Source organism: Monodelphis domestica, chromosome 3, assembly GCF_027887165.1.
Source record: "Monodelphis domestica isolate mMonDom1 chromosome 3, mMonDom1.pri, whole genome shotgun sequence".
NCBI lineage: Eukaryota > Metazoa > Chordata > Mammalia > Didelphimorphia > Didelphidae > Monodelphis > Monodelphis domestica.
In genome coordinates this window covers 440,298,874-440,370,962 of record NC_077229.1, presented here as the reverse complement: position 1 = coordinate 440,370,962, position 72,089 = coordinate 440,298,874, and the positions used below count along the sequence as shown (strand labels likewise).

At 37.5% G+C, this 72,089-nt stretch overlaps 1 pseudogene; it reads right to left on the bottom strand.

The window, feature by feature from the left end:
• Window positions 1-39,789: 39,789 nt before the first annotated feature.
• LOC100020958 (elongation factor 1-alpha 1-like) lies at window positions 39,790-45,129 on the bottom strand (annotated as a pseudogene).
• Between the last annotated feature and the right edge of the window lie 26,960 nt (window positions 45,130-72,089).

Here is a 72,089-nt window from a genome sequence, read left to right as displayed (position 1 = left end):
AAATCTGTGCCTACTCTACATTTTCACCAGTTCGGAGGGCCAACACATAATCTAAAACAAGCTTCTAGGGCTCTTGTTGCTTCTTTGAATGTGGCTGTACAAAGTGAGTTGCCTAAAGTAGAATTTATTGCACAATATAGACCCTCAGTTCCTTTGGGATGAATGCCTTGGAAAGCATGCCTTTAGCTGACAACCGCTAAGGCAGCCAGGCTCATTTGGAATCAGCTAGAGCCCAGTTCTATTTATTGATGGTATCAAATGCTTTTATTGCATAAAATCCATGAAGACAGGGAGTAGAAGCCTTTGCATTCCTGGCCCCCTTCTGGGTCCACACTGGTGCCAAGACCACAGTGATATCAATAATACCTCACATTTATATTGTGCTTTAGCTTTTCAAACATTATCTTATTGAATCCTTACAAGGCTGTGGGTGTAGGACAGGAAGGAGTAAAGTAGGTCAGATGCTATCCTCTTTATTTGAAAAAAATGTGTCAATGGGGAATCCAGTGATTTGTCCAAGGACTTCAGGTTAACTAAATAAGGACACAGCTTTACTTAGAAGGGTAGCTAGGTGGCACAGTTGATATAACACCCAGCTTGGAGTTAGAAAGACCTGTGTTCAAATCCAGCTTCAGACATTTACTACCTACATGACCCTGAGCAAGTCACTTAAACCTGTTTTCCTCATTTTCCTCAACTGCAAAATGAGTTGGAGAAGGAATTGGCAAACCTCTCCAGTAACTTTGCCAAGAAAACCCCAAATGGGGTCATGAAGAGTCAGACATAACTGAAGTCACTGAACAACAGGGCTTATGTCTCCAGATTCTCAGTCCAAGGATCATTCTACCACATCATGTACACTGCTTCTTCTTAATGGCTTAAAGTTGCTTTGAGATCTTTGTAGATATGACACGATGCTACTGGGTCTGCAAACAATTCAAGCAGGCCCCTGGAAAGTACAAAGAGTTGACCATCTTTCTTGTCTTTTTCCTTGAAGATAATAATCAAGATAGAACATGACATTATAGGACATTTCTTATGTTCTGGGTAGGTGTGAAGCCTGTGTAGAAATTTAAGCAACTTTTTATCTCTCTGTTTGAAAATATTAAATAAGAATTTCATGGAGTCCTTAAGAGGGTTTTTCATTATTGAGTCTGATGGGCAGCACTAACGTTCTCATTAGTTAAAGCTGCTACTGTTCTCCAAGTTTCTCAAACCTGAACCTTCAGAATCTTTTTTTTTTAATATCAAGAGATAGACAATGGGATCTAGGCATATTCTTTATCCTTTTTAGTGCCTTTTCTTCTTTATAGAGTCTTTCACATAGCCAGTGGTCAATGAATATTTATTAAATGCATGAACCTTTGACTTCTCATTCTCCTTCAGCCCTCACACACAGTTAATCACTAAGGCTTGTTGAATGTTTCTTTAATATATCCCTTGGATTTGTTCCTACAATTCTATTCCCACCAACATGATACTTCTTCAGAATTTTACTCCATTCCCACTCCACTGTAATAGTATTCTAATTGGTCTCTATGAGTCCACAATTTCCCACCAACTCCAATTCATATTATATATGGCTTCCATCAACTTCCATCAAATCATTCTCTTGATCAAAAAATAGACACTGACCTCATTGCCCCCAGGATCAAAGACTAAAAAGACCATTTGGAGGGCCATATTTGCCATCTTAGGAACTGATCTTAACCTCTGGTTATGTCACTATACTACATGTGTGACCTTACCAAGTATTTTTAACTTGAATCTCCATTTCCTCCAATTTTAAATGAAAAAAAAATGGACTAGATGACTTCTGAAGTCTCTTCTGATGCACCCCAGAATCCAAGATCTTAAATATCTGACTGTAATCTCTCCTATTTCTACTACTTCCTAAAAGGAGTCTTTTTCATTCAGACTAGTGTGGTCTCTTGACAGAAACACATCTGAAGGGAAAGAAAATGATATGGTAATGTGAAGTAGGGTAGGCAACACAGTTGAGCTTGAACTATTTCATTTATCACTAGTCTTTTTCCTACTGGGCATAATGCATTCCAGGAAAATTATTAACCTGCAAATGCAACTATAGACACTCTCGATATCAAAGCATCATAGACATGGGTCCCCTTTCTAGACCAGAGGATTCTGATCTCAGCAGAAGAACTCAAATCCAGAGAGAACATTTCACTCTGCAAACCCCATCTTACTGCAGTCAAAGTACTTTTGGTCTCACGATCATAATATTATAAAGGACACTGCTATTGATTATTTACATGGCTTTGGGCAAATCACTGTCCTTTTTGAACTGTGGCTTATCATCTATAAAATTAAAGGTTTGGATTGCATAATGATTAATGTCCCCTCCAGTTTCATGTTCTATTATGTGTAAATATATAGGGCTAGTCTATATTTTAATACCAGTATTGATTTCAGTGCTGTCCCCACTTAAACATACCATATCTATTCATTTGTGCCTGAATGTCTTAATGACATTCTTCTAGCCTAAATGACCATACCTGCAGTATTTCTGCTTCTGTGGTTCTGCCTTGTTGACTTTTCCTCTGCATCATCTAGTCAAGTCTTTCTCTTTTCTGTTCCTTACTCTATTTATGACTTTGATTCTTTGTTTCTTCTATTTCACTTCACCAGGAAGACTTTCCCTTTCCTATAAGCTTATCAAAATTTACACTCATCCTCCAAGACCCAGATTAAGTCCTGCCTCCTCTGTGAATGATTTTCTGATACTCCAGATCTTATTAATATCTTTCTTTAAACTAACTCTCTTTTCATTTATCATCTGTATTAGAGTACTTCACACTTCATTGCAATATTTACTCCTTTGTACTATTCTTCATTGGTTGTCTTTGTATAATTCTTATCTCTATTAAGATTATAAAGTCCTCTAGGGCAGGAATCATATCATATCATATCTTTACTTCCTTTTTTTCTTCCTTTTTCCCTTCCTTTTTCCCTTTTTTCTTCTCTCCTTTTTCCATCCCTCCATTCCTTCCTTCCCCTGCACCTCCCTTCCCTCCTTCCTTCCTTCCTTCCTTCCTTCCTTCCTTCCTTCCTTCCTTCCTTCCTTCCTTCCTTCCTTCCTTCCTTCCTTCCTTCCTTCCTTCCTTCCTTCTTTCCGTCCTTCCTTCCTTCCTTCTTTTCTTCCTTCCTTTCTTCCCTCCTTCCTTCCCACAGCAAGCACTATGGATAGTAAATACTCAAGAGAGGAGTTTAGGCAAATTCTTTACCCTTAGCCAGGCCTCTTTCATGATGGAAGACACAGTTTGGAGCCTTGGCTATAGTTAAGTGCTTGGCAAATATTTGTGAAATGAATGAATGAAAGAATATACCATAACTTTTTCATTAGTATTAAATTACACACTTGGAATTTTATGGAATAATTAGCAATATCACCATTATTTTCTATTTCAGTGACCTATGATTGTTGTTATTCTTTCCACCTTTGCATATTCTAACACTTCTATGCTTTATAAGAGGTTCTTACAGAATTTCTGTGCCATAAAAATTTATCATTTCGAAGCCAACATAGTGATGAAAACCTTTGAATTTAGACTGGTCCTCAGACAACAGACTTGGAATCTATCTCTTGACTCAAGAAATATATTGATTTCTCAGTTAAACAAGACTTGGAAAATTATGGCCTCTGAATTGTTTTCCCAGTGGTTTCTAGATCTGAAATCAGAAGAGCTAGCTTCAAATCTTGACTTTATCACTTGTATAATCTTAGGCTAGTCATTTTACTTCTCTGGATGTTAGTTTTCTCAGCTGCAAAATGAATCGTGACATAGAATCCAACTAACACTTTCAGATTCTTAGCAAGTAGGTTTTTACTAGTTCATAGTTAATAATAAGTATACTTAGTATGATTTTCAGATTGTGAAAATAAAGTTGCATTTAAATTTTTAAAAAATGCAAAATGTGTTGATTGGACAAGATGAATTCCAAGGTCTTCTCCAGTTGAAAACAGGAAGACTAAACTCTTTATTCTCCCAATTTCTTCCTAAATCTGACTTTCAGATAGGGCTCAGAGCATTGAATGATTAATCTCCAACAGCAAAAAGAGTTCCATGCATATGGATTTGGGGTCAACTTACTATCCATATTGCTTTGGGCAAGTTAGTTAACTAACCTGAGCTTTAATTTTTTCAGCTGTAAAAGAAACCTTGATTGTTTCAGAGATCTCTTCCTGTTCTAGATCTATAAGCTTTGTCACCTAAAACCTCACACAAATACTTATATCAAACCATATGTATTCCTTTCCTTCCAGGATGCTAAAAAATCTTTATATTTACCCAAGATAATTACATTAATTATATGACCTGTATAATAAATGCACTTTGTGACAGAGACTGGAAGTAGAGAAAAAGTACCAAACTGAAGAGTATGTGAAATTGATTACCTTTATGGGGGAGGGGCCCCAGGAGTGGATTCCTGAGGAGGAGGAGGAGACTCTGGCTTGGAGAACAATGAGGGTCTCTCAGTCTTGAGAAGCCAAAGAGAGAAGGTGGGAAAAAGACTTTCTCCTGAGGGTTACCCACTTTTCCTGCTGGTGACTGGAAATCTTTCCCCCAACACTTCCCAATTGAAGGGACTTCGAAGAGAAACCTGAGCAGACTTTACCTCAACTCCTGTTGTCCAGGGGTGAGTCAACCTGACTTTCTCTCAGGAGGCTCAGGCTGCCAAGGCCTGAGTTCCCCCCAAACTCGAGGAGGGAGGGGAAAGGGTTTAGATAGAGACAGGGACCCCCTTTTCCCCACATTCCTTTTCTCATTCTTCCCTGCCCATTATTCCTTTGATTGAGTTGACATTAAAAGTTATCTGTTCCCCAAATTGAGTGTGAGTGAATGGATCAAGACCTTTTGGTTTTGAGTAGTGGAGGGGGGACAAGAGGGGCAAGAGCAAATTAGGGAGAGCAGCTTTAGCTAAGGAGGGAAGGCAGAAGGAGGAAAATCTTCAAACCCCCTCTCCTCTCTCTGAGCCAACCTGTTACATCTGCTGTCTCCCCTGACCCCCACTTTGAGAAGAGGGTTCTCCTTTCTTTTCCCCTCTCCATACTGAAAGTCCAAGCTTCTCTTAGGGCACAAAACTTTCCTTCTCTTTTATCTTTTTTTTTAATACAACTCCAAATATAGAATGAAATTTTCCTAATTGACAAGTATGAAGAACATATCTTACATTGATCAAAGTATACACTAATACATATATTATCTGATCCTTTAACCATCCTCTTAGGTAGGCAGATATTTTTATCCTGATTTTCTGGATATGGAAACAGTGGTCCAGAGAAGTGAAGGGAAGAATTGTCCCAAGATGCTATACAGTGTCCAGATCTCCTGACTCTTAAGTCTATTCCTCTTCCCACTATTTACACAGTCACCAGCTCATAGTTTCTGCTGAGCAGTGCATGTATCTTTCATGAGGAATTTAGCTACGTTTTCAACAAGCATTTATTAAATATCTATTATGTTTTAGGCACTGTGCTGGTTCCTGGGCTTTAAAGACAGAATGAAAAAAAAAATTCTTAGCCCCACAGAGCTTTCATTCTACTAGACTTTTAATATACAAGCTGAAAAAGATGTACCCACCATTGCTTATGCAAAGACTCTCTTCTGTCAAACACCGCACAACTCTGGACTCTTGGAATGATATTCTTCAATTTACCAGGAGAAGCATGTGGGAGACATCAACTCTTCCCTTTGCAGTTTGAAGCCTCAGCCTACGTGCCTAAATACTACCAGACACATTAGATGAGAGGCCTCCAAAGCACATGATTGCTTGTGTGGCATTTTATGTCTCTGGGATTTTATTCAAATATTTCATGGTCTCTATACAGCAAAGTCCATTTTTAAGAGACTCTATTAAAGGGATAGACCTCCCTCAAGATGTGTTTCTTTGCCAAGACAGAGAAATAGCCCCAGTGAAGGCAGCCTTTTGAGTAAATGCTCAGTTTATAACAAAAAGAAAAAACGTTTTTAAAGGAGAGGAAAATAGCATTTCCTTTGACTAAAACCAATAATTAAATGCATTCATGTTCTAGTGAGTTAGTCTCAAGTACACTGACTTTTAGACTCATTTTTGCATTAACTCTTTTAAGCATATTAGGCTTGGCCACTTGGTGTTTAGTACACAGTGCTTTTTCATTCATTCATTCATTGTCATTTTAATTACTCCTTTAGTGTTTTCACACTGAAGATTAGGATGCTTTCAGAAGTTCTTCATTTGAGAGCTGTGCAGTGGGTATGATAAATACAGGCCTAGTTACCATATAGGTCTGTCTGGTGGGGAGCTTAGAGGTTTCATTGGTGGTTGAAACGGAAGGAAATGTAATTTGCTAAGTGAGGACATATACTTAACAGGACATGAAGTAGATTATTTTATTCTTGGTGTGATACATCTAGCATATTGCCTTATACATAGTCAGCACCCAATATATATTCACTGAATAAATGAATTAAAGGCACCAGAAGCCTTTGCCTCTCAAAGATTATTCCTGTAATTCCATCATTATCACTTCCTTTCTTTGAATCTTGAAGGCTTCTAGATCTTCCAACATTCCCTATCAAAATACCAAGACTCTTGAACTATTATGAAGCAACAGCAATTAATGAGTTAACAAGAATTTATTAAATATCTACCATATTCCAAGCACTCTGCTGGGAACTATGGATATAAAAACAAAACAAAACAAAAAGAAATAATCCCTACTCTTAGAGAGTTTACATTTTATTGAGGAAGACAATATATCCATTCACACTCATATGTGTATACAGAATATATGTGTGTACACACACACACACACACACACACACACACACACACACACACACACACAGAATAAATACAGTTTAGTTAAATACATGATAATTTGATATTGATCTGCCAGACAAGGAAACAGTGGTCTGGGGAAGCGAAGGGAGTTATTCGAGATGCCACACAGCTAATGGTAAATTCAGCTCTCCTGACTCTCAGTCTGTTCCTCTTCCCACTATTTATACAGAAAGTCATAGTTTCTTCTGCTGAGCATTGAATGTATCCTCCATAAAGAAATTAGTTGCATTTTCAACAAGTATTTATTAAATATTCCCTTTGTTTCAGGCACTGTACTAGTTCCTGGGGTTTAAAGACAGAATGAACAAAATATCTCGGCCCCACTGAGCTTTTCATTCTACTAAGGGAAGGTACTAGAAGTTGGGGAGTTTAAGAAAGGATTCATGTTGATAATGATTGAACTATGCTATGGAGGTGAAGCAGGAAGGCTTTCCAGGTAAGGAAAATGGCCATTTAAAAGCACAGAGATGGGAAATAGAGTTCCATGTGTTAGGAAGAGCAAGAAGACCAGTGTATCTGGGCTTGAGATGTTGGAAGAGAAATACAGGGATGCATATTGAGGATGAAGGAGAAGTTAGTAACATATTTTATCCTAGGGGCATTAGGGAGCTACTGGAGTTTTTTGAGAAGGCAAGTGACATGATCTATATTGCAATTATGGAAAATTACTTTGATGGCTATGTAAAGGATGGACTAAAATGGGTAGAGACATGAGGTCAGGGAAACCAATTAGGAACCATTGCAATAGTTCAGGTGAGAAGCAACGATGATCTGTCAGGGTAGTGACTGAATAAATAGAAGAACACTTAGTTATCAGTAAAATTCTTACTATCAGTTAACATCTTGGAAAAGAGTAGTAGGAATAGGATCCAGGTTAGGGCCTGGGCATAAAGAAGAATGAGCAAGAATAGAGAAATGGAATCTAAGATCTAGAAGAGGCAGACAGCATTTTAGCCTTTGAAGGGACCTTAGTGATCATTGATCCCAAGCCCTGATACCCTTTGCATTTCATAGATTAGTCAAGTAGGAGAGAAGGAAAATCTAGTACCAGAACAACACCTGGGCAAGCTGGCATCTGTCTAGGGCCATATTGTAGGGTGTACCATCTTTTAAAAAGACATTTCTTAAAAAGCACCTACGTTCACATTGCCTGGGTGCAAAAAATTCTAGGATAATTCTAGGGCAATGCTTGGAAAGGGTGTTATGATAGATGGGCTAAAAGGTCAACTCTTGGTAAAACCCAGTCCTCCTGTGTTTTATACTTGCATAGAACTCTGTGTAACTTATAGGAAAGATCTGGCTCATCTGACATGAAAAGGTTCTAACCGGTACTCATAAGGACTACAGAGAAGCCCAGTATCTTATGCTTGAGCTCCACAGCTACATGGTTGGCAGAGGCTGGGCATTTAATGTGTTTCTTGGATTTCATGAAAATCATTATTTAACATTCATTAGAACACATCTGTGCTCCATGAATCAAGCCTGGTTGAATTCATTTAAAAGGATGCTTGGTGAAAAAAATGTCAGCAGAAAAGAAATAATGTTTGTCATGAGCAAACCTGCCAGGGATTTCAGGCAAAATGCCAGGGCAGAAATGCAGGCCTTGCCTCGTGCCATCACTGGGAAGATCTGTCTCTAAACTTGGGCCCTGCCAATCCCCTGCTGTCAGCACCCTGGGGGCTGCTGCTGAGATCTTGGGCTTGAGGAAATTGTAATTCCTTCACATACATGGAGAGGAGTAGTGTCCAAATAACTTCAGTTAGGCAAGGGACAAACAATCAGTACATATTTTTCCACCTTGTTTCTCTTCCTTTGTTTTTCTGTCCCCCTCTGCTTTTTTCTCTTTTAAACAAGTAAGTTCACAAGACAAGCCCCAAGCTAATTAATTCTGTTTTCCTATAGATTGTCCATACTCAGGGAAGGGAGTCGGGCCAGAGACAGTTCCCACTGGATGCAGATGTCCAGAAAGCAACAAATGTGTCCTATAAAGTTGCCAAGGCAATTGTAGCTGCTGCTGACATCACTGGGAACAGAAGGAGGGCAAGGAGGATGGAGAGAAATAAATTCCAGGTGTGCCTCCCATAAGAAAACCTCCCTTTAGGATAATCATAACTTGGATAAATTAGGTGTGGCTTCTTTGCATGATAAACAGGTCTTTCTCTTTACCAAAAATCCCCTCCAGAAGTTTTCTTTAGATTGGAGTGCCCTTTTTCCATTGCTTGGGGTTATCTCCCATTCCAGCTTGCAAGGTCCCTGTGCTTTCCTCAAGCTCAGTGTGGTAAAAGGAAACAGACTTAGTTCGAACCCCCCCATCCAGTGCAGATTTTACTCAATGTTCAGGAAAACAACCAATAATTGAATAAGAGGGTATTTATTTGAACCATGTTGATGAAAATATAACTAACAGAACAATTCAGGTAAAGTAGCACAATTTCTCAGCGGCTGAAGTCATCGGAAATATGTATTTTCTGATGGCTTTAGGTGACCCCTGTGTTTTGGTCGTTGGACCCCCGTGGGGTCGTGACCCACAGGTTGAGAACCACTGCTCTAGTTTTAGTCTTTTAGTAAGTGGGACACATATTGAGCCCCAGTTCTTTGGAGGAAATCTTGTCCTCCTCCCTCCCATTTAGATATTAGAGTTAAAGGAACATAAAAAAAATCAGAAATGATAAGTACCTTTGAAAAGTCAAGTAAGTGTAATTGTAGTAAGTTGGAATTGGAAAGGACCTCAGAGATCATCTGATCTAACAACTCCATTTCAAAGACAGTAGAATATGGGTGGCACAGTAAATAGAGTTTCTAAGCTAGAGTCAGGAAGATTCATTTCCCCGAGTTCAAATACAGCTATGTGAGCCTAGACAAGTCACTTAATCATATTTGCCTTAGTTTCCTTATATATATATATATATATATATATATATATATATATATATATATATATATATATATATATATATATATATATAATGAGCTGGAGAAGGAAATGACAAAGCACTCTATTGTCTTTACTAAGAAAACTCCAAATGAGGTCATGAAGAAATGGAAATGATTGAAAAATGACTAAACAATAAGAAGCTCAATAAATCTTGGTTGATGAATTGAGTGAAAAAAATAGGCCTTGAGAGGTGAGATTCCTTGTTCAAGGTAATATAATATCAGGACTTGAACCTAAGACTTTTGACTCCAGGCCCACTGCACCCAGTGAAATAGAAATGGGGCAGGTTGTCATCATGCTAAGCAAAGAAGGAGAGATAACTCAGGAAAATAGGATTTGATCTACAAAATATCAGTGTTCACCAACCTTTTCAGGAACATGCCATGTAAAGAGGGAGATTGATGTAGGGATTTTCCTTTCTCCCTTACACCTTTTCCTCTAAAATAACTATTTATTTATTCAACAAGCATTTATTTCAGCATCTACTCTATGCCAGGCACTATGTAAGAGATACTGAACCAAACTGAAACAGTTCTTGCCTCCATGATGTTTACATTACACTGGAGTTTATGTTCCAATTATAGTTAATTAGAGCAGAGAATTGATGTGATTGGAATCTCTGATTTAGTTATCTTTTTCCCAGTAGACATAAATTTATTTTTCTCTCTCTCCTACCTTCCCACCTCCATTGGAAAAAAAAAAGAAAAACAAACCTCATGAAACAAATATGCAATAGCAAACAAAAACAAATTTCCACCTTGATAATATCTACAAATACATGTGAATCTTCATCTTGAATCTGCCATTTCTATGTTAGGAGTTAGGTAGCATACTTTGTTGACAGTGCTCTGTAATCATGAATGGTTGTTGCATTGTACCTTTTGTTCCAATGTTTTTTTTAGCTTAAAAGATCTTCATTTATCATTCCAAAAAATACAGCAATTTAATATTTACTTCTACATTTCTATAGAAGCCCTAACATTTGTTTTAATATTCTCTGAGTATATCAAAAAAAGCACAAGATCATCCTCATTCTCATCCTCTCCCCTAAATTGCAATGGCAAATACTGTGTTTGGGTTTGTTTGACATACAGTTATCCCATCACTTCAGGTAATTGACTTGTCCCTTTGGGAGTGCCAGGGTGCTTCATTGCTTGTCATATTCTTTGGTCTTTAGGAACTGTGCAGTATATTACACATATATGTAAAATCACACACATACACATATATACATATATTTACACATATAAAATTTATGTAATATATAAAACATACATCAATTCAATTCACCTGCTCCCCTGATTCTAGTCTCTCTCCTCTCCAATTCATGTTTCCTATAGCTGATATAGTAACATTTATGAAGCAAATTCAACCATGTGACACTCCTGCTCAAGATTCTTTGGGGCTCCCTATTACCTCTTCTATTTTATACTTAAAAGCTATTTAACAATATGCCTCCAAACTTCCCTTTCAGAAAGATTTCAAACTGCTTATCCTCATAAGTCTCTGATTTAGTCAAACTGGATAACTTGCTGGTTTTCATAGTTGTTTCCATGTTATTGTTTTTATAAATTCTTGTCATCTGTCTTAGAATTGATACTAAACCTTGGTTCAAAGGTAGAAGAGTGATTAGAGTTAGGCAATAGGGGTTAAATGACTTGCCCAGGGTCACTCAGCTAGGAAGTGTATGAGACCGTATTTGAACTAAGGACCTCCCATCTCCAAGCTTGGTTCTAAATCCACTGAGCCACTTAGCTGTTCTTCCATGATTTTGCATAAGCTGTTGCCCATGCCTAGAAGTCTCCCCTTCTCATCACAGCCTCTTAGAAGTCTCCACTTCCTCAAGGCTCAGCCTAAGCTTTCACAAAGGAAGACAGGAAAGAGCTAGAGAAGACCTTTTTGTGGGAGAGCAGTTTGACCAGGAAAGGGGGTAACTAGTGTTTCTGTCTGGCGCTCCCTCTCCTCACCTCTGTGTGTGCAAAACATGCTATGCTGTGAGGTGCGAGAGATCTTAGAATCAGAAAACGCCAAAGTATTTGAGTGATGGTATCTCTCTGTCACAAGGTCTCTGATAGCTCTGCCCTTGACAATACCTTCTATTACTAAAAATGGTAGGTGCGAAATGACCTAGAACTGAATTTTCCATTGAAGATAGATCTGAAATGAAGATAAAATACCTTTCTTTATACTCTTGGGTGTGCCTGTATCAGAGGTGATGGGGACCATGACAATCAGAGGTCACGAAAGTCATTAGCATTGTCAAGTGGTGCAACATTGGAAAGGTGGAAATGACATTAAAGAAGATGTATTGCCATCTGCTTTGCCAGTATACCCTAAGGACCATAGAGTCATTCTAGGTCACTTGCTACTGAAATCACTTGTATGTGTTGTCTTTCTCTATTAGAAAGTGAATTTCTTGGGGGCAGCTGGGTAGCTCAGTGGATTGAGAGGCAGACCTAGAGATGGGAGGTCCTAGGTTCAAATCTGGCCTCAGACACTCCTCAGCTGTGTGACCCTGGACAAGTCACTTGACCCCCATTGCCTAGCCCTTACCACTCTTCTGCCTTGGAACCAATACCCAGTATTGATTCTAAGATGGAAGGTAAGGGTTTAAAAAAGAAAAGAAAGAAAGTGTCTTGCCTTTTCAATTTGTATCTCTAATACTTAGCACAGTGCTTAGCACATAGTGAGTACCTAATAAGTGCTTTTTAAGTTCTTAATTCACTCAGATTCCTGCACTATTATAAAAATATCCTAACTGATCTTGTTGCCACCCATATTTCCCCCTTTCTAATCATTCTGCACTCAGTAACAAAGGAAATACTAGTAATACCAGTATTAAGTCTGTATCCCAAAAAGATTTTAAAAAATGGAAAAGGACCTGTTTGTACAAAGATAAGTATAGCTGCTCTTTTTGTGGTGACAAAGAATTGAAAACTAAAGGGATGTCTCTCAATTGGGGAATGATTGAACAAATTGTGGCATATGATGGTGATGGAATACTATTGTGCTGTAAGGAATGATGAACAGGAAGATTCCTGAAAGAGCTGGAAAGACCTTCATGAACTGATGCAGAGTGAAATAAGTAGAATAAGCAGAACCAGGAGAACATATGGCATCAAGATTGTGCAACAATCAAATATGATTGACTTTGCAACTAATAGCAATACAATGATCCAGAACAATTCTGAGGAGAAAAAAAAGAATGCTATCCACCTCCAGAGAAAGAAATGTTGGAATAGGAATGCAAATGAAAGCATATGATTTATCACTTGGTTTATTTGGGTATATGTTTTGGGGTTTTGGTTTTATAAGATTATTCACTTATAAAAATGAATAATTTGGAAATTAAAAAAAAACAATTCCTAGAAAATACTTGAGAATGTTTCCAGGAGAAGACAGTATGTATAGTAATAAAAACTCTAGACTTGAAGTTAGAAGATTTTGATCTCAGGTTTGTCTCTGATACTTTCTAATGGTGTAACTTTGGCAAACCCCATGGTGCCCTTAGCTTCATCATTTGTAAAACGAGAAGGTTAGAATGAATGAGTCATAGCATAACAAAATAGAAATATAACTATAATCATCACTATATATATATATATATATACACACACACAATTGGGCAAAATTACTAGTAATTGCTTTGATTTATTTTCATTAGTGGTAAATTTACCCTTTTTATTCTTAATGCTAGTGATTTTGGTTTTCCTCTTTCATTTTAAAAATCATATTAACTAATTGCTTGTCTATTTTGTTGCTTTTTTCACAAAGTTAAGTCAGTTTTATTTATTAATTCAATTATTTACTTAAATTCAATTTTGTTAATCTTGCCTTTAATATTTAGTGTTTCCAATTTGATATTTAATTGGGGATTTTTAATTTGTTCTAGTTTTTTTTAACTGTATGCCCAATTCATTGATCTGTTCTTTATTTTTTTGTTATAAGCATTTAGAGATATTAATTACTGCTTTTGCTAAACACCAAAGGTTTTGGTATGTTGTCTCATTATTATAATTTTCATAAATAAAATTATTTGTTGTTTCTATGATTTGTTCTTTAACCCACAAATTCTTTAAGATTAACTTATTTAGTTTCCAATTAATCTTTACTCTGGGTTTCCATGATTCTTCATTAAGTATAATTTTTATTGCATTATCATCTGAAAAGGATTCATCTAATATTTCTGCTTTTTTGCATTGAATTATAAAGTACTTGTGTCTGATATATAGTCCATTTTTCTAAAGGTATCATGTACCACTGAGAAAAAGGTATATTTCTTTGTGTTCCTGTTCAAATAATAAAAATATCATTTTTTGCATTGGTATGATGATTCAATTAAAAAACTAGTTGAAACTATCAATTTTAGCAAAATAGCAAATATAAAGTAAACCCATATAAATCATCAGCATTTTTATATATCACCAACAATGTTTTGCAATTAGAGATAGTAAGAGGTAACCCATTTAAATTAACCATAGGTAGAATAAAATATCTAGGAATGTAAATATCAAAACAGACCCAGAAGCTATATAAATATAAGTATAAAACATTTTTTATATAAAGTCACATTTAAATAAGTCCCCATTTGAAAAATGGTTAAAAGATATGGGCAGATTGTTTTTAGATTAAAAAAATCAAAGTTATATATAACTATAAGAAAAAATGCTCTATATCATTGTTGATTAGAAAAATACAAATCAAAATAACTCTAAGATATCTCAAATCTATTAGATTGGCTAAAATGATAAAAGGGAAAATGAAAAATGTTGAAGGGAATGTGGAAAAATGAGGACACTAATATACTTTTTGGGGCCTTGGGGGGGTTGATTTTAATCTCTATTTAGAATATTCTCCCAGTCTGTGCTCTTTTTCTTATCCAGGAAGTTCCCTTCTTCTCTCATAGATAAAAGGAGCAATTCTCTCTGCCCTGGAACTGTGTCCATGGGCCTTATTTCCTTGTGACCATAAGCACTCCTTTTTGCTTTAGAACTGTCATCTGGAACTGGATCTGGGCAATGGAGTTGCCAAACATCTCCCAGTACTGCACCCAGTGTGTGGTAGAACAGAGATCCCCTATAATCTCTGTCTGATCAGTAGCCTAATCCCTTTACTCTCTCTGGATTGAGAGTTTCTGAAGCTGCTGTTACTGCTATCATAATCACCTCTAAGGCCCACAACTTCTGTTGCTGCTGGGTTTGCTCCGGATCAGCTGCACCCCAGTGACACAGACTTCTCTTTCTTACCTCCTAAGTTTTCTTGGGCAAGAAAAATGTCTTATCTTGAACTTTCTTTTTTTGACTGTGCCATCCCAGAATTCAATTTGAAGCATTATTTTAAAGTTTTTTGGAGGGAACTGTTGGAAGATCTGAACTGTGGTGCCTCCTCTACTCTGCCATCTTGACTCTTATCATATTTTTATAATTTTTAAGAAAATTGTTAATGATCAGGGAAAGTTTATGGTTGAGGTAGTGGCAGAATAAAACCCCAAAGAGAGATTGGAGGGGAAAAAGTCAAGATCACAGTTGAGAAGTTATCCTCAGAAAGAAAAAAAAAACACATTCTTAAAGAGAAGTTAGTTGGAGATACATAAAAAATTGGGATTGGAGGGAAATTTATATGGGGTTGTTGTGTGGCTTTCTTTATTTTCCTCAGTAAAACTAAGAGGCAAGTCCATTTTATTGGAGTAAAAAAGGAATGAATGAAGTCTTCCCAGATTTCTTTGCACTGAAAGGAAATCTTTAAAAGACCCTGTTACTGTACAACAGGGGAAATCCACACTGTGGCCAGAGGTGCCTTTTGTTGGCCTTACATTAGAATCTTTCTGCATCCTCCAGATTTCTCCAAGAGCCAGATCCTTTGCATTTCCTACTGCTAGGGTGACTAGCACCATGTGATCACATCTTCTTTGGAGAGGATGCTGACAAAACTATTAGCCTCTGTCTTAAATTTGGATATCTTTGCCAGGGTTATGGGGATTGTCAAAGGGGAGCTGTCTCAAATTCTTGGCCCCAAAGATGGGCTAAACAGAACTGTCTGATATTTATAGACTAATATTCTTGGTGGCCAGAAATAAGTTGTCTCTCTGGATTTAAAGTTCAGATTAGAATCTCTTTGTAGTTAGGTAGTGGAATTAAGAATATAAAGTATACTTTGTTTCATGTGCAATCATGGGCAAATCCCATAACCTCTTTGAACTTCAGCTTCCTCATGCTTAAGGTGTGAATAACAATACTTGTACCTCCTACCTCAGAGGATCATTCCAAGGAAAGCTCTTGGTAAACCTGAATGCAAAATATAGAGTACTTCAATATTTCTTAAAGTTGCGTAGAAATTAAATTTTATTTTAAATGCAGTAGGAGAATGCTGCATGTAAAGGTGTCCTCTCTGGTCAGGTAATTTCTAGAGTATTATGCTCAGTTTATGATATATTTGAGAAGAGATATTTCCAAACTGGAGCAATTTCAAAGGATCTCTAATACGAGTTCAATGAGGAACAATTGGAATGACTAAGAGCTTTTAGATTGGAGGAGAGTAAGGGTACACATTGGGGGAAAGTGATATCTTTAGATGTTTGGACAGTTATTATGTGAAGGAGATTGCAGGCTTATCCTGTATTGTAGGCTTAGATACAATACACGAAAATTATAGTTGACTCATTTTGGCTTAGTATGAGGAAGACTTTACCCAGAACAATGAAATGGGCTGTATAACAAGATAGTAGAAGACGGCTATTTGTTGGAGATGTTGTAAAAGGCACTTATATTGAGTGGGAAGATGAATCAGATGGCCCTCAAGTTCTTTTAACTCTTAAGATGCTATGATTCCCTGAATTTTATCATGAATTCTTTTGTAAAAAAAAAAAAGAAACCTTATGAAAACTCAGTAATCACTCACATATATAATGTATAGTATATAATATTATAATTAAATAATATAAAATATAATAAAATATATAATACACATAATGTATATAACAGATATGTTTGTGAATATAGATTTTCCACAGCATATGTATATAATATATAATATATAATATATAATATACTAATATATTACATAAAATAAAGTAATACATATAATGTATGTAACATATGTTTGTGAATATAGATTTTCCACAGCATATGTATATAATATATATTATATAATATATTATATAAAATGAAGTAATACACATAATGTATGTAACAGATATGTTTGTGAATATAGATTTTCCACAGCATATGTATATAATGTATATTATATAATATATAATAATATATAATAATAAAATAATATAAAATATAATAAAATATATAATAATACACATAATGTATATAATATAACAGATATGTTTGTAAATATAGATTTTCCACAGATAGGGTTTTTTTTTAAAACAGAGTATACCTGTGGAAGCATACCAAGGAAGATTTAAGTATATTATTTAATCAGTGAAAGTAATTTAATTTGTAAAAAATATACACAACATTTTGTCTGTTTGGAAGTTACCCATGGAAATCACTAATAAGACCTTGCATTTGAAAAGCCAAAGAGTTAGCTTAAGGAGGTCTGCATTACTGTCTTCAAATGTCTGTCATGTGATGAGGTGAATAGAGTCAAGTATCATTATCCCCATTTTAAAGATGAAGAAACTGATCCTCAGAGAAGAAGTAATTTGTCAAGGGCCTCAAAGCTGTCTGGTGGCAGAGATAGGAGCTAAGCCTTCTGATTCCCAGTTCAATGTCTTCTTCACCATACCTGTGACACTGCAGTGCATTGGCCAGAAGCTGAGATGAACCTCTGAAGGTCTGGCTTGGGTTATTCTATGACTGCTGGGTGTACCAGCTACTTGACATCTACAATAGGCTGCATTTAGTGCTCCCTTTTCCAGTCCTATAAAATAGAAATGATAGGACCACTAAGCCCTTTGGGACGTCATGACAGGTGTTAAGGGCACTGGCCCTAAAAGAGTTTGGGAGCTCCTAAGGGAAAGATGCTAAATGAGCCAAGGAAGTGGCAATGGTGCCCGGCTCCAGAAGCATTTGGGAGTCCACAGAAGGTTTGAGATGAGATTCTTCTGATGCTGCCAGTAATAAAGCACCCAGTGATTGAAGACAGACTCCTCTTGTGTCAGACTTTGCTGAGGTGGTGAGGACCAGAGGGATGCTTCAATATCATCAAACCGATGAAAACTCATCTCTTATTCAAGCTAAACTGTGTGACAGGCTGCCAAATGAGAGAACTCCATTTCCTTCATGAAGGAAAACCTTCTGGTGCCTGATGAGATCTCTGTGGTTGCATTAATGTTCCATCTGCTCAAGTGGAGAGCGACCTGAGAGCTCTTCTGGCAGGATTTGTTTCCCTCAGGTGGTGCACCTTTCTCCCACTTGGCAACCAGCTCTATCGTTTCCTAAACAAATCTAAGCAGAGGCGTGCTAAAGCAGAAGGTTTTCTGCTCAGCCCATGTATCAGGACTTCAGGACTGGGCCAGACAAGTGAAGTAGACACATTGGCCTTGGGGACGGGTGTGGGGAGGGAACAGATGGGGGGAGCAGATGGGCAAAAAGGGATGATGCCAGGAGGAAACACCTGCCTGAGATTTCAGCTGTGGGATTCCCCACCATCTGATTTCCAGCCAGAGACTGTGTCAGAAATGATGATTAGGTACACCCATAGGCAAATATCCTTGTTAAAAAATCCAAAGTGGACATTTTTTCTTGAGTAATTATTAATTAATTATTTGGTCACCAATATATTCCTTACCAATCCTTTGAGGCCCATCTGGAGTCCCACATCCTCTATTAAGTTTTCCTTGTCTCCTCTAACACTGTTTCTAGACCTAATTAAGGGGGCTCTCAATAGAATCATAGATAAGTGACCTTAGGGGTCATCTGGTCTAATTCCCTTATTTATTGTAAAGATTAAAATTTAGGGAGGAGACTGAGGCAGGTAGAAATTAGTTTCTCCCTGCTAGGAGTATTATTTTATGAAGTTTATTAAAGGGTTAAAGAAAATACAAGCAAGAGAAGCATGTGCTCCGTGGGCCATGAGGCCCACCCAAATTTCACTCACATCATGAGACTCATCTGTTTGCCAGCGGAGCCAGGAAGAAAAGAGCACCCACTGTGGGCGGAAACCCTTTAAATAATAATTTTGCTCTCCGCCCAGGTGAGAATTCAGCGAGATTACAAAGCATTTTGGGGAAGTGGATCAAGGACTTCTGGGGATTGAAGTTCTGGATTCGAGTCCATTTTTACATTACTGATGAAGACAAGTCCTGAAGACATTAAATGACTTCTCCAAGATCATACAGTAGTAAGTATAAGAGCTAGGATTCAGACTCAGTTCCTATGACCCCAAGTTCAATGTTGTTCCATGACCGCATGCTACCTCGGTGATTGATTTCAAAAACTGATGCCTGACTTCGCTAGTTTCTTCATTGCATCTCCCTTTAGCATCATGGAGGGTGTGTTGCTAAAATTATACTTGTGGCTGTTACATAGTAAGGGCTTATGAAATGTTTGTCAATTGTTAGGTATTAGTGATTTTTTTTCTTTCCGTGAGGTGATGTAGAGCAGAAAGCACCACTATTTTTTTTTTTAAGATTCTTCCAGCTAATGGGTAGGTGGAATGATTTTGCTTTGGTGGTCTAATGCCTATAAGCTAGAATAGGGTGGGACAGGATGAGTTGGAATTGATAGGTGAAGGGAAAAAGGTAAAGGAGAGGATAGAGATAATCCAGATACTGCCAGCTCAGGGAATGGCCACACCAAACTCCCCAAGCAACCAGCTACAGTTATTTATCCTGTTGGAGTCCTAGATATGTTGCATAGCAGGGCAGAATGTTTTGGGTAATTTCTGATGTAAAGAAAAGCAGACACTTAAGAAGTCAGTGGTCTGATTCACAAATTTACTTCGTGGCTCTGGCTCAGGACAGATTTCTGCTTCCTTTTCTCTTATCCATTAACTGAACTATTATTGGACCAAAGTAGAATAAATATGCAAAATTAATTAGACTACTCATTGCTACAGTTGTTTTTGTTATAATATGAATGAATGAAAAGCATTTATTAAGCCCTTATTATATACGAGTTCACTGTGCAAAGACAGAACAAAAGAGAAACAATCCCTGCCCACAAAGAGCCTATATGCTAATAGGAGAGTCAACACATAGATGGAAGTAGTGGCCATGGAAGGGAATTTTGGTCTTGAAAGCCAAAGGAATGAGGAGCTGATTTACAGGGTGACTGATTCATGTGACCATTCTGGCACCAATGACTTCACTGACTTGATGAATGTGTGTGAAAGGAAGGACAAGTACAATGGTAATGCAGAATGATAGTGGCTAGAGTGGGCTGGAGTATAATGAGCTTTCACATGTGGGACAACATGGCCCCAGGACAATCCGTCTTGCAGATAAAGCGGTTGTTTTCCTCTGGCTCTGTCCGTGACAGGTAGTGGTCTTTGAATTGTTTCTTTTGTGCTTCCTAAGTGGAACTGCCCTAGCGGTACAGAAAGTGGAGGCCACTGGGTCTTAGAGTATGTCTTGTTCAGTGTCACATAGCCAATATGGGTCAAAAAGAAGTTGAAGCCAGGTCTTTATGATCCCCAAGCTTGCCCTCTATTTATTTCTCCATATTTCCTCTTACATCTATGTATTTTATTCAGCTAAAAAGTCCTACATTGGTCTTTTTGAAATAGGGAAAAGAAGAGATAGAAAAAAGGAGGTTTCTGTCGAATTCAGCTGCTAAAGAAAAGAGTTCTACATATTCTGTGCTGGTCTTGGATGTTTTATAGTAAATGTACGGTTAGGTCTGAGTAAGAATGTTGGTTTTTTAGAGAAGCCAGAGAACCTTCCACTTTAAATTGGGATCCATGACCTCTGTGTAGAACAGTCTGCCCCTAACATACTGTTATATGCAATCTTGGACAAGTCCCTTTACTTTTCTAGGTGCCTGCTTATTCATTTTTAAGCGAAGAGTGTTGGAATTGGTATTTTCCAGCCTAAAATGTTTTTGCCTGTGGTTTGGCTGTTTTGTACATATCTTCCTGGGGTGTATGGGGTGCTCAGGGAGGGGTAGTATCTCTGGTATGGAGGGCTTGTTGTGCCCTCCTAGGGCAGCTCTCCAGCCTCTGACCCTCACCTGACACCCAGCTCTAACTTGTGGCACCCAGTAGCTCCTAGCATGGGGTAGCGGCCACACCCCAGGCAATGGCTTCGACAGGCCGGCTAAACCTTGTGAGGGTAGCCATTGGGTAGTCGACACCTGGTGAACCAGGGCTTTGCTCACCCAGCATGTGAAGACTGCTTCGGCGGAACAGGCGGAAGAAACCAATAAGAAGAAGGTTCAATGACTGAGAGGGCGACGCAGCAAGGCACTGTGGAGTGCTTAGGGCGTGATGGAGCACAAAAGACAACACGGCCATCCAGTGCAGCTGAGGAAGTCTCCAGGTGTAACGACTTTTCATGCCAATGGACCCAGGCTTCCAACACCGAGAGAGTGGGACTGTCTCTGCGCATTGACTTTTCCACTTAAATCTCCTTCACGCACAAGTGTTTTTGTCCACACTCATCTATCATAGATGAAAACACACAAAGACAATCGTCATCCTCAGTTACTGAGAGACCACTACTAACATATCTTCCTAGTAAGCCTGCTTTTATTGTTATCATTTCAGTTATGTCTTACCCTTTATGACCCCAATCGAGGTTTTCTTGGCAAAAATATTGGCATGGTTTGCCATTTCATTCTCTAGCTCATTTTACATTTGAGGAAATTAAGGCAAATAGGGTTAAGTGACTTGCTCAGGGTCACTCAGCTAGCAAGTGTCTGAGGGGAGATTTAAACTCAGGAAAATGAGTCTTCCTGACTTCAGGCCCAGCACTCTATCCATTGTACCATGTAGATGTCCCAAGCCTTCTTTTGGAGGTCAATAAAAAATTAATCATAGCATTTAGAATATTTTTTTGAAAAGGGGTTTTATAATCTAAGATCTGAAAAGCTCAAAAGTATTCCCAAAATGTGAATTGTAATGAAGCTAAACATTCAAGTGACAAAAGGTATAAAATATATTTTGTGTGTATTTTTAATCATATTCTCTTAAATAGACTTTATTTAATTTTATTTGAAAAGCCATTGTGGGATGTCCCCTTCTTAAGAGAGACTATTCCTCACCCATATGACAAGTAGAGTAAATTTCATGTATAGGCTGAGTAGGTGGTTTCCTAGGTGATATGATTTTAAGCATCTGGTCTGAATGACTCCATGTCCAAGAATATGTCCTTTACTGACCTGCTATTATGCTGAAAATCTACTCTTAAAAACACATTTCTTTGGGTTAAGACTTTGCAGCTCCAATAGTCCCTTTTCAAAATGTAAATATTTCTGGGTGTGGCAACATATTTGTAAATCTTGAATACAAGTTAAATTCCTAGATTAATTTAGCAAAGTTAAAAGTGAATGGGAGGTTGAATGGGTTGCAAAGACGGAATCCTGTTAGGAGAGATAAATGTGGGTGGGAAACCATGGTAGGGGAATTCTAGAGAACCAGGGAGCAAATGAAGGCACTGAAGAATGAAAGGGCATTCAAGAAAAATACTCTATTTAAAAATATAGAAAAGTATGGCCTTTCATACAGTGGGCACCAAGAATACTTGTTGGAGTGTATCTGCCCATGTGTAATTTTAGGAGAACTCCAATCACTCTTTCAGATAATAGGGACACTATTTAGTGCATGCAAAAAAGAAAAAAGAGACAATAGATAATTTAGTCTTTCACATAATTTTTCACCAAATGTGTGTGTTTCAATTAAATACATATTTATTAGGTACCTACTGTATGCAAGACATTGGTAAAAATAATAGCTAACATGTTAGGCATTTTGACCCTCATGACTTGATGGTCCAATGTACAATTTAGGGCTATCTCTCAAAAAAATCTCTTTGGCTCATAGCTCCATCTTGGAAATCTTTGCATTTAACATGTCTCTTGTGAAAAATTGCTCTCTTATTTTTCTTTTAAAAAAATAGGCACTCCCTTGTAAATCATTCAGTCAACTGAGACAATGAGCATATTCACTTTAGTTACCTTCACACTAATAAGAACTAACCCATCTAATAGATTCATACCAGAGCCCATAGACAACCAGGAAGACCTTTTTTCCATCCCTTAGTACTACCCTTTATAGTTCTAGGGAATCAATCAATAATCTTCTCCTGTTGGGTCCTACTTTCCTATGGGAAAAGAATCAGGATTGGATTGTGAGAGCCAACCTTCCCAAAGGACTTACATGGCTCATACAGCCCCCAGTACTAGCCAAGATCTGCTCTTCCCCATTGAAGTTGTGTGTACTCATTGCTCTTCAGTGTGCCTGATTCCCTCAATGCACTCATCTCTCTCTCTGTTTGTCTGTCTGTCTGTCTGTCTCTGTCTCTGTCTGTCTCTCTCCTCTCTCTTCTCTGCCTCTCTCTCTTTTTCTCTCTCCTCTCTCTCTCCTTTCTCTTTTCTTTCTCTTTCTCTCTCTGCTTCTGTCTCTCTGTCTCTCTCTCCTATCTTCCTTTATCTGAGCAGTGATGTTTCTTGTTGAGGCTCTGTCTCTATTTTTCTATCTCTGTCTTTCTCTTCCTGCCTCCTCTCCCATTTCTGCTGTGATGCTCCTTGTTGAGACTATTATGTTGAGGTTCCATTTCCCTTGTCTTTTTCTATTAGCAAGCCTGTCTTTCTTACCTCATTCTCTTGTCAAAGCTCTATCTCTCTGCACAGTTGCTTAGGTACACTGGACTTAGGTCTCTCCTTACCTCCTTGGACCACCATTTTACCCAAGTATGAGTAGAATGCCAGTCTTGTCAGTGTCTCTGCCACCACTACAGCTTTTCCATCTTACCTTACCTCTTTGGTACAAATTTTTACCTATATAAGTATCATGTGGATTTCAAGCCTCTTTTCAAGATGCAGATTCCTTCCTGTGTATCTGCTCTGACCTTTCTTTATGAAAGAGGCAGGAATTCCCTGCCTCCTACTTACTGTGAATTTTAAAACTACTCCACCCTACTTAGACTGTACTTTAGAAGATCTGATTTAGCTATTTCCTGATTAGTAACAATGGAGTTCCTTGGTTTAACAGAATCAAGTCTTGGGACCTATACATTTCTCCACCCTACTCAGTTTAACAAGGTCAGTAATTATCTGAGGAAATGGCCTTCAACAGACATGTGCAGAAAAAGCAGACAGGCCCCTGGGCTGTCCCAATTCAAGCTAAGCTATCATTGGTACAGATGAGATGCAGGAAAGTGACATAAAACCATCTGTATAAGGCACGTCACTTACTCTCTCTCCCTCTTTCCCCGGAGAGAAGACTCTGGCTGGCAGCATGCTAAGCATTCTGACATCTTGGCATGGAGGCAGCTATTTTTCTGGGTGAGTTTGCCCTTGAGCTGATTCAGGTTCAGGCATCTTGGCTGAGCCCTTTGGAGTCCAGGCTGATTCTTTCCTCCTTACTTCCTAGAGCCTCTGGTCTTCCTCCTGGCACTAGCCAGGTAGGAGAAATCCTCCTCCCTTTCCTTATTCCTTCTTCTTAATCTCTTTCCACTATATCAATTAAATCACTATAAATTTCCAGCTGACTTGGGTATTTTATTATTTGGGATTTTCCCTGGTGACCAATTAAATTTAGATTTTAAGTCACAACGCTAAATTATCCTTTAAATTACACATGTATTATTTCATTTGAATGCCCTATAACTCTTGTGATGTACATACTATAAATATTATTCCCATTTTACAAATGTAAAAATAGAATCTTAGCAATATTAAGTGACTTTCCCAAGGACATAAAGCTAGTAAGTGGCAGAACCAGGACTCAAACCAGTATCTTTTTGATTCCAAGTTCATTTATTCTTAAATTTGGGATAGAATCAGAAAGCTATAAGTTCAAATACAGCCTTAGACACTTACTCTAGGCAAGTCACTTAAACTGTTTGTTTCAATTTTCTCAACTGCAAAATGGTGTAAAAGCAGCAATGACCTCACAGGGATATTTTGAGGATTAAATAAGAATATTTTGTAAAACACTTCATAAGCCTGTAAGCAGTATATAAATGCTTAAATGCTTATTATTTTAATTATTTTTAATTGGGCTAACCTTGAGTGGTTGAATGGAGCGATGGGACACAAACTCAAATAGGTTTTATCATGTTGGAAAGACTTTGAGTGGAAACCTAGGAACTGATGCTGTTTATTGCCTCAGGCTTGGCCTGAAACATTGAGAGATACTCATGAATAGTAGGTGAACCTTTAAGAGAGGAAGTGCTTGACTATGTTAATCCATGAAACCCTGTATTAGGAAGTCACAATCTGCATTAGTGGAGATTTCATCAATGGATGAAGCAAATTCTTGAAGTATTAGTGCTTACATTGTTTAGACCAGATTTCTTAACCTTTTCTATGTCATGTGCCCCTTTGGCCATCCAATAAAGCCTAGTCTGAATTTGTTTTTAAATTTGTAAAATAAAATGCATAGGATTACAGAGAAAACCATTAATTTGAAATATAATTAGCAAAATATTTTTTAAAAAAAGCTCTTAAAGCACAAGATAAGAATGTCTGATTTACTACATGGATGTGTACTGTGATCTTTAGACTATGGAGATTTCTAGTCTACTTGGGACTACAACAATCTCAGCTCTATTTCACTACCATTGTGCAATTTTTCTTTTAGAATTGAGGCAAATTAAAATGAATTTTTCTTCAGAAAAGATGTTGGAAATTTTCTCAACACCTCTTGACATCAGTTGAAACACTCTTGGATATTGCAAAACCCATGGTGGTAATTACCACTGAAGTATACTAAAGTATGCCATAAACCTTTAGCTGAAGTACTTAACCAAGTCCCCTCAGAATTGGAGAATCAAAGTAAAATTAATACTCATTCGGCAGAACCATGTAACCTAACAATTTCCTGGCCAGCCTACCCCCTAGTTAAACAGTTTTGGAAGCAGCCATTTCTCTCTTCTGGTCTCCAGGGAATCAGTCCAGTAAGTACTGGAATGTAGCCCTCATATTAACATCTGCCCAAAACAAATTCGCTCACAACTCCTCCACTGACCCAAATTTTCTCTAAAAGTTAAACAAGAGTATGGAAAAATCATGATATAACAAAAATTTCCCAAGTCCATTGCCTAATTTTTTCAGGAGGCCTGCCTCTGTCTTTTGGGCCCCAGGTCCATGGACCACTAAGCTAGCAGATAAATAAAATCCGGTATGATTCTTTGACTTCAAAGTCAATCTCTTCCATGTGTGGAAAAGATAGGGTAGGGTGTGGGAAGGGAATGGGAATTGGGGATAGAGAATAATTTTTTGCTGGCAGGGGGGAGACTAAATGACCTAATGGATTTTTTTTTCCATTCCTAACTTCAGGGATTCCATGATTAATTCAGACATCTGGTTTACCTCTCCAGTGAGATACCATTTTATTAACTACCGTGTAGGAAACTGTCTTGTTATCCCAGACAGAGAAATAGTCACTCCCTGCTTCCTCAAAATGTGCAATTCAGCCAAGCTAATAACTTTCCATAATCTTTTCTAACTGGCTTAATGCTGACTTCTTTGGAAAGAAACCCAATAAGGACCTGTCAAAAAGACCTGAAAAATGGTGTGTGTGTGTATTTCAAACAAAAGCAGAAATTTATGGGGAAAACTCTTCTCGTAGATACTGGAAATTTCTGGGCTTACCACCAAGTACATATCCATGCTTGTAAACAGTATTGTTTTACTGTTATTGATATAACAAACAAGCACTTTCATGTTTGCCACAGGCTGTGTGTCATTTGTCTGCTTTTGGAACAACTTGTTCTGATAGATCTGAGGATCAGTAAGGGATGAGGAAGAATAATTTAATATTCAAACCAATCCAGTTCAAGTCATTCTAATGGACATCTATTAAGTGCCTAAAATGTATAAGGCACTATGCTAGGCACTGGGGATACAAATATAGAAATGAAAAAAAAAAGCCCAACCCAGAACAAAACTAATCCCTGCCCTCAATAAATTCACATCTTTCCTGAGAATAGCTCTCTTCTGGAAATAATGATGGAGACTATGACCAAGAAAGTCATGTCCTCTACAGATCCGGTATTTTCAGGGGTGGGGGTGGGGTTAAAGTAGAGGATGATCTAAGTGCTGACAGCTTCATTCCTAGCAGGATAGTTTGCAAAATCTTGAAAAACCCTAGAGTATAATGGGGCTCTAGGGGCAAGCCTAGCCCCTAAAGTTGCCTCATTTTCCTTGCTTCTAGGAAATGGAGTTATAGAACTCAAGAGATAATTGTTTTTGAAACAGGAACAAACTCTGGTTTGGACTTAAGATGTAGGGGAAGGGGATGGTTATCTATTCCTTGGAAACAGGGGAGGTGGAGAGAGCAATGTGAGAGTCAGACTAAAACTAAACCAGGAATGGAGAGTGTAGGAGCTGAGTAGAGTGACTTGGATATCAGGAGTACACCTATATCAGCTCACACTAAAGGTCTCAAGAAAGGTGAGGCAAAGGGATAGAATATCTTCCTTCTCTCTACTTATAGTGACTGTTACCCTGGCCATCCTCTTGGCATAACCCTAGGGTTTAAAACCTAGAGTCCTTGGTTTGGGGGAATATTTATTATTGGGTCATTTTTAAGTGGTGTCTGACTATTTGAGTTTTTCTTAGCAAATGTAGTGGAGTGGTTTGCCATTTTCTTCTCCAGCTCATTTGACAGATGAGGAAACTGAGGCAAAAAGGATAGGGTTACTGGACCAGGGTCACATACCTAGTGTCAGAAGCCAGATTTGAAGTCAGGAAGATGAATCCTCCTGACTTTAGGCATAGTCCTCTATCCACACAATCTGTGTTTAAATTCTGATGAACAAAGAGGAGATGCATTGACTACAATTTAGTTGATTATTCTGCCTTTCTCTTTACTATTCTTTTGTAGATCTCATTAAAGATTTTTATCTTCCACTCAGGCAAGTTAACTGATATTTGTTGAACAGTTATTAAGTGTGAAGCATGTGTGAGCTAATGTAGGGTGGGAAGGAACACACACACACACACACACACACACACACACACACATATATATATATGTATATATACACATACATATCCTTTTTAATCCCAGAGGTCAAAAGCTAGGAGCAATGGGTGGAAGTGTTAAAGAGGCCAATTTTGACTTAATGTCAAGAAAAACATCCTCAAAATTAGACCTGTGTCCAAGTAGAGCAAGCTGTTATAAGAGGCTCTTCTCACTGGAGGTCTTTAAGCAATGCCAAATGTCAGCCTGAAACAAGATGCATATTTAAAAAAAAACAAAACTCTTACCTTTTGTTTTAGAATCAGTACTATAAATTGATTCCAAGTTAGAAGAGCAGTAAAGGCTAGGCAATGGGTGTTAAGCAACTTGCTCAGCATCACACAACTAGGAAGTTTTGGTGGCCACATTTGAACCAAGGACCTCCTTTCTATAGGCTCTTCATCTGTTGAACCACCTTGCTGTCCCTGAGACTCATATTTTTAACACCAATATATTACCAGTAATTCTATGTAGCTATTAATATAGAATGCTACCATTTTCTGCGAATTAAAACTATGGGCAATGCAGAGATGCATAGTGGGATGTAAAGTAAATCTCATTTTCAAACATATTATTAGTGGAAAAAATGATTAAACCAGAACCAATATCAATGATATATTTGAAGAAGTGGATTAGTCATTTGGAGAGACTGCCATATAACCACTAGACAATCTGTGTCCTCAACTAATATCTACACAATGTCAAGAGGCTTAGAAGAAGATTCTCAGATGATTGAGTGGATTTATTGTAGAATATTTATGGGAAGGCAGTATGGGCATGTATCTCACAGGATGAGAAGGTGAAGATGGATTATAGAAATATAGATCTGGAACTGGGACTTTAGAGGTCTTCAAATGCAACTCTCTTATTTTACAAATCAAGTAACTGAAGCCCAGGGAGTTTAAATGACTTATCCAGATTCACCCAGCTACTGAAGTTCTGAGACTAGGTTTGTTTGAGTCTAGGTCTTTCTGACTCCAATTACAGTGCACTAATTATGATACCACACTACCTTGATTTACCCAGGTGACTGCTCTGATGAGATCCCAGATCCATGGAAGTATTGAAATATCTCAGGGTGGTTGAGGGAAGTGCCTTGAAATCCTTTAAATATGCTGTGAATGTGAGAGATCACTGTGCTGTGGTCAGAAATGCTGTTTTTCAGATTAGATGCAATAGTTCGAATACTTGAAGGTCTCTGCTTCAAAAATTCATTGATAAATAATGGCTCACATTTCCCTAGGACTCTGGCTTCAAAAGCACTTTCCTCACAACAACCCTGTGAGGCTCCAAGAATAGGTATTTTTGTTCCAATTTTACAATTAAGGGACTTGAGGCTCAGAGAATGAACCTGGAAACCCTTCTTTCCATGTCCTTCTCTTCATGACCATGTGGAGGTTCTAAGGCAGAAAAGTGGTACTGGATAGGCAATGAGGTTTGACTTGCTCAGAATCACATAGCTAGGAAATGTCTGAGGCAAAATCTGGACCCAGGATCTCCTGACATGCATACCACACAGCTGCAGACTTTATTTTGATTGATTTATGTCAAAGATATTTACATTTATAAGAACAACAACCACAAAATGGCACTAGGAATCAGAAGGAGATTTGATGGAGCCTGACATTCTTTCTGCCATTGGATCCAAGCATTTATTTTTAAAAATTATTTATTAAAAAAAAAAACAACAGACAAACCCTTACCTTCCATCTTAGAATCAATCCTGTGTATTGCTTCCAAGGCCAAAGAGTGGTAAGGGCTAGACAATGGGAGTTAAGTGACTTGCATAGGGTCACACAGCTAGGAAGTACCTGAGGCCGGGTTTGAACCCAGGACCTTCTGTCTCCAGGCCTGGCTCTCAATCCACTGAGCCACCTAGCTTCCCCAGAATTTATTTTAAAAATTCATGTTTATTATGATTAATATACACAAAAATATCTTGGTTTTCCTTAACAAACAATATAGTGGAAAGAATATTAAACTTGGATTCATGAAGTCTAGGTTCTAGTCCTAAATAGCTATGTGACCCTAACCTTCTGAGCCTTGGTTTTTTCATCCATAAAATGAGAACTAATACTGCTTGCCCTATCTACCTCAGAGATCTATTGAGGATCAAATGACATTATATAAAAGTTCTGTAAGTTGAAAATTACAGAGAACATCTTATACCGTATTCTGCAATAAATTCAAAATAGATATGTGGTCTGAAAAGTGAGGATCACACCATAAAAAAATTAGAAGAGAAACAGATTGTATACCTTTCACAGCTATGCATGGGGGATGGATTCTTTACCAATTACCAAACAAGTGATTGCTGTACCATAAGATATGATGAGCCGATTAATCTTAAAAAAACTTGGAAAGAACTACATGAGATAATGAAGAGTGAAACAAGCAGAACCAAGAGAACATTATATACAGCTACGGATTTAATATTTGAAGATTAACTTGTGAATGTTCACCTCTAGAGAATAAACTGAGAATTAGAAACATAAAAGACAATCGAGATATCATGCCTTCTATGTTATGGGGAGAGGAGGGAGAGGCTGAATAAAAATAAATAAATAAATGGTATTGAATAAAAAAAGCAAGTGATAGGGGCAATTAAAAGATAAACTAGATCATTTTGATCACATGAAATTGAAAGGTGTAAATGTAAAAAATAGACATGTCTAGGATTAAAAAGGGAAATGATCAATTGGGAATATATCAAATATCTCTCATAGGGGCATGAGATCCAATATATATAGACAACTATGTACACACATAGATACTCAAAAATATATGTATACATTCATGAATAAATATATTTCTACATACATTTGTGTTTATACTAACCTATATAAATATAGATGTATAACAAATATATGTAGACACAATATACACGTACTGCATCTATAAATAAAACACAAAAGCCATACCCTAATAGAGTGGTCAAAGGAAATGAATAAATAGTTCTCAAAAAAGAAATTGTAATTAATAATAACTATATGGAAGAAAAGAAATCACATGCAATAAGAAAAATGCAAATCGGAGTTTCACTTTATGTTGACATAATTGACAAAGATGGCAAAAATTGGGAATCTTCAATGTTATAAGCATTATGGAAAAATAGGCACACTAATGCATGGTGGGTGGAGCTGTGAATTAGTGCAATTTTGGAAAGCAAATCAGTATCATGTAAATAAAATGTTTAGAACATCAAGAACTTTGACATGGAGTTTACACTGCTAGGCACATATATCAAAGAGGTGGTTGGCAAAATGAAGGATTCCATGTTCACCAAAGTATTTCTAGCAGTACTTTTCACAGTGGCAAAGAAATGGAAACCTACTGGATGTTCTTCTACTGGGGAATGACTAAACAAATTGTGGTTCATGAATGTTGTAGGATATTAATGGTCTATAAGAAACAACAAGCATAATACATTCCTAAAAGCATGGGAAGACTTAGATGAACTGATACAAGGTAAACCAGAGCAAACCAGGAAAACAGTATGTACAACTACAACAACATGAATGAAAAGAACCACAACCACAATACAATGTAAACTGAATATTGCAAAAGCATAAGAAAACAAGTTTAGCCCCAGAGAGGAGATATAAGAAAATACCTTCTTCGAATCCTACTGCTTTGTAGACATGGGACTCCCTCAGTGTGGAACATTGCACATAATGCTAGATTTTTTCAATGCATTGAAGAATTTTGGAGACTTTTTTCTTCTGCCTTTTTTTTTTAAACCTTACCTTCCGTCTTGGAGTCAATACTGTGTATTGGCTCCAAGGCAGAAGAGTGGTAAGGGTAGGCAATGGGGGTCAAGTGACTTGCCCAGGGGCACACAGCTGGGAAGTATCTGAGGCCAGATTTGAACCTAGGACCTCCCATCTCTAGGCCTGGCTCTCAATCCACTAAGCTACCCAGCTGCCCCCTTCTTCTGCCTCTTGAAAAAAAGTTATTTATTATTAGGTAAGAGGTTGGTATGGCTACTGAGCTAAAAGTATAACTTTGATATTTTCAAAATAAAATAAATTGCATTTTGTTGTTCAGTTGTTTTTCAGTCATTTTTGACTTTTTATGAACCTATTTGGGGTTTTCTTAGAAGGGATACTGAAGCAGTTTACCATTGCCTTCTACAGCTTATTTTACAGATGAGGAAACTGAGGTAAACAGAATTAAATGACTTTTCCAGAGTCACATAGCCAATAAATGTCTGAAGCCAGATTTGAACTTAGGAAGCAGATTTCCTGACTTTAGGCCTGGTAGTCTACTGTGCCACCAAATGCCCTTACTGCATTTTAAAATATATTAAAAATATTAAATTAAAATATTAAAAATATATTAAAAATGCCTGCCTCTTAAAAGAAGGAATGCTCTCTGGGATGAAGGGTAGAAGAAGAGGGTAGTACAGAGGGGGAAATCTAGGTTATTTAAAAACAAAGCATATTAATTAAAAAATCTGTAATCAAAAAAGGAAATTGAAATTTACCTTATGCATTTAAGTGCCTCTTATGCCATTTAAACATCTCTCTTCCACTAATTCATCTAAACCCGTCTTGAGCTCATTGATATTTTCCCTTTGCTTGGTGCTTCAGTGTTCCAGATGAGGAGCATCCTTAAATAGGGATGACCTTAGAAGTGAGTAGGTGATAATCCAATTTGTATGATTTAAGGGAGTGCTAGAAAAGTTCCCTCATCCAAAAATTCTTTCCCATTAACCATTTGGCAGTGACAAGGAGAAATTTCACCATTGCAGATGTATTCTTTTGGGTGAATGTATTATCTTTTTTTTTTTAACAATGCAAATATTTCTGTAAGCCACCACCATCAGCAATTAAGACTTAAACAGTTAAATTGTAAGATCATGTAGAGCACGATATGACAAAATGTCATCTGATCTTCGTGTGGATAAAAGAGCCATAGCGGAGATAACAGCACATTAAGGCAGATTAAGAGATGGTTGAAAGACCCGATCCAAAGAGTAGTCATTACTAGATCAATGCCAGCTTGGAAGGAGACTGCTAATAATATTTCCCAGAGACATGCTCTCGGCCTTGTTCTATTTATCATTTTATCAGTAGGTTGGATGAAAGCAAAGATAGAATACTTATTAAAGCTCCAAATTCCAGTGCAGTGAAAGGGAAGGGAAGAAGGGAACAAATTCTTTATCAGGCACCTTCAATGTGCTGGTTATTGTGCCGAATGATTTTCAAATATTATCTCAACTGATCCTTATAACTCTGGGAGGAAGGTGTCATTATTATCCCCATTTAACAAATGAGGAAAGAGAGGCAGACAGCAGTTAAGTGACTTGGTCAGGGTCTTGCAGCTAGGGAGGATTTGAGGCTAAATTTGAATTCAGGTCTTTCTGATTCCAGGTCCAGTGTTCTATCCACTGAATCATTTAGCTGCCTCACCAGAATAATAAATCTAGTCAAATAAGATAAAATCTAATAGAAATAAATGTAAAGACCAAACATTGGATTAAAAAAGAACCAACTGTACAAGTAAAAAGAAGGAGGAGTCATGTCATGACAACAAACAGTCCATGTGAACGTTTTCTAGAGGGTTTGGAGGATTGCAAGCTCAGCATTGGCCAATACTGTGATATGGCAGAAAACAACCTCATGCCATTTGGGGCTGCAGGTATTAAGTGAGAGGCAGAATGGTAGAAGAGAGGGAGAGCTGGCTCCAAGCCAAGACAACCTGGGGTGCATGACTCTGCTCAAATTCTTTAATTTCTCAGTGCTCGAGGCTCATGCACAAAAGCTAGCACAGGGTTCAAAAATTCTTGGGGACCAGGGACCAAGAAAGGAGGAGGAAGAGGAACAGTAGGGCTGGTGCCAGGCTTGTTGGGGTCAAGATAGAACCAAGGGGAGACAGATCCGTAGGGGCTGGGCACAGACATAGACTGGAGAGGATGGGTGATATTGCAAGCCAAGGACAATTGAAAGGCAAACATACAGTGGAGAGACATGTGGGCGGGTGCTCTAATCTGCTGTGCTGTTCTGCTTTCACTTGGAGAGTTCTTTTAGAAGGTGCTTTTGGTGGCAGTGGCAGGGTAGGAAACCAGAGAGCACCACGCTGAGGGACAGGAGAGAAGAGAGAGCACAGTACTATAGAGTAAAGTTAACATGTTTGACCCAGAAATACCACTATTGGGTTTATTCCTTACAAGTGACTGGGAAAAAGGAAAAGATCCTCTAAGTTCTAAAATAGTCGTAGGGGTTTTCTTTGTGATGGCAAAAAAATGGAAATTAAGGGAATGCCCATCAGTTGGGGAATGGCTAAACAAATTGTGATATCTGGTGGTGATGGAATATTAATGCATCGTAGGAAACAATGAGCACGTTAACTTTGGGAAAAGACATGGAAAAATCTATATGAGATTATGAAGAGTGAAACAAGCAGGAAGGAAGAGAACATTACATACAGCAACAAAAATACTGTTTAAAGAATAATTTGTGTTTTGTCTACCTCCAGAGAAATAACTGATGAATAGAAACAAGCATAACATGGTTTTATATATGTACTTATTTGTCAAATGTTGCCTCCTCTAGTGTGTAAGAGAGATGCAGGTGAGTTTTAATGTAACAAATAAGTGAAAATTTTAAAATGCTGTAAAAATTAATATAGGTGGGGTTTTTGGATTTCAGATTTCTTTCACTTAATTTCACTTAATTCTTCACTTAAGGTTGAATTTGCTTAATGTGAATTTATATAAAGCGAGAACTTTGGAAAAATGGGTTGAAACCTCATTAATAAAGGCTTTTTGGTGTCCTAACTGAGGAGTTTGCATTATATTCCTGAGGCAGTATGGAACCATCAAAGCTTTCTGAGTATTTGGAAATGACTGATTATCTTTGTGTTTTAGGGATATCAGTTTGGTAGCCATGTGGAGGATGGATGGGAGAATGAATGGACTGGATGCAGAAAGACTGATTAATAAGTATTTGTAATGGTCTAAGTAAGAGGCTGTGAGGGCCAGAACTAGGTTGGTACCTCTGAGAGTGGAGAACAAGGGATGAATACAAAGAATATTATAGAGGCAAAACTGGTAAGACTTGTTAAATGATTAAATATTAGGTGGGTGGCTAGGGAAAGAGAAGAATCAAGGAGGACTACAGATTGTAACCTGGATGAGTAGAAGGACGATGGTGCTCTCAACAGAAATCAGGAAGTGAGGAAGAGGAGCTGGGTTTAGAGGGAAAATCAATACATAGGTCAATCATTTATTAATCTTCTACTATGTGTCAAAGTCCTTCATAAACTAGCCCTCTCCTACCTTTCTTACACCTTACTCCCTAACACCTGTTCTTCCACCCAGTAACACTGGCCTTCTGACTGTTCCAGCTCTGAGCACTCTCCAGCTTATCTTTTATGCTTCGAATACTTTCCCTCCATCACTGACTACTGACCTCTCTGGCTTCATTTAAGTCCCAAGTAAAATCTCACTTTCTATAGAAAGCTTTAACTAATACTTCTCAATCCTAGTTTCCCTTCATTCCCTTCATTGATCATCTACAATTTATTCAATAGGTATATTCATTTGCTTGATGTCCCCATTAGACTGTAATTTTTTTGAGGTCAGGGACTGTTTTTTGCCTCTTTTTTTATATCCCCAGTGTTTAGCATAGTGTCTGGCACATAGTAGGAACTCAGATAAATTATTGAATGAATGAATGAATGAATGAATGAGTGTGTCAGGCACTGTGCTAGGTGCTAGGGACATCAAGACAAAAATGAAACGACCTCTGCCTTCAAAGTGATTGCATTCAATCAAAATGATGACTTAGTTAACTTTGGAAAAACAACCTACAAAATTATGAAGAGTGAAATATAAATATACCTAAATTAGTATATACAAAGTAAATACAAGGTAAATTTTAGGGAGGAGGCAGCTGGGAGATCAGAAAAATTAATTAGTTCTATTTGGGAATATATTGAAAATAAGATGCCTACAAGTTATGCACATGGAGAAGTAGGGCAGCCAATGATAGGGATCTAGAGATGATCTAGAAATGAGGGCTGGATGTACATATTTGGAATTTGTGTACATAGAGATTATAATTGAACACAAAGCAGTTGATGAGCTCACCAGAAAAATACAGAGAGAGAAAAGAGGGCTCAAGCCTGAAATTTGTGATATGTACACGCATGGGAGCCAGACATAAATGATGATCCAACAAAGGACAATGAGAAGTAGCCTGATAGGGAGGAGGAGGAAGAAGAGAGAGAGAGAGAGAGTGAGTGAGAGAGAGAGAGAGAGAGAGAGAGAGAGAGAGAGAGAGAGAGAGAAACTTATAAAACCCAAGGATGGGAAAGTATCCAGGAGGAGGGGCAGTCAGTAATGTCAAACACTGCTAGGAGGTCAAGAAGAATAAGAAGTGAGAAAAAGTCATTCGATTTGGAAATTAAGACACTGTTGCAAACTTTGGAAAGAACAATTTTAGTTGAGTAGTGGGATTTGAAGCCAGATTGCAAGGAGTTGAGAAGTGAGTGGGAGGAGAGGAAGTGGTGGAGGCTAAGGGTGTAGATGACTTTTTCTAGGAATTTGGCTGTGAAAGGAGAAGAGATACAAAATGACATTTTCACAGGATGCTGGCAAGATTAGGTAATTTTTTTTTAAGGTTGAAGGAGATCTGGGCCTGCTTGCATTAGGGTAGGAGTTATAGAGATTAGAGATGAGAGGAAGATAATTGAATGAGCAAATTTGAGGAGGAAGAAAGGGATGGACTCAAGGTCCAAAGGAAAGATTTTGGCTATGATGAGGATAAAGACTACCTTTTCAGAGATCATTGGAAAGGAGGAGAGAATGGTAAAATTTGATGATGTATAGAATTGGATCCAAATAGGAGCTCATGATGGATAGCCTCAATTTTCTTAGTATTGTGTGATGTGAGGTTCTTTGCTTGGATGGGGGAGATGGTATTCGTGTCTGGGAGAGAAAAGAGAAGGTTTGGAACAGATGCTACAAATAGTGTAATACAGTCTATTAGGGAGGAGTGAAGGAATCACAATGCAGCTGTGAGGGTCCAGCTGAGATTAAATAACATAAATGTATAGTTAATCCAGTCAACGTGGTTATGTGACTTCCTCCAGCTGTGTTTAGCAGCAAAAGAGAGAAGTTGAACGGTGGCAAGCATTGTTGCTTGAGGTTTGAAAAAGGATGAGAAGCAAAAAAGGGCAAAAGAATTCTAGAGCATAGGACTGTGTAAAGGTGAATTGCCTAAATATAAGGATTGACACTGTAAGTAGAGGAAGTGAAGTCATAACAGAGATATGCATTGAACAGACATGGAGAGGTAGAGGGATGAGGAGTTGTAGAGAGGAGGAGGAAAGCATGTGTTTTGGACGGATGAGACACAAGGAGTAGGAGACACAGGATAGGAAGTTAGACATAGGAATTTTGGAATTCTGGAGAGAGGATGTATAACATTAGCAGATGACATCCAGATCAAGGGTATTAGTACTCTTGGATGGGCAGCTGAGGGATCAAGATGAAGGTCAAAACAACTGAGGAGGTTGATGAAGTGGGAAGCTAGAGGATTTTGTTGTTGTTGTTGACTTCCTTGGTAATGGCTGCTCCACCAGACTTTCTTGATGCTTGTTCAATTCCTTCTGGTGGCTTGTTGGTAAGGTAGGATTTGGGGTAAGGGAATAGCAAGAGGAAAACATATAAATAAATTCTGCTTCATTGTTTGAGAAGGGTAGGAAAGGAATAAGGGTTTAGGAATATGCTTATTCTTATACTTAATTTAAAAGATTATAACTAAAATATGTTACTAAACATATCCCAAATATCCCAATCTCACACCAGAAGTCCAAATCAAATAGAGCCAGGATCTTTTGTTGTTAGATGTCCAACTAAGTCCAGACTGATGCTGCCAGCAGCCAGATCCAGAAAAATTCCTTCCTCCATTGATCACAGGCAAAATCCTCTTCAAGGTCTTCCAGGAGAGCAGACACTGAGAAGACAAACTGTTGGGCACAGAATCTTCCCAGATCCCAAGGCTCAGGACCCTTGGTCACATGCTACTGTCAATCATTCCCTGAGGTTTGCATTTCTCAGTTTTTGCAACAGTTTTGCAAATTGTAAATATTTTCATCCATTATCACATTGCAGATAAGAGCAGGCTTGCAGGCACCTTTGTGGTGCTTTGCTAAAGACTAAGGGAAATAAGGAATAGGGAATGATGAGATCCTCAGCATTAGGCTAAACATATTTGCATTTTAACAGGATGCATATTAATACAAATGAATTGCTAACTAGTGGCATTTCTGGAAGAATGTGGATTGTACCAGTGCTATTTAGGGGTAAAAAAGATTACCCCACATCACAAACTCATCAGGGAATTTAGCCCCTAGCCATTCTTGTACTTTAGGTCCCTGCATTTTACAGTTTCTTCTCTTACTCCCTCTTAATTTCTGAATGTAAAGATTCTTTAAGAACTCTGAATATATATATATATATATATTTACAATCAGGACCATGGTAGTGGTAATTATAACAATAGATATTTACAAAATAATTTAAGGCATCCAGAGTGCTTCACCTACATTATCTCTTATGAACATCAGAGTCCTGTGTGGTGGGTATTTAAGCAATCACTTCATTTTTATTCAATAAGCATATATTAAAATATGTGAGTCACTATGCTGAGGAGGGGTGGGGTGGGGTGGGGTGAACAGATTGAATAAGGTTATACCCAGATAAGTAAATGCAAGTTAATTTGAAGAAGAGAGTACCAATAACTGAGGAGAATCTGGAAAGATTTCCTTTAGGAAGCTAGAACTGAATTGTGCTTTAAAGGTAGTCCTGCTGGAGGAAGAGATGAGTGAGGGAATACATTAATCAATCAATCAGCATTTATTAAGGAGGCAGTCAGGTGGTGCAGTGGATAAAAGGCCTGGACCTGCAGTCAGGAAGGAAGACATGAGTTCAAATTTGATATCAGACACTTATGTGTAACTCCAGATAAGTCCCTTAACCTCTGTTCACCTTAATCCAATAGAGAAACTGTATGGGAGTATTCCCACACTAAAAAACAAAAGTTTTTTAATTTTAGTATTTTCTTTTCTTCTAATTAAATTACCCACTTTTAAAATCATACTTTGATACCATATTGGAGTGTGTGGGTGGTCTAGAAAGGTTCTACTAAATAGGAAAGATCTTGTATATGTTTGATTATGGGTACCTTTGTATCTTCTTGGAAGTCCAAATTGGGCACATGGTGATGAATTTTTTTGGCCATAGCATTTTAGGAAAACATTAAGGTAAGAAAAGAGGGGTTGTAATCTACAAGATAGAGAGGTAACCCACAGCGAGGAAGTCCTAGGATCATAGGTACAGAGTTGGAAGGAACTTCAGAGGCCAGCTAGTGTGACCCCTTTATTTTAGAAATAGGAAACTGAGGCCCAAGGGAATTAAGTGACTTGCTCAAGGTCACTTGGGTAGTAAATATCAGAAGTGGGATTTGAACAGTGTCATTCTGATTCTAAAACCAGTATTCTTTCCACTATTTACTATACTGCTTTACTCTCAGATCTCTGAAGGACTGAAGAATTTGTAATTTTGAAGGGTTTGGATAAATAGTTTTTTTAAATGTCCTTGATTTTCCAAGTCTGGATTCCACAGTTGGAAAAAAAAGTGGGAGTCAAGAATATATGATGTCATATACTGGAATCACTAAAGAGAGAAGGTAAATTATTTGATCCCTTTTGTTCCCTCCTTTGGCCAAGTGCTGAAATGTAATTGCTGAGATGGATGCCTTGGGATATTTTCTGGCAAGGCACCTATAATTTAGGTTCTGTTTTCCAGTGCCCCAGAGACTACTCCTTCCCAACACATTGATGTTCTCTCCTATCAGTTTTCCCCAAATAGAACCCTTAATGCAAGCTGTATTCATCTGACACATACCCTAGTTCATTCACACTTTGGGGGTGCCATATGTTAACTTACAGCAGTGCTGTAGCACGAGGTTAAAAAAAAAAGATTGCTTTGCCTCCACGTTACACCCACGATGTCTCTTCCAGCGGAACTGTTTAGGATTAAGAACAGCTTGCTTAATACAAATGTGTCTCCAATCTTTTATGAAGCTGACATTTTCTCATGATATGGTGTACGCTCTGCCGACAATACATATACATTTGTTCCTATTTTGAACTGGCTGCTCTGATGACTATATAGATCCAATCCCTTTTGAGAGCTTGGCATATATCATTTCAGCTCATTTTAGTTGGTTGCTTTGCAGGTTCTTACACTTCACCTGTGGGATTATGGAATGACCCCTGTCCCTCTGGGCCAGTGTAGGCCAACCAGGAACAGGAATCTCTAAAGGCTGGAGGTCTCTCTTATTCCTTTACATTTAAATGGTCAACAGACTTATTTCTGACTTCAATCTCCCTGGAGTGTGGTTTGCTACTTTTTTCCTCAGGGCTCTAGGATCCCTGAAGGGGTAGGATATTTCCCTAGTTAGTAGTATGAATTTGAATCCCCACTTCAGGGTGGGCTCCTCATGGTTAATCTCACTGTATATCAAATTTCACTTAACTAATTAACAATGATTTTGCTTCAAAGATATAATAAGAATAGAATTATAAAGATTTTACTCTGATATCTGGGAGGCATACTCCTTCCCATATCATCTTGGTTCCTGGGAAATCTCCAAATTAAAGAAGTTTCTGGATAGCCTTGGTCCCACCAAGTTCAATGAGTCCCTGTCCCAGCTACCTTGGGCAAGGTTCTGAAGGACATTACTCTGGATGTTGAACTGGCTAACTTCAAACCCCAGACTTCCTGGTGGCCTGCTCTCCTAACCTGCTCTCCTAACCTTCTGACCATCATAACCACTTCCAATCTCCTTCACTTTGAAGTAAGAAAGACCACATTTTCAACTAAGTAAGAAGCAGAAGTCTAAATTCCTGGGACACATATTGACCTTGAATGGAGAGGACTCTTCTTATAGCATTGTCTTTCTTCTTACCAGAATTCAGCCAGGCAAGGACTCAGACCAAAGAGAGGATAAGCCTGGTCTGACTAGTGCTTTTGGAATGTACTTCAGTTCTAGCTCCATAGCTGGGGAGGCTGCTCTTCACCATGTGGTAAGTAGACCAGAGCCATTTATAGAATGTCTGCCTATCTTCCAGGTGGAATTTGCATTAAGTGAACACTCCGCCTATGCTCATAAATGCTGGACTTATTTGTCAGTCTATTGTTAAACAAAAACAAAGTTTCCAGGAAAACACAATCAAAGAAAGTAAATTAAATATTTCTATTTGGATTCCTGTGTAAAAAAAAAAATCTTATGGAGGAAGGTCTTACAAGATCACTTTTTAAAGAGGTAAAACATTAGAGGGAAAAAAAAAAACTTATTTGAATACTTAAAAAGAAAATCAGCAAAGACAAATAATCCCAGTGCATTTAAGTATAAAATTAGGAGAAAAAGAAGACAGACAAAAATGGAAAATATCTATAAAGATGTCTATAGTAGACTATTCCTCATTGATGACATTGAAGCCACTCAGGCAATTGAGAGATTAAATACTAGGAGGTATTAAAGACAAGACTATCTACTATGCCATACTTTAAAAAAATCCATACTGTGTATTGGTTCCAAGGCAGAAGAGTGGTAAGGGCTAGGAAACAGGTGTTAAGACACTTCCTAGCTGTGTGACTCTCAGGGGAGGTGGGAGGAGAGACAGAGAGACAGAGAGACAGAGACAGAGATAAACTAGAACAGTCCCCTCAGTTTTATAGATAAGGAAGTTGTAACAGTTAAAATTTGTTTCTCTGCCAAAAGTATTGTATTTTTATGAGGTTTATTAAAGATTAAGAAATAAAGAAAATACGAAATAAGAAAAGCATGTGTCTAGGAAGGCTGAAAAGCCCATTTAATTTCACTTACTACATCTTGAGAGCCACATGTGCTTAGAAAGGGAAGCAGGGGGAGAGGGAGAAGGGGAGAGTCAGTTTAAATACAAATTATGTTCTCGCACTCAGGTGAGGACTCAGGGTGATATAGCGAATTCTGGGAACTACCAAGGACTTCTGGGAATTGAAATCTGGGGTTCAAATCTCCATTTTACAAAGTGGAGGTCCAAAGTAGTGACTTGTCCAAGGTCAAGGCTACATATGTAGTTATCCAAAAAGCAATGACTATAAGCCAGGTCTTTCTCTGTCTCTCCCCCCACCCTTACTTCTTGTCTTAGTAACAACTCTAATAGAGACCAGACAAATGGACTCGCCCAGAGGGACACAGCTAGGAAATGTTTGAGGCCATACTTGAACTCAAGACCTCTTGATTCTAGTCCTGGTGCTTTATCTACTGTGTCATCTAGCTGCCCTATTGTCATCTCTTTCACAATATCTATTGCAGGACTTCTTAACATCTTTCAAAGTGCCTAATGCAGGAGTCCATCAATTTATTTTTTTAAAATCTTGAGAACAATATTTTAATATAATTGGTTCCCTCTGCATCCCTATGTATTTTATTCTATTCATTTAAAACATTATTCTGAGAAGGGATATCTAGCTATCAGCAGAATGCCAAAAGGGTCTATGACACCAAATAAATTAAAAGAACCTCTGGTTTAGTGTGATGCCCATGCCCAGAGGCAACATTCTGAAAATGATCTTAACTTACTTTCTGGTAAATATTTGAATAAAAATATTTGGAGTAGAGGATCTGGGTTTGAATTCAGGCTCTTGATGTACACAACCAATAGAGTCTTGGGCAAGTCACTTAATTTCTCTTGGCATTAGATTCCCCATCATCAAAACCCTGGTATTTGATGGCTTCTAAGGTCTGGTTTAAATCCTATAAACTGGGTTTAAAAATGTTCTTAAGGCAAACACTACAATTTTAGGATTCTACAGTATTCCTTAAACATAATACGCCTTAAATACATCAAGCAGGTGTCTAATACATTCTTAAATGAATTAAATTGAAAGGGTCCTTTTTCAGGGAGGGGTGGAGGAATTTTAAGGGTATAATGGCATTTCCCACCATTCCCAGTTCTAATAGGCAGTGGGTTCTAAGTTCAGGCAGTGGGTAATGAAGTTTAAGAGTCCAGTAAGAAAAGTCAATCCAAGAACTTTTAATTTAACACTCTATCACTGAATCTTGAACTAGGCCACCACAATCTTTAGTTTTTTGCTTTAGCAGCTGACCATTCTTTTTTCCAGACTTATAAGAAAGCAATACCCCACTAAGTCAAAGTAGTACCTAGAAATGCAAATTCCTTTCGGGAAATTTCTCTGGCAAATGTCTATTCTAAACTCCACATATATTGTTGCTAGCACCTGCAATTCTATTTCCCTCTCTCCCACTCACAGATGGCTTTCATGGGTGGTCCAGATGGTAAGAATTAAATTTCCTTAATTTCCTGAGAAAGTAGAAAATATTCTTTTTAAACAGATAGATATAATATGATAGATGATAGAGATAGATTGCAGATAGGTGATAAGAAAGGGTTGGATGGATGGATTAGTAGATGCATGGAGAGATATAAGGGCAGATATATAACTAGATAGTGTAAACCTTAAAATTTCTTAGACTTATAAATGTTGGAAATTTCACCATTGGGAAATTTCATACTTGAAAAATTTCCTACTGATAGTCTATTGGAATGTGAACCCCCCCTTGGCATGGGAGGGTCCTTCTCCTCCCTACTTAAGATTACTTTAGGACAGAAACCTTTTGCTGAACAAAGGAAATGGCTTTGACCTATGCTTAAGCATAGAACAGGAAGTTCTTTGAGTCATGATTGATTTTAGAATTGATACAATAGAGATACTTGGAATGACAGAACCAGGTCTTGGAACTTCCAATCTCCACCCTACTCAGGGTAACAGGATTTAGGAAGGGCTGCAGCAAAAGGATCAATATTTAATTATTTGAGAATATGACCTTCAACAGACATGTGCAAAGCCACAGACCTCTGGGCGGTCCTGGGTTAAGCTAGAGCCACCATTGGCACAGGGAAGACATGAACAGTGATTGGCAGATATGAGAACTGAGGGGAGGGAACTTAGATGGTTTCCTTAAAGATAGCGGGGGTCTGAGGACTGAGGTGGTTGGAGAGGTTTTGCTCTGAGAGGTTGTGCTCTGAGAAGCTTGCTCTGAAGGAAGCTGGAGGTGGAGGCCCCTGAGACTGTTTCTCCATTTTGGTCACGTGAGTGATAGGGACTGATCTCTTTTCTTTGCCTCAGCTATCTAAGGGCTTGGGCCTTTTGGCCCAGCCTAAACAGAGGGGGTATTTAAGCCCTATTCCCTTCTCTCCCCTTTCTCTCTCTCTCTCTCTCTCTCTCTCTCTCTCTCTCTCTCTCTCTCTCTCTCTCTAATACCTTTCTTCCTCCTGTTTGTAATTAAACTCCATAAAAGGTTGACTGCTGACTTGAGTTTTCATTTAGGAATTACATAGCTGAATTCCTTGGCAACCTTAAATTAATATATATCAGTCTTTTAAAGTGATTTCCTTGTCACATTGTGGTGACCACGAAGGGACTTGTCAGTTGGACGAGTTGGTGGCAGGATGCAATCCAAAGCTTCAAGCAGTGTTGTTCCATTAGCATTGCCATCCTTACAGGTGACTTTCCATCCCTTGAACCAAGGCATATTGGAGCTTGGCTCCAGCATGTTGTCACCATTCCAACCTGAAAGTGGCACAAAAGCTACTGTGTCAGGGTTGTAGCCAATTTTCTTAATGTAGGTACTGACTTCCTTAACAATTTCCTCATATCTCTTCTGGCTGTAGGGGGCTCAGTGGAATCCATTTTGTTGACGCCAACAATCAGTTGTTTCACACCTAGTGTGTAGGCCAGAAGGGCATGCTCATGGGTCTACCCATTCTTTGAGATGCCAGCTTCAAATTCACCAACACCAGCAACAACAATCAGGACAGCACAGTCAGCCTGAGATGTGCCGGTAATCATGTTCTTGATAAAGTCTCTGCGTCCCGGAGCATCAATAATGGTCACATAATACTTGCTGGTCTCAAATTTCCACAGGGAGATATCAATAGTGATACCACACTCACGTTCAGCCTTCAGCTTATGCAAGACCCAAGCATATTTGAAGGAGCCCTTTCCTATCTCAGCAGCCTCCTTCTCAAACTTCTCAATGGTCCTCTTATCAATTCCACCACATTTGTAAATGAGATGGCCAGTAGTAGTGGACTTGCCAGAGTCTACATGTCCAATGACGACGATGTTAATATGAGCCTTTTCCTTGCCCATTTTTGTGGAGGTTTAGCGATGGTTTTCACAACAATAGGTAGATAATAAAAATCATAGAAGTTGGAAAGATGAATGGAAAAGTAGATGGATGGATGGAGAAGTATATAGGCAGATAAATATGTAGGTATGTGATAGATGAACAGTCAGATAAGTGGATAGATGATAGAAATAGGCAGATGGTTGGATAGGTAGAGAGGTGAATGGGTAGATAGGTAGATAGATATATAGGTAGGTAGTTAGGTGATAGGTTGATTGATTAATAGATAGATTTATTGATAAGTAGATGGATAGATTGAAAAAAAGAAATAGATGATAGAAAGATAGATGAGATATAGATAGAGAGATAGATACTCTACTGTAACCTTCTAATGACATATACAGTTTGCCATAGAGCAGAATCTAGCTTAAGGCAGGGTTGCCTTAGCAGGCCTTAATGCATATCAGAGAAGTCTGAATTTTTTCTTTTCTTTTATGGGGTGTTTACAGTACCTTATTATAAATTTTGGTCCATGTATACATTTTTGAGTTTCTAAACTTTTTCTGTGTTGTCTGCTGGTCTTTGTGAATTGTCTACTGCTTCCACAAAAATTCTCTGAAATTTTCTGAGAACAGGGTTATAATGAAGTTTTTGTACATTTTGCTGGTTGGAACCCATCAGGGCAGGGACTGTCTCTTAATTAATTGGTTGTAAACACCAAATGTGTCATTGATATGTTAACATTAAAATTGATTTGGAAATGATCAGAAAAGTTTTAGTGTGTTGGGGACAAGTTCCTTCATGAAGCCTAGTTTAACAACCTCATCTTCACATATGAGGACCTCAATGTCAAGAGTAGATAGGGACACAGAATAATTTATTTCATCCTAATTCTACATAGAGTGTGTTCCATTTTCCAGCTATTTATCCAGATGATGCTTGGATACTTCTGAGGATGAGGAGCTCAGTACTTTGTGAGGCAGCATATCTTCTCAGAGAACAACTCTAATAGGATGTTTTCCCTTATATGTGCCTAGATCTTTCTCTTACCCTCTAAAGTAATCATGGAATAAATTGGTTTCCCCTTCTTCATCATAGCTTCTCAGTTATCAAAAACTAATATAAAATAAAAATACCACAATCTATAAAAATAATGAAGGAAATCTTGCTACATATTCTTCCAGAATGTACTAGATTCTCAGACTATTCCTACCCATGTCTTCCTGCTCATCTTCCATAGTGGATAAATCCAATCTACTGGAGGCCTTCCTCTAGATTCTTTGTACTTTTATGGATGAGCATAGAGTTTAGATTCTTTAGGTATTTGCTCTCATTTTAACTGATCTACCTCTTTCTGGTCAAACATATATATATATATATATTATATTATATTATATTATATATATTATCAAACATTTATTTATTTATTTTTACAGTATTTGAATTAATTTATTTAGTCAATTTAGAACATTATTGCTTGATTACAAGAATCACATTATTTCCCTCCCTCCCCTCCCCCACCTTTCCTGCAACCGACGAGCAATTTTATTGGGTATTACTTGTGTCCTTGATCAGAACCTATTTCCATTTTGTTGATGTTTGCATTAAGATGTTCATTTAGAGTCTACATCCCCAGCCATATCCCCTCGACTCATGTATTCAAGCAATTGTTTTTCTTCTGCGTTTCTGCTCCCACAGTTTTTCCTCTGAATATGGATAGTGTTCTTTCTCATAGATCTCTGCAGATTGTTATGGGACATTGTAAAGCCATTAATTGAGAAGTCCATTAAGTGCAACTGAACCATAGTGTATCAATCTCTGTGTATAATTTTCTCCTGGTTCTACTCCTCTCACTCTGCATCATTTCCTGGAGATTGTTCCAGTTCACATAGAATTCCTCCACTTTATTATTCCTTTCACCACAATAGTATTCCATCACCAACATATACCACAATTTGTTCAGCCATTCCCCAATTGAAGGGCATCCCCTCATTTTCCAATTTTTTGGTCAAACATATTTTTGATGGAGTTGCTTTTTACTTTTAAATCATCCCTGGCAATATAATATATTGTAACTTAAATAACCAATTTGTCGTGTATATAGTATGTACATAGTTATTTGTGTGTTGTCTTCTCCATTAGACTGAGGACAAGGATTGTCCAATATCTCGGTATCTGAAGCACCTAGTAGAGGCTTAATAAATGTTTATTGAGTGTTGACTGACTGAAAAGTCTTTCCATTTCCCTTTGAGATAACCAAGCTTTTAATATGTTTGCTGTCATTTTTCAGTTGTTTCAGTAGTGTCTGATTATTTATAATCCCACTTGGAGTTTTTGTGGCAAAGATACTAGAATGGTTTGCCATTTCCTTCTCCAGCTCATTTCACAAATGAGGAAATGGAGGCAAATGAAGCCACATGACTTGCCCATTGTCACATAGCTAGTGTCTGAAATCAGATTTGAACTAAGGTCTTCCTGATTCCAATCCTGATATTCTATCCATTGCATTACTTAGCTGCCCTTAATACTTTGGGGGTTTCTATATTCCATGATTTATAGGCATAGAGTGTGAATTTTAGTTTTAGTCCACCCTGCTTAGTCTTTAGAATTCTAGCAACCAGGAATGTATACACCCCCACTTAAGGATTAAGTGTGGGGGAGGAAGGCCTATGACCCATGTGTGCTAGCAAGTGACAAATCAGAAACAACTGACTGGCCCCCTGGGTTGTCCTAAGCCAAGTTTAAGTCACCATTGGTACATGTGAGACACAGGAAGTGATGTAAAGAACTGCCTCTATGTTTTGCGTCACTTCCTGTGAGAGGAACCTTTTGCGGACTTGGCTGTGGAACTTGACCCTGGAGGAACTCAGTGTGAGACCTCAGACTGCTTTCCTTTTAGACAGTCACATGGTGAATGATAAGGCTGACTCTCCTTTTCCTTGTCTTTCTGGAGAAGTCCCTTGACCGTGGCCTCTGAACTCCTGCCTGGCTCAGATCAAGCTGGAGCAGATCAATTCCCTTTTCCCTCTCTCTCTCATTCTTGATTTCTTCCTTTTATTATAAATAAACCACCATAAAATTCCATTCTGACTTGAGAATTTCATTGGGATTTAGAATTTAAATCCCTGGCGATCAACTAAATTATATTCAATCTCAACCCTAAATTTACCCCTTACAAGAGCTTCAATGGGAGAATATTGGTGTTAAAAAAATTGTACTACATGGGATGACTTTTGTGGACCAATGAAATAATCAGAAAAATTATATATATATATATATATATATATATATATATATGTATATATATAATTGCTACAATAACACATATAAAAAGAACAAAAAAAGGTAACTGGAATGCTATATAATTATTATGAATAGGATTGGTCCTAAAAAAAGTTGAGTAAATGTGCCTCTCTGCCTTCTTTGCCAAGACAGTGGAGTATGAGTGTGAAACATTTCACATACTGGTATATATATTGATATATTGTTCTCTTTTGCTTTTAATTTTTCTTATATGTGATAAGTTGTTAGGGAAGGGAAGAGAGAGAACATATTTAGAAATGAAGTTACAAAAATAAGAAAATATATAGATAAAAATAAAATTTATAAAGTAGACCTTAGTGACAGTAAACAACTTGATATCACTGAAAGTGCAATGCATTTTCTTAAATTTAAATCAGCCTTCTCCCTCTACCTTGTATTCAGTTTTGGGCCCAGCTCATTGTTCATTTGCTGGAATAGTTAATAGAGTTAGTTAATAGTAGTTAATAGAGTCACATTTAATTCAACTAGCAATTAAGCACCTATTATGTGCCCAACAATATGTGAGATGCTGGGGATCCAAATACAAAAATCAGCCTCTTCCCTTACATTCTGCCAGAAGAAAATAACATAAAAACAGATAAGTCTACATAAAGCTATATAAAGTAAATACAAAATAATTTCATGGTGATAGAGAATAGCACTAAAGCTGGGTGGAAGAGTAGTGGCTTTCAAGGGAAAGATAATGAGTTCTATTTTGGACAGATTGAATTTGTGATACCTTGGGGACATTCAGGTGGAGCTGTCCATCTTATAGTTAATGATAAGAGACTATTACTTAGGAGAGAGATGAGGGATGGTTATATAGATGGTCACGGAGAGGAGAGAATCATTTGCATAGAGGTATATGAGGCATTTAGGTGGTACAGTGGATTGAGTGCTGGACCAAAAGTCAAGAAGACTTGAGTTCAAATTTAGTTTCAGATATTTACTATTTGTGTGACTTTGGGAAAGTCATTTAATCTCCATCTGCCTTTTATTTTCTCATTTCTAAAATGGGCATAAAATATCATCTACTTTACAGAATTCTTGTGACAATAAAGTAAGATAATATTTCTATGATGTTTTTCAAACCATAAATCTAGGTATATTAATAATAATAATTAGTAGTTAATAGTATTGTTTTGAGAATAAGAATAACAATTATTATTATAAATGATTGCTGAACTCAGTGAAGTTGATGAGATCATCGAAAGTGTGGAGACAGAAGAGGCCCTAGAACAGATATATGACTAAATCAATGAATAGGCTGCCCTTTTGCTAACCTGTCATAATCTGGCCAACAAACATTCCTCACTGATTTGGCTTTCATATATGGCTTGCTAGACTGATGATGTGAGTCACTGTGGGTCTTGCAAAGTAGTCCCTGTAGCATTTCTAGGGCTCAGAGTAATTGGCACCAAGTTGCCCACAAGGCAGGAGGAGCTGCATAATCTCATCATCTATAAAGGATCCTTCTTTTCTCTGGTCTCAGCACTAGGTATTTGCTGGCACAGATTAAAACCTTTAACAAGTATGTCTCCCCTTACTTATGCCTCACTTCATGATGATCAGAGTATCTTTGAACTAAGTTATCTTTATGACTGTATTTTTCATAAACTTTTATACTGCCTTTCTGGAAAAGAGCCTTTCAGTCTGTATTCTTCTATTCTGAGTCAGATAGTTTTTTTGTAATCAGTAAAGAATACACACATTAGATTCTTATAGTTTCTAAACATCTTTGCCAAATGTGTGACTGCTTCTATTTTGAAACAGCCACAAGAGTGTGCTTGTTCTGTTCCCATGTCTGTGTCAACACCACTTTCAATGTACACATTGTCTATATGGACTTTATAGAGCAGATAGTAAAGACACAGGGTTGTTTGTCTGTTTTAAAAGAGGACCTATGATGTCATGGGCTGATGTCTTGACTTGAACATGAATTGGATTTAAAGGAGGCAGAGCTGCATAAAGTCATTGGCTTTATTCTCTCTTCCAGAGTCATAGAAGTTCAGTAGCAAGGCCAAAGCTGGGGAAACTGGGGATGGCTCAGGAGGCAGTGGATGACCTTGGCATCTTGGATGTCTGACCAAGCTGTAAGTGTTCCACAGATCCTGTTTCATTACTGTTGGAACACAGTTTCCTTACTTGACCATTCCTTTGGGGAAAAGTCTTCACATTGTTGGGTAGGCATCCACCTAACACCAATGGGTTTGAGACCTATTGGTTACCCTCAACCTAGTTTAGCCAACCTGCCAAGGTGGCTCCTTGGGTATGGGTGCTGCACATGCTTCAACTTCTTGGGACCACAAGTGAATGTTAGGTGACAGATGGACAGCAACATTGGATGAACTGTCCTGAAAAGGGCTCAGCAAGTTCTCATACTGGAGGTGCCATCTTCCTTGGTCATCTTTCTTTTTGTTAATAATGATGTGTTTGATTTTTTTCTCATTCTTTTGGATTCTTAACCTTGAATTCTTAGTCTAGAAAAGTGATCCCTGAATGCCTTTACAATGTATTCTTCCTTACTTTAGGAAAATAGTAAATAGAGCAGATTAGAAGTTAAGAGTCAAGAAACCTGAGCTTGAATCCTACCTCTGCTGCTTGCTTTCTGTATTATGTTTGTCAAGTCACCTATCCACTCTGGGTCTTGGATTTATGTAAAATAAAGGTCTCAGACTAGATGCTCTCAGTGGTCCTTGCAGCCTCAGATCTATGTATGATCTTTTGACTCTGCTCTATGTGATTAGGTCTTGTCCAATCACTCTTCATCTCTCCTCACCTTCCAAGGTCACCAGATATCAAGGTGTATATTAGTAGAGTTTGGAGGAGTTTTCCAATGAGACAGGTTGTTTGTACTTGTAACATCTTACAAATAAATCTCTACTATGTCAGCTTCAAATCAGAAACTTCCTAAATCCTATCTATCCCTAAAAATCCATGTAGGAGACTGTCTCCCAGAATCTCAGAGATGAACAATAACTGAATAGTTATCTAGTGCAACCCATGCTTGATGAAACACAGTGGTGTATTGGAATAAACACTGGACTTCTGGGGGAAAAGTGGCTCTGTCACTTACTAGCTATATTATTTTGGGCAAGTCATTTAACTTCTTCAGGCCTCAGTTTCCTCATGTATAAAATAAGGTAGTTAATTACATAATATTGAAGTCTTTTCCAAATCTAACATTCTATGATTCCCTTCTGTAACATCCCTGACATGTGACCATTGGCATCTCTGCTTGAATATATCTGGTGATGTGGAACTCACTGTCTTACCCATTGGTTTATTTTCTTTTTGAACAGTTCTAATTGTTAGGATAATTGAGCCAAAATTCTGCCTTCTTGTAATTTCTTTTCATTTGCTTCCTTCTGTAGCAGGAAAAAAAACAAAACAAAACAAAAAACCAAACCTTACTTCTTGGCTTACACAAACTGAGTTGGATCCTGGGATCCTGGCTTACTTTTTTTCTTTGTTACATTGATTCCCACTCTGGAATTTTCCCCCCAGAAAATATCCTGAATATGTTCAGCAGGGTGTAGGATATGGTGGAAAGAGCACTAACTCTAGAGTCAGAAGAGGAGGATTCCAATCCTACCTCTGGGTCTTATCACTTTTGTGACTTCCAGCAATTCAGTGGGTGACCCTGGGCATCAATTTCATCATCTGAAAAATTAAGGAAATGCACCAGATGGCTTCTGAAGTTATTTCCAGCTCTAGCTCTATAATTCTATGAATGAAGTTTTAATGCTTGTGGTAAGGCCTTTCCTAATGTTTGAAGAGGGGTCCTCTTCTCTCACACTTTACCAGTCTTAGCTTTGCCTTTTGCAAAAGAAAAAAAAACCTCACAGAAATATCTGAGTAATCCTTCTCCCATTTTTGCTGTCCTTTGTTCTAGAAGGCCAAGGGAGAGAAAGGTTAAGAAAAGAAAGGGCAGTCATTTCACAGATTGATTTTATTAACCACAAGAAAACCCAATAAGAATCTATTTCCTCTGACTATTCTCAGTTACTAATCTTTCTGGAAGAAGCTCCATTCACTAAGAAGCAATCAGAGTCCCTTGGGTAGGCATCCTCTTGACACTAATGGTTTGAGATCTGAGTCCAAGGTCCTGGGATCCCACTTTCATGTCCGTGGATACTGCCCTTCAGACAAGATCTACACCTTGCAGTTTAATTAGGTTGAGGGTGACTGACCATTAGCAATTCATGCTACTTACCATGCACATGAGATCATCACCAGTTGAGTCTTCTGGAATTTGCATTCTTCCAAGATGGTGCTGACCAATGAATTTCAATCATGGTAGCACTAAAAGGTGGGTTTTGTTAGCAGGACACATTTTTGGCTTTACTTGATACTCTTAATGCTGAGCACTCTTATTAAACACTGACTTGACAAGAATTTGTAAATTATATTCAGGGAGCACCTTTACGTCTTTGAAAGTGTTGTACAATGTCCCTAAATGTGATACAGGCCATTCTCCTATTCAGTTTTGGATTCAACTCCTTGTTGATTGTACTGCCTATCCAAGACAATAGGGATGAGTGAGATAATTCAAAAGGTTTCACATTCAACTGCACATTATGAAGTGAAGAACATAAATCCATCTTTCACTTTGTTTTTCTGTTTTTCATACTTAGATTGCTAGGTCAATCTCTTTTGAATGACTGTGGACATCACCGAGAGGGGCCCTATGGTGTTCTAAGTCTGAATGAAATCTAGAAAATGTCACCTGCATACAAGAGCATCCTAAGAACATCACTTTATCTCCAGGAAATCCCTTTCCCATGTGTATCTTATTTAGGACATCCTCTATGACAATGGCAAACACCTTTGGTCAAACATACACAGAGAAATAAATAAATATAACAGAGAAGACAATAAAAATGTGTGGTATAGGTAGTAACTGCCCTGTGTGAATGTTCATGATGGTGAAAGATTTGTGCCATTTGAAGGAAGAGAGAAAAGACTTCTAATGAAGTTGACACATTTTAAGAATCATTGATAAATTGTCATTTGTATGGAGTAGGATGACTAAAATGTTATGGGGACACTCAAAAATGCATTGAAAGAGGACAGATTGGAGTGCAAAGAGTGAAATATATGAGTACCAGAAGTGTAAAAGACATTCTAATAACATGTATGACTGGAAAAGGAGAAGAACTGGATATAAAGTGATAGCAGGAGATAACAAATTGAGTGTCCTGGCATTCCTAAAGCAATAAATGCCCCAGCATGTTAGGTTGACTTGTTTTCTTTTTATAGTACTATTTTATTTTCCCACAATTACACGTAAAAAGAATTTTTAATATTTATTTAAAAAATTTTTAAGTTCCAAATTCTCTCCCTCCCATTCTCCCCACTCTAATCCTCCCTCCCTGAAATGTAAGCAATCTGACATAGAATTTACATGTGAAATGATGTAAAACATTTTTCCATATTAGTCATTTTGTGGAAGAGATTTAAAAAAAGATGAAAAAGAAAAAAAGTGAAACATATTTCAGTTTGCATTCAGAGTCCATCAGTTCTTTCTTGGAGGACAGATAGAATTTTCCATTGAATCTCTGGGATTGTCTTGGATCGTTGTATTGTTGAGAATAACTAGGTCATTTACAGTTGTTCATCCAAAAATATTGCTGTCACTGTGAATGATGTTTTTCTGGTTCTGCTTACTGCACTTTATACCAATTCATGTAAGTCTTTCCAGATTGAAAAAAATATCATCCTGCTTATCATTTCTTATAGCACAATAGTATTTCATCACCATTATATACCACAACTTGTTCAGCCATTCCCCAGTTGATGGACAAACCTTCAATTTCTAATTCTTTGCCACCACAAAAAGAATCACAATAAATATTTTTTGTACAGGATTATTAGGACAGTATTAGTACAGTATTAGGATATAGATATTGCTGATTCAAAGGTTATGCACAATATTATAGAGCTTTGGTCATAGCTCCAAATTGCTCTCCAGAATGGTTGGATCAGATCAAACTCCACTAACAGTGTATTAGTATCCTAATATTGTCACATCCCCTCAAACATTTATCATTTTCCTTTTCTGTCATATTGGCTAATCTAATCTAATCTTGGATACCTATCAGCTCGTATCTTGGAGTTTTTTTTAGTTTGCATTCTTCTAATCAAGAGTGATTTAGAGTATTTTTTCATATAACTGTATATAGCTTTGATTTCCACATTTAATAACTACCTCTTAATATCCTTTGACCATTTATCAACTAGAAAATGAAATATTTTTATACATTTGACTAAGTTATCTATATATTTGAGAAATGAGACCTTTATCAGAGATACTTGCTGTAAAGCACCCCACCCACCCAAACTTTATGCTTTCATTCAAATCTTGGTTGAATTGTTTTTGTTTATACAAAACCTTTTATATCTAATATAATAAAACTATCTATTCTATATTCTATAATGTTCTCTATCTCTTGTTTAGTTCTAAATTCTTCCCCTATCCATAGATCTGACAGGTAAACTATTCTATGTTGCTCCAATCTACTTAAGGTATTACCTTTTATGCTGAAAACATATTTCTACATTAACCTTTGTCTTTGTATATGGCATGAGATGTTGGTCTATCTTGAGTCTCTGCCATATTATTTTCCAATTTCCCCAACAGTTTTGTCAAATTGTGAAATCCTGTCCCCAAAGCTTGGATCTTTTGGTTTATCAAACACTAAAATACTATGGTTTTCCATTACTAAGCATCATATACCTAATTCATTCCACTGGCCCACATTCTATTTCTCAGTCAGTATCAAGTTGTTTTGATGATTACTGTTTTGTAATACAGTTTGAGATCTGATACTCCAGGCCATCTTCCATAACATTTTTTTCCATTAATTCCCTTGATATTTTTGATATTTTGTTCTTCCAGATCAATTTTGTTATTTTTTCCTAGCTCTATAAAATAATTATTGGGAAGTTTGATTGGTATGGCACTGAATAAGTAGATTAATTTAGGTAAAATCATTATTTTTATTATATTTGCTCAGTATATCCAGGAGTAATTAATATTTTTCTAACTGTTTAGATCTGACTTTATTTGTATGAAAAGTGTTCTGTAACTGAGTTCACAGTCCCTGGATTAGTCTTGCCAGGTAGACTCCCAAATATTTTATACTACCATAAAATATACTATATAGTAATTATTATATAATACTCTAACTACTGTTAATTTAAATAAAATTTTTTTCCTATTTCTTGCTGATGGGCTTTGATGGTAATATATAAAAATGCTGAAAATTTGTGTCAGCTTATTTTGTATACTGCAACTTTGCTGAATTGTTAATTATTTCAACTAATTTTTAGTTGATTTTCTAGGATTCTCTAAGTATAACAACATATTATCTACAAAGAGTTATAGTTTTGTTTATTTCTCCTTATTCCAAACCTTTCAATTTCTTTTTCTTCTATTAGTACTATAGTTAGCATATCTAGTACAATATTGAGTAATAGTGGTGATAATGGGCATTCTTTTTTCATTCTTGATCTTATTGAAAAGGCTTCTAGCTTGTTTCCATTAAGAGATAATGTTTGCTGATGGTTTTAGATAGATACTACTTATTTTAAGGAAAGCACCATTTATTCCTCTGCTCTCTTGTGTTTTTAATAGGAATGGGTGTTATGTTTTGTCAAAGACATTCTCTACATCTATTGAGATAATCATAAGATGTTTGTTGTCTTTATGTTATCGATATAGTCAGCCATACTGACAGTTTTCCCAATATTAAACCAGTCTTGCATTCCTGGTATAAATCCCACTTGTCATAATGAATGATTCTTATGATATATTGCTGTTGTCTTCTTGCTAGTATTTTATTTAAAAAATTTGCATTAATATTCATTAGAGAGATTGGTCTATAGTTTTCTTCCTCTATTTTTGCTCTTCCTAGTTTAGGTATCAGCACCATATTTTTGTCACAAAAGGAATCTGGTAGGATTCATTATTTTTCTAAATAGTTTATATAGTATTGGGATTAATTATTCTTTAAATGTTTGGTAGAATTTACTTATGAATCTGTCAGTCACTGCAAATTTTTTCCTGGGGAAATCATTTATTTTAATTGCATGCCTGATTTATTGATCTGTTCTTTCTCTATTTATTAATGTAAGAGTTTAGAGATATAAACTTATCCCTAAGTACTGTTTTGGTTATATCTCACAAATTTTGATATATTATCTGATTGTCATTCTTTTCAGTGAAATTACTGATTATTTCTATAATTTGTTCTTTGACCCACTTATTTTTTTAGAATTAGATTAATTTCCAATTAATTTTAATCTGTATTTCCATGGCCCTTATTGAATATGATTTTTATTATATTATATGAAAAAGATATACTTAATATTTCTAATTTTCTGCATTTGTTTTTGAGGTTTTATGCCCTAATACATGGCCATTCACATTGTTTTTTAATTCATGTATTGCTGAGAAAAAGGTATATCCTTTTTGATTTCCATTCCCATTTAATTTTCTCCAGAAGTCTATCATATATAACTTTTTAAAAAATTCTATTCATCTCTTTAACTTCTTTCTTGTTTATTTTTTGGTTTGATTTATCTACCTCTGAGAGGTGAAAGTTTAGGTCCACCACTTGTAAAGTCATTTAACTCCTTTAAAAATATAGATGCTATTCCATTTGGTGATTTAGTTTAGTATTGCTATTACTTCATTGTTTATGATAACTTTTTAGCAAGATGTAATATATATTTCCTTATCTCTTTTAATCAGATCTATTTTTGCTTTGGTTTTGTCTGAGATCATGACTGCTATTCTTGTTTTTTTTTTCTTCAACTGAAGCATAATAGATTCTGTGTCAGTGCTTTACCTTTATTCTATGTGTCTTCCTGTTTCAAGTGTGTTTCTTATAGGCAGTATATTTAGGATTCTGGTTTTTGATCCATTCTTCTATCCCATTTGGTTTTATGGGTGAGTGAGTTCATCCCATTCACATTTACAATGATAATAATTAATTTTAGGTTTCCCTATATTAGACATACTTTCCTAGGAGGATATGGTAGCTTGTATTTGGGAGGGGAAGGGGCAGAACTGTGATTTCACTGACAGAAGGGACTTCCAATGAAGAAATTCCCTTTATCAATGCAGATCAGTCAAGAGGCATCTATTCAATGTGTACTACATGCAACACAATGTTCTAATCCTCTGAGGATATTTTAAAAAATGATCCCTGTCCTCAAGGAGCTGATCTCTAAGGATGGAAACAATATGCAAATAATGAGATAAATGGCATGATGAAGGACAATCTCAAAGGAGAAGGCTCTTGTAGCTGAGGATTCCATGAAGGGTCTTCTAAAGAAGCTGGGTTTGGAACTGAGTCTTCAAGGAAGCCCAAGAAACTAAGTGAGGGAGAGGAGGTAACAGAACTATAGGTTTTGGAGAGTACAATAACTTTTCTACAGTCTGTGTCTTAGAGAGTTGTCTTAAGGCACTGAGAAGTTAAATAATTTGCCTAAGACAACAAAGTCAATATGAATCAGAGGTGGGTCTGGAACCCAAGTCTTCCTGACTCTTGGGTTAAAACTCTATCTACTAATCCCATGTACTTATTGCCCCTCATGGAGGATTTAAAAACAAGAGAAGACATTGTTGCATTATGGGCTGGGGACATAGTACTCATAGTACTAAATAACATAATACTCCTGTGATTGCAAATTCACTCAAATATGTTTTACATTCATTTCTGATAATTTCTTGCATCTAATTCATCTCTCAATTACAAAATTTTTAGATTTAGATTTCAGCTAGGGATTATATCACATATTTTAAATAAACATTTGTTCAATTGAATTGAATGAATTTTCCAATCTCATCAATTAATATTTTAAAAGGAAAATATACAAACAATACTCACAACCTAAACTGTTACCATCCCTCCAATTTTATTTTTTGGTAATATCATAGGCTGTTATATGACCATTGTCCAAAGGACACTCTGAGAGGTATGCTGGGAAAGAATGAAGTTGTTGATGCCACAACTTGGTTTTTGCTATTGGTCTCTATTACACAGTACTGGAATGTTCAGTCAACACGCATTCCAGAATTCCATGCCTACACACTCTGGCTGCATTTCAGAATGGCCAATGTTCTTGTGGAAGGGTGTGCTCATAAATAGTCTCATTTTCAAGTCTTTATATAACCAGCTTATTGTAGAGTTTTCTTTTCTCCACCCACCGAAAGTTCCCTGTTGTCTCAGTTTCCAGCATGTGCTAACATGAGCTCTGTTCAACAACTTTGAGAATTTCAGTGTCAATTGAATTTCTTTTGAACATTAAAGCCACTGTCTCTTTCAAGAGCCTGGGCCACTTCTGGGGTCCCTGCTTGTCCAGAGAGATGGCTTATGGTGTCATTTCCTTGGCAATGGAGGGAAGAAACCAGAATAAGAAAGTCTCAGTAATTTTTACAAGAGCAACACACTGTATTAAAACTATGTAGTGCATGTTTGCATGTGTGTTAAGGAGAAGGGGAGAAACTCTAGGTTTCAGGTTTCATTTCAAATGTGAAATTCAGTTCCAGTTTATCCAAAGGTTTCCTGAGGTTTATAAGCCTGTCCAAGAAATCTGGCCCCAGTTTATTACTTCATACTGAAATCATGCAAAACTCATGATCTCATGAGCTATGAAACCAGGTGAAACTTAAATAGCTTAGAGTGCACTTTGCATAGAGGCTGTGGACATCTAAATTTTACTCAAGGGACACGGAGCAACCAATGTAACTAGAATCTGAAGATTCTGGGTAAACCTGTGTGCAAGCTCTTTCAGAAAAGTAAAATGGCTCATTTTTACTCAATCTTCTAAAAGACTTTCTTTGAAGAACCATAAAAGAAGAACTCAAAGTCTGAGGAACTCTCCTTGGCTACTTGTGGCTGGATTTATTACCTTTGTGGAATTGCAGTCATTTACTGTGCTCATCAAAGACAAACCTGGTAGCTCCTGTGTACATTAATTTCCCTTGTTTGGTTGTGGTCTTATACCCTTCTCCTGGTCTGTGCTCTCACTATACTATCATCAGAAAGTATTTTTTTTAATTTTTAAATATTTAATTTTATTTAATTAATTAATTTAGAATATTTTTCTACAGTTAAAATATTCATGTTATTTTCCTCCTGTCTCCTCAGCCCTCTCCCATAGCCAATGCACAATTCCATTGGGTTTTACATGTGTTATTAAACAAGACCTATTTCCATATTATTGATAATAATTGCACTAGGGTGATCATTTAGAGTCTATATCCTCAATCATATCCTCATTGACCCATGTGCTCAAGCAGTTGTTTTTCTTCTGTGTTTCTACTTCCACAGTTTGCCCTCTGAATGTGGATAGTGTTCTTTCTCGTAGATTTCTCCAAGTTGTTCAGGATCACTGCATTGCCACTAATGGAGAAGCCCATTACATTCAATTGTACCACAGTGTATCAGTCTCTGTGTACAATGTTCTCCTGGTTCTGCTCCTTTCGCTCTGCATTAATTCCTGGAGGTTGTTCCAGTTCACATGGAATTCCTCCAGTTCATTATTCCTTTGAGCACAATAGTATTCCATCACCAACATATAGCACAATTTGTTCAGCCATTCCCCAAATGAAGGGCATCCCCTCACTTTCCAATTTTTTGCCACCACAAAGAGCGCAGCTATAAATATTTTTGTACATGTCTTTTTCCTTAGTACCTCTTGGGGGTACAAACCCAGCAGTTCTATGGCTGGATCTAAGGGCAGACAGTCTTTTGGCGCACTTTGGGCATAGTTCCAAATTGCCCTCCAGAATGGTTGGATCAATTCACAACTTCACCAGCAATCCATTAATGCCCCAATTTTGCCACATCCCCTCCAACATTTATTACTCAGCAAATATTTCTTAAGCAAGCATTTAAACTGGCATGCATAAAGAGAACCTGCCCTTTAGGATTAAGGTCACAAGCTAGGAGATCAGGACCTATGGACAAATCTCAAAGTTTTACCTAACAGCCAAGCCAACTGTCACTGTCCTGTTCCCTCCACTACTCACCAACTTTGCTATCAACTGCCTCTCTCTCTCAACTCTGATAATGTCAAAATGATTCAAAATCAAAAGCAGCATCTACAACAACTTCCTCCTCTCCCACAAATCTGGAGACCCTGGGCCTAATAATTTGTATTCTAAGACAGACAAGATTCCATCTTGTTTCTTAACCTTTTCCATGTTGTAGATCCTTTTGGCAGTTTGAGGAAACCTATGGAGTTCTCAGAAATTTTTTTAATATACAAAATAAAATATATAGGATTATAAAGGAAACTATAATAGTTATCTATCTGTTGGTCTGTTGGTCTGTGTGTGCCTGTCTGTGTGTCTTTCTATCCATCTATCTATCTATCTATCTATCTATCTATCTATCTATCTATCTATCTATCTATCTACCTATCTGTCTGTCTGTCTGTCTATGTAATCTCTCTATGCCTTCTGTCATCGGTCTGTCTTTTGTTTGTATGTTGGTATCTCTTTTTTTCTTTTTCTCCATCTATCTATTTAACAAGTTCATAGACCCCAGGTTTAATCTTTGGACTAGAGCAGGGGTCCCCCAACTACAGCCTGTGGGCCACATGTGGCCCCCTGAGGCCATGTATCCAGCCCTCACCGCACTTCTGGAAGGGGCACCTCTTTCATTGATGGTCAGTGAGAGAAGCTCTGTATGTGGTGGCACTGCAAAGCACAGCATCATTCATGTACAGTACTACCTCCATAATCCTTTGTGTGGCGCCTTAGAACTAGGTGCTGTGCAAAGGATTATGTGGCTGCACAATGGAAGACATCAACATGGTGAGCAGTGATCTGGGGGAGGGGATTCCTCACTGTGTATACTGCTGCCCAGCTAGGGTTAGGATTAGGTTTTTATAGTCTGGCCCTCCAACAGTCTGAGGGGCAGTGAACTGGCCCCCTGTGTAAAAAGTTTGGGGACCCCTGTACTAGAGGAATGGAGGATGTACTCTCTTCTCTTTGAATTCAATTGCTTTCCAGGGAAGTCTCTGCACTGGTCTTGATAGCCAAAGATTTATAATGAGTACTACTTTAAGCCCACCCCTAGATGTAATGTTTAGCCAGTTTGTACTTGATAAGGAAGCAGCAGAGTCAACAATCCTAATCTTTTTGCTCCTTTGTTGACCCTTTACCTGGATGAATATTTCTTTCTTATATTCTGAATCCTGACTCCAATATGGTAACTCAAGGCCTCTGATTCTAGGATTCAATCCTGATTTTTCCCAGAAAGAAAACTTGTAAACTCTCAGAGGAGCCTGGCTGGACTCTGAGCCCAGAATGTATATATGTGTATATAGTGTTCCCTATGTCTATTTTATGTGAATATCTTTTTATATAGTGATATCCAGAAATCTTTCTTCCTTCCCTTGCCTATTCCTCCCGATCATACCCTCCTCCATACATATACTCCTTTACTTCTCTTCTTTCTTTGCTCCATGCACATTTCCTCTATGTGCCTTTCTATTTATCCTGATTATAAAAATCAATGTGGTTTGCTCGAAGCCCACCTTCCTGTGAAGAGATGTTTCAAATAGATATTTGAGGTCAGATATGGAATAAAAAGGAAGCTGAATTTTAGAATAACTAAGAACCTATTTTCTCATCTTATGAACAACAGTGGGAGCATGAAAAATATCCCCACATTTCCCTGAAAAAGAGGAATAGTTTTTAATGAATTCTGGCTTGTGTCAGCAGCTACTTTGAACTCTGAACTCCATTCTTTTGGATTGGGGCACATCATCTCATCAACCCTGTGAAACTGAGAGGAAGGCAGAGTTACGATGGAGGCAAAGTTCTTAGTTAGTGCTCTCTCCTTACTCAACGTCTGGTAGTCCCAGTCCCAATCTCCATCTCACCCATTCTGCCTTTCTCAAACTGCCTCAGACCCTCTCTCCTAAGGCAGTGCACAGAGCCAGGATAGTTCCCTATGATTCCAGTTCCTCCCCACTAAAAACTTACTGGCCTTGTTCTCTGCTCCCTTTGAACCTGCTTTCAGCTAGGTTATCAGGGGTTATTGGTTTAATCAGATAAACAATTTTTTACTATTGTGTTCCCAACTAATAGGTTAGCCTTTCCAAGTAAAGGAATGCCACAACCCATTTCAAAAATAAGTAAGTGGGAATTTCAAAATCGATGGCAGAGCAGTAAGAGAAAAATGTTCTTGTTAAGTTAGTCAGTGGAGAACCTCCTCTCCAAACCAGTCTTTCTACTGTCTACTATTCCTAGCATATAATTCTAAAAATCTCCAGGTTTTTTCCTGAAGCCTCTCCTTTTTTCTCAAAGATAATAGAAGCCTCTTGGTAGGTAGGTCAGGACACCAAGAAATCACTCTTAGAAGGACTCCATGACCCATTCATTGTCCATTCCCCTTTCTTTGCCGCCCACTGGCTGCCTACTTTTCATTTCCCAGGCTTAACAAGTTTCACTTGAAACAGGACAATATCTCCTTCAGGCCAAAAGGGACTGGAGGGACAGCTGTCATTCTCAGATGTTTCGATTATGTGAGGGCCAGGGGAAAAAAAAAAGAATGAGGCTAGAATCTTAGAAGACACTCCCAGGGTCAGGGTTTTAAAAAATGAAGTTGGCGAAAGGACCTGGGAGAGAGGGTTGGCTCCCTACAACAATGACATCTTGTGTTTACAAAGTACTTCCTCAAAGCCCTTCAGAAGCTTCTCTATTGAACTCAAGGTTGCTTGTTTCTAGATATGTTCAAACTGGAGTTCTTAACTGAAAGGTTCCAAGTATTTAGGCAAATAACTAATTCTTCTTAGTTTCCTGGTAGCTATGGGGAAAGTAATTCCAAAATCATCAGAAAAGGGATGATAACTTCAATACAGGCCCAAATGGAAAAATATATATATATTTAAATGCCACTTATTAGTAATAATAATCATAGGAAATGGTTTCCATGGAGCTACAGAGACTCTTTCTAAAGGACAAAGCCTCAGAGAGCAGTTGATTCAAGTCTTTCTTTTTAAAAATTCTTTTTTTTTTTTGGTAGCTTTGACATTTTAATTATTTTATAATGAAAGCAAAATAAACATGGTGCTTAGTGTAAAAGTTAAATTATATCTCTAATAATAAAATTATTATATTTTATGAGGTTTATTAAGGATCATTAGAAATCAAGGAATAGAGGATACAAAATAAAAACCACGTGCCCATGACTGGTTAGCCATTTTCAAATTTTCCCCACCTTACCACCATCACTGCTCATGCTACATCATGTAAGAAGAGAGAGGACGTGGGAGGCGTTACTGCCAGTTAAATACCAATAACATGATCTCACCAACCTGGAGACAGGAGAGATTATAGGGAATTCTGGGGGAAAAAAAGGACTTCTGAGAATGAAGTCTAAGCTTCAAAATCTCCATTTATACATTAGAATCGAATCATCTGACCCATTTTCATCTCCTTTTGGCTTTCATCTCTTGATAGGCAGCATTCTCTTTGATCAAACAGTTGGGTTAAACAAAATCTCTTTTATGTCTTGGTGAGTCCTCTTTGACTCACCTCACAGATACAATTCTTTGCCAAATATTGTTTTTCTATCTTCATGACATCTCTCCTTATGTGTCCCCTTCTCTCCAGTTAAACAACCACCACTCTGATTCAGGACCTCATTACCTCTTACCTAGATTCTTTTAATAACCTTTTGACTGATCTTCTTGACTCATGTCTCTCTTTATCCCAATGTACTCAACATAAGATGGCTAAAGTGATTTTCCTAAAACATAGGACTGACCATGTCACCTCAGTAAACTCCAGTGGCTTTCTAGTACTCTCAGGATCAAAGATAATCACCTTCATTTGCCATTTAATATTCTCTAGACATGGGCTCCTTTTTCCTTTACAATCTTCTTACATTTGATGCCTTTCCATATACTTCATGATCTATCACATTAGTCTACTTGTTCTTTGCATATAACACTCAAACCCTTATCTCTATGCTTTCACAGTGACTATCCCTAATACCTGGAATGCTCTCCTTCCTCATTGCTATTCTTTGTTTTCCTGGATTTCTTCAAGTTTCTCTAGAAGGCCTCTTCCTAATTAAAAATACTTCTAATTCTGATAGAGAGGTCACAGACTCAAAGACTACAGGATATGGGAGGTGGACTCAGAGACATTTCTTTTTTGAGAGGGACATGACCAATGCGGGAATTTGTTTTGCTTGACTTTTTTGTTGTTGTTTAGTTGTTTCTAGTTGTGTTTGAATCTTTGTGAACACTTTTGGAGTTTTCTTGGCAAAGATACTACAGTTGTTTGCCATTCACTTCTCCAGCTCATTTTACAGATGAGGAAAGGGAGGCAAACAAGGTTAAGTGGCTTGCCCAGAGTCACGTAGCTAGTAAGTGTCTGAGATTAGATTTGAACTGGGGAAGATCCACTGTGACGCCTAGCTGCCCTTGCTTGATTTTTCACCTTGCTTAACTTTACATATTTGTTTATAGATTTGTAATAAAGTTTTTGTTTTCTTTTCTTTGTCAGTTGAGGTGGGAGTTACAAGAACATGGATTTAAAGATAAAAATCTAATTTAAAAAGGAATGCAAGAATGTACTTGAGAACAGGAAATTTTTTTTGTATCCCTAGTGGTTAGTAGCACAAAGCCTGGTACATGGTGTTAATAAATTTGTTTTGGTTGATTGATTGATTAAATAATATCATAAATATTCAGTGTTGTTTCATTCATAATTTCTCACAGAATGTCCATAGTAAGTAGTCTTGTGAGTTTTGCAGGAAAGGATAGGGATTATTTTACAGATGAAGAAACTGAGTCTTGATGACTTTGGGTCAAAGTTACTTGGTTCCTTTAAGTTTTTCTATTCTAGGTCAGAGTCAGATACAATAAATATGTCAAAATAGACAGAATCACAGACAAAACATTCAGAGCTGGGAGGAAACATCAAAAAGAATCTCCTCTGGGACTCTTGTTTTACAGGAGGAAGATGAGGCCAGTAAGGCCATGTTCAAATAAAATTAAAAGTACATGTGGAGAGGCAGTGTGCTGTAGGCAAAAGACCTAAGTTATTCAACTGCTTTGAGCCTCAATTTTCTCCTCTGTAGAAAGGGTATGAAAATAATTTCATTCCTTTCCTCACAGCAATGTTGTAAGGAAATTGGTTCATGAACCTTAAAGCTTCATAGAAATGTGTGTGTGTGTATCCCTTTTTTTTTATCTGGTCCTGTAATTTCATTGCTGTAGGAAACTCTTTCGTAAGGAATTTCCTTTGTTAATGCTGATTGATAACTATGTTGCCATTTACAGTCCTAGAGAGTTACTCAGAGCACTTAAAGAGTAATAATAATAATAACTAACTTTTATACAGACTTACTATATGCCAGGCACTGTGCTAAACATGTCATACAATTATATTCTCATTTGATCCTCACAGCAACCCCGAGAGATAGGATAATAACATCCCCATTTTATAGGTGAAGAAACTCAGGCAAACAATGATTAAATGACTTGACCAGGATCATCAGGCTAGAAAGTGTCAGAGGTAAGACTTGAAATCAAACCTGAATCTCCATTTATGATACCACCCTGCCTTTCATTGTTCAGCTATATATCTCTAAATGAATGTAGATGTATACAAACACACACACACACACACAGGGCTTTAAAAAAGAAGAAAAACAACTTGTTTCTAACATTATAATTTTTAAAGTAGCAAAGGTGATGACAGCTTTGACATTTTTGAAAAAAAATAAATTACCATAGGAGGTGATGAAAACAAGAAAAATGTGTTATTTTATGACTCAGAGCAATTAACTATGGAATTCTGGGAAAAGAGAAACTAAAATAAACTTTCAATGTTTCAGTGTCTGATATTTACTACCTGTATGAGCTCTGGCAAATCATTTAATTTCTTTGATTCTCAGAATCCTCCTTATATGTAAAATGAAGGAGGTAGAAGATGACCCAGATGGCTGTTTCCATCTCTTAGTCTATGATCTAGGATTTATGAACATCCAACGTGTCCTCATATCACTGATCTTGTATTGGTTACTTTATCTGAGCCTGCTCAAAACTAAGAGAAATAGTAGGCTGGACACACAACAGAAATATTTTGTTATAAGATCAAGGTGTAAATATTAAAATTAATATCCAATACCCCAAGTATTATATTTAATAACATTTATTAAATATTTAACTTGAAGCAAAGGGAAAGTAAAAAAAGGCTAGAGCAACTGAGAGAGCTCTTCAGCCTCCATGTTGAACAGAGAGAGAGCCACTAGCCATGCGAACTGAAACTGAAATCTCCCACCCTGTAATGACACATGTACACAAAAGGGAAATGGAAATTGTGGAAAATGTAGTCCTGGGCACAACATCTTAATTAATACATCACCCCTGTGATTCCTTGGGAGACCAGTATCCCCAATGGATCATGAAAACATAACTAACTTTTAACTAACTAGAAGTTTATACAAATAATTACAGTTTTTAAAGGGAAATTACAATAATTTGGGGATGAGAAAAAGAAAAAACAAAACAAAAAACAAAACCAATATTAGGTGCATTGACAAAAATTAGGGGGAAGTCCCCTTTGGCATAAGAGTGTACATTCAAAACAAAAGCATTTCAACCTCCCATAGTTCAAATTGACATCCCAAAGTTCACTCTGGATCTTTGGGTGCAGCATGTGGTCTCTGCAGGCATCTGCATGGGGCCTTTTCCAAAAAGTTTGCCTTCTAGATTCTGGGAGATAGTTTCTTGTTCTAAATTAGGCTTAAATTCAAATCAAAGTTCATAACAATAACATAGTCCCCCCTGAGGTGAATAATAATACATTCAAGAAAATTTAAAAAAAATAGAAAAGAATGTTGTGCTCAGGACTACATTCTAATTAATACAAAGGGAAGGAAAAATGTGCATGAATTTTTTTTAAATGGGTAAAAGTTTCTAAAAGTCAGATTTAAGATCAAAGTAAGGAAGAACTTACTAACAATTGTTGTTCAAGTCATTTCAGTCATGTCCAACTCTTCATGATCCATGGTGCTTTTTCTTCATTATTTCCCTTGATATTCTTGATCTTTTGTTCTTCCAGATGAACTAGATAGCTAGATGGCATAATGGATAGAGGGCTGAGCCTAGAGTGAGGAAGATTCATCTTCTTGAGTTCAAATTTGGCTTCATATATTTGCTAGTGTAGGATCCTGGGCAACTCGCATAATCGGCTTGCCTCAGTTTCCTTATTTGTAAAATGATCTGGAAAAGGAAATGACAAACCACTCCAGTACCTATGCTAAGAAACCCTAACTAGGGTCACAGAGAGCTGGACATGACACAGTAAATATATTATATGCCCTATAATAGATAAAGGCATGTTTTTATGTACTATTCAATGTATTATTATATTTTATTTATATGAGATCATTTTTATATATGTTCATAAAGTCCTTTAATAATCATCATCAAATCACAGAATCTTAGACCTTGAATTGGAAGGAAACCCAGAGGCCATCTTGTCCAACCCCCTCATTTTACAGATGAGTAAACTGAGGTATTAGGAGGAGGTTAAGTGACTCATCTAAATTCACAGAGGCAATAAATGAATAGCATGCTTCTTCACTATGGCTATGCTAGGGGAGATTGTCTTACAAGGCTTAGGTATTTAGAAATTTGTAAAAGGGGTTCTGGGCACCAGAGTACTTCTTGTCTTGGTGTACAACTACAACATCTCTCTTTCTTATCAACTTTAAGAGTTGGGTGTGGGAGAGGTGGAGGCTGGAAGAGGCTGACTCACCCCATTCATATTTCTTATTGCTATGTAAAGAGCCGTTCCCCTTGACTCCCTAGGTTTTAGCTAGGGTGATAAAACATGTAGGAAACACTGACCGATAATCTTTCCAGAAATGAGGATGTCTAGAAATCAAAGGTCAGTTTCAGGCTCCAAGCAAGTCGTCCAGCTCCAATTGTCTGTGGGTTCGAGAGCATCCACTCCCCTAACCCTGGCACAAACTTTTGCCCTAAAGAGCTGGAGGGCAGGGCCCATATTTTATTTCTTTCTCCTTCGTTAGGCAGAACAAGTTTTGTAAATACTTAACAAAACCCAAAGCGAAACCTTCATGTTTGCGTAGTCCTTGAGTCCTTTCCAAAATACTTTCCCATATGTTCTCTACCTGAGGGCCATGAATGAATCCTCTCCCTCTGTCCTGGGGAGGGGGTGAGGGGGAGAAGGCATGTCTTTATTAAACCGCCTACCTTCCTCACATTGCGTTGGGTTGCCTTGTCCAACTTTGGTGAATGATTGGAGGGGCGGAACATAAAGAATTGTTTTAACGTCCATTGTTAAAAACAACAGCAACCCTAAGAAAAAATATGCCACCATCTGAAAGGCAGCTGGCCAACAAGTTTTGGAGTAAAGATTCTAAAGCTTCTTTCCTCTGGTAGGAGATCATTGTCAGAAACTCCATTTCTGAGCCAGAAATCATTGCGGGAGGGTCATTGAGTTTCTAAGGTATTAAGGAGAAATATGCCCCAAAGTGTGAATTCCTCCATGCTCGAAGGAAAGCCGAGCACTAATGGCTTGAATCAGAATAACTCCTGGATAGATCTGTGACGTGGTTTTACATTTTTTGCCTGATGGTAATTATTTTGGACAAATTATACCATAGAAGTAGGCCTCCAGGCAAAAATCTGAAACCAGACTGGGAATAGGACCCTACAGAAGGTATATTCTCCCCAATAAGGCTAGTCCATGTGTTTGACAGATGTCTGTGGCTCTTCCAGCCCCATGATTGCCATCTAGTGGTTCACTGGCTTGAGCCAGGGCTTGGCTGAAAACTAAGGGACTTCAGCCCTGGGGTTTCATTGCTGCAGCTGCTTTTGCAGCCCCTGGGAATCCCCCATGACTGGCACGCTGTTCTCGTTATGCCTTTTTTTTTTTTGTGAAAGAGTTCTGCTAAGCATTATATTTGATGTAACGAATCTTATTTCTTCTCATAAATATCTGTGGTGGCCTCTGTCCCTAGGACTCCTGGGGTCCCCTTTCTTTAGGGCAAGAGGTTTTTGAGTTTCCTGGAAAAGTCCTCCGGATGAATTCATTGAACAAGCCCATCAAGATGCCAAGTGCATAGTCTACCAAACAAGGAAGGATAAGGGGCAATTAAAAGCTCACCTTCCCCTTCCTGTTTTTCTTGGTGCCATTCTTCTTGAATGGGGTCATGGAGTCAATCCTGCATGACGATGGCATTCAAACTTCTGCCAAGGGAGGGCTAGAGTCCTACCACAGGGATTATTCTTGCAAGCCACACAAAGAGAGAGTGACTTTTCCTCTCATAAAATCAGGATCTCAACCCCTCAACTCCATTTTTAGACTTTATTCTGTAACTGGGGACATAACCATAAACCACTCCAATCATAAGCCATTCCATTCTCCTAACTTGGGTCATTTAAAAATTCTTCTCTTCAGACTCCAGCTTAATAGAAACAGAGGGCTATCTGACCTGTATTTCTTCTGTGTCCCCCTCCACAACCAGCCCCTGGGGCACAGAGAAGATATTCAATAAATACTTCTTATTTGGTTTGTTTGATATGTAAATGAGGAGTCAAGGTATTCCTGAAAAGAATTTGTCTAGCCCATGTCTGAGAAGCTACTTCTTGAACCAGATTCCAAGACTTGTACAAAACCCAGGGTTTGTAAAAATGAGATTTGGTACAAAGCCAGACTAGAGGAATGTTTGGATTCTATAAAAGGATGAATTAGGGGGCAGCTGGGTAGCTCAGTGGATTGAGAGCCAAGCCTAGAGACAGGAAGTTCAAATCTGACCTCAGACACATCCCAGCTGTGTGACCCTGGGCAAGTCACTTAACCCCCATTGCCTAGCCTTTACCACTCTTCTGCCTTGGAGCCAAGACAGAAGGTAAGGATTAAAAAAAAAAAAAGGATGAATTGCCTGCTGAGCCATGGGTTTTTAGAGGTGAGAAATCAGTGTCCCGCCATTTTGTTTTAGAAATTATAATTAATTCAGGAGGGAAGTTTGGTAGTATAGTAGATAGAGCTCTGGGTCTAGTCAGTAAGACTTTCATTCAAATCTGGCTTCAGTTAATTATTAACTATGTCACTCTGGGCAAGTAAAATAGCCTCTATTTGCCTTAGTTTCATCATTTGTAAAATGAGACAGCTAGGTGACATTGTGAATAGAGTGCCAAGCCTGGAGGAGGACTCATCCACTTGAATTCAAACCTGGCTATGTGACCCTGAGCAAGTCACTTAAACTTGTTTGCTTCAGTTTTTTCAATATGTCAGATGAACTGGAGAAGGAAATGGTAAACAGAATCTTTTGCCAAAAAAGCTCCAAAAGTCACAAAAAGTCAGACATGACTAAAAACAACACAATAGTAATATGAATAATAGGATAATGATAGCACAATGTCTGGCACATAGTAGATACTAAATGAATGTTATCTATTATTAAAATGATTTAGTAACTTCAGCTTATACACATTATACATTATAACATATTATAAAATAACATACATATATTATATCATATATGTATATATATACATATATATAAATACATATATATATATATATAGTAAACCCAGTTCAATCTTTGAGCAATAGAAAGACTATAACAATCACTGAGACTTTAGGAACCAAACCTAAATCTTTGAACTTTCACCACAAGAACTTTTTCTAGTTGTGATCTGAAGTGACTTAATAGGCAGGCTTCCCTTCATTTTCAAATTCCTTCTCATAGCTCCTCTAATTTAAACCAGGGCATATTTTCTTTTTTCTTTCTTTTTTTACCTTTCTTTCTTTCTTCCTTATTTTTAAATTTAGAATATTTTTCCATGGTTACACGATTCATGTTCTTTCCCTCCCCTCTTCCCTCCCAGAGCCGACAAGCAATTCCATTGGGTTATACCTGAATCATTGTTCAAAATCTATATCCATGTTATTCATATTTGCAGTAGAATAATCTTTTAGTGCCAAAACACCAATCATATCCCCATCACAACAAGTGATTGACCACATGTTTTTCTTCTGCATTTCTGCTCCCACAGTTCTTTCTCTGGATGTGGACAGTGTTCTGTCTTTTAAGTTCCTCTGGATTGTTCTGGATCATTGCATTGCTGCTAGTAGAAAAGTCCATTACATTCGATTGTGCCACAGTGTATCAGTCTCTGTGTACAATGTTCTCCTGGTTCTGCTCCTCTCACTCTGCATCAGTTTCTGGAGGTCATTCCAGTTCACATGGAATTCCTCTAGTTCATCATTCCTTTGAGCACAATAGTATTCCATCACCAACCTATACCACAATTTGTCCAGCCATTCCCCAATTGATGGATACATATTTTCATGAACAATTTTACATTGTGGCTTGTGAGAATGATTCTCATTGGTAGTTAGTCATTTCTGTTCCCATAAGTGTCATGGCGGCATCCATGAATGCTATGGTTCTAGTATGACTTTCTCACTGACATTTCTCAATGAGAGTGAACAAAGGTGACTAAGGAATAGGAGCAACTGAAATACTGACTCTGGAAGGTTGTAGAGCTGATACCTTTCCCAAAGATAATCACTGTCTTTTTACCTGTCTGCAGTAAGTTTTACCAAAAAGTGACTGGGAAAAGAAATATGGAAAGCATCTTGAAATTTTTGACATAAGACAAATTCCGTAGTATGTCTGTTTGTATGT